Genomic DNA, 70937 nt, shown 5'->3' with positions numbered 1-70937 from the left:
TAAATATATATATATATTATATTTAATAATTTTACAAGTTATAATTTTTGTAATGTTTATATATTTATGTTTAAAGTATATATATATACTAAAAGTGTTAGTATATATATAATATAGTAATTATATTTCTTATAAATGAACTTAATGAATATAATGTTTATATATTTAAAAACATTTCAAGTTAATTAATAAACATAGTTTAATGAATTAATTTAATTAAATATATGGGTTTGTCTTTAATTAATGAAATTAAAAAAAATAGTTAGATTCCAATACTATTCTAATCTTAAAGACTCTCTTTAAGTATATATATTATAAGTTATAATTTTTATAATGTTAACAAAAAATAAAAAGTAAATACATTTTTATTAAAAATTTATATAATTGTAATTATATTCCTTTATAATAAGATATGATATTCATATTATTTAAATATAATTAATAATCTAATAATATTTTATTTATATATATTCATATCATCACATTAGTTATTTAACTAACTATATTTTAAATATATTTGTCAATATATAATAAAGGAAACTGCTTGTTAGGATGGTTGAGATGGTGAGTGTTTTCCTTCCTTGGCTTGATTCGAGTTTAATCATCATCAGTTTTATTCAACTATTTAAATAATAAAAAATATATATAAACAGGTATTCGTAAACGGGTTTGGGGCGAGTATCCACGGAACACCGTTAAAAAATAATCAGGTTCAGGTAATGGGTATCTAAAGTGTGATACCTGAACCCGGTTCAGGTAGTGAAATCACTATCCGAATTCGGCCCAAACCCCTTTTTTGGGTACCCTAATTAGAAATAACCGGATCGGGTATCCGCGAGTACCCTATAATAGAATACCTGTTGACATTCCTATGAAAATTAATGCCCCCAATCCTTTTGTTTATGCAGTTCGATTTTGGGATTTCGCCCATAACCAAGAATGTACTGGATTAACTCTCTACTGCACCAAGCTAATAACTAAAGGTACATGATTTTTACGTTAACTTTTAATGATCTGATTATAATAAATACCTTTTTTTTTGTTGTTGTATAATTTCCAAATTCCTTATCTTTCTTCAATTATAATAAATACCTTCTCGCTTTTAAAAAAAAATTACATGATTTTATTATTTACAAATTTTTCGTGAATGTTGTCAGGTGGGTTGTTTCAAGTATCTGAACACGAATTTCCATTTTTCTTCTCTTTTCTTTATGTGATACCTATTTTTCTATACAGGTTGAAGGGAAAAAAACAAAGAATCATCTCATCGTCAAGACATCAATGATTTACCAGTATATTTCTTTAATGTGATGGTGAAATTTTTGGCATGATAAGCTTAAGGTTGAATTTCTAGCTCAAGTTGTCGCAGCTTTAGTTGCATATATACACCATTGCTTTCAGGCTCAGTGTGGCTAATTAGTTTTCATGTATATAATAAAATTAAAATTGATATAGGGGAACGACAAGAGGAGACAATTATTCATCATGTGTGATAATTTATTGGCCACTGCTAGATTAGTTAAGTTTGCAGAGACATGCCCAGACACTGTCCCATATCAGCATTCCTTCACAAGACACAACTTGATTGAAAAAAAGTAAAGCAAATTTATTATACCTACATGGGAACATAATGGACTGGTCCCAAGGCCAGAGCTAGTGTATTTTTAAAAGGAAGCCAAACAAAATAAAACATTAAATGATCGAAGAGGATTTTATATATAATTTAATTTTTATTCATTTAAAAGATTAAATAAAATTCATAAGATATTAAACATACAAAAAAAGTACACATTAACAGTAATGATGATGTTATATATATATATAATTGAATGAAATTATGAAAGGAATCTCTCTCATTCTCTATGCACAAAAGTAGAAGAGAAAATAATTTTTCAAATTCAAATAAATCATCTCTTTACTTTATGTGTTCTATACAAAATAGATAGCTTTTTTAGAAAACTCTTCTCTTATTTTCTATTTACCTCTTAAATTGCTAACTAACATATTAAGTTATTGAGTTGAACTATTGAGATATAATATATTATGATAGGCTATTGGATTAGACTATTAATATATAATATGTTATGATAGGTTTAGATTTATATTAAAACTTAGTGGATTTGAGTTAGTCGACTTACTTTTATTTTTTAAAAATTTGATAGGCTTAACATATTAAGTTAGAATTTATTTGTTGGGCTTAACTAGCAAAATGCTAACCATAATGACTCTAATTTCATCAAACAGTTTGAGGAATAAAAATAATTATTAAATAAAAAAATTATTTTGAAGATCATTAAAAATATATATAATAAATAAAATTATATTAAAAGAAATACAATCATTTTATTCAATCAATTTGTTTGTACATCCTTGTTACATAAAGTTTGCAGTATACATGTCAAAACGAATTGGTTATTTTCACTAAAAAATTATACATTGATGAAATTCTAAATGATAGTGTAACACTACAACTTATATTTAAGAATTACATAATAATTTATTAATTTTAAAGATTAAAATCATAAAATATAAAATTCACATAATAAAAAAAAAGAAGAACATGACAAGTAGAAGATAGAACATGCATATAACATACTAAAAAAGAAAAAAAATAATATGATCGATGGTTCATAGAAATTTGTGAAAAAATCTATAGAGATTTAGAACATATGAAAAAATAGAATAAAAATGAAAAAAATAAATAAATATAAATATAAATATAAATTGAAAGAAAAAATTTAAAAAAAAAACTTTAAAATTGAGTCAGGTATATGGAATCATTTTGTTATTTTTTATTTATATTAATTAGTAAATAAAAAATTATTTTAAATAGCTATTAAGAGAATTTATAAAAAAATTTAAAAATTTTATATAATATAAAAAATTTTAAAACATTTTGCAGGGGAAGGCTCCACCCTGACTGGTCCATTTCATGCCAACCCAAATTCCATTGTGTCAAACGGATTGATCATTTCAAAGCTTAGCATAGTGGACTTGAGTGGCGCAAAAACCCATTTTCCCAAGTTGAGTTTGGGCTTAGATGAAGCACATGTATCAGAAATCAGACTGGAGTATTGTAAGAAAAAATTACCCACTGCTTTTTCTTCGAATTTTGACTTACGCCTGCTCCTTTACTATGCTTTTTGCTAAACGCATATATTTGATTCGTTTTTGTTAACCGCAAGCCATTTATCTCTGAATTTTGTTTTACCTAGAAAATTAAAATCATATATTCAATCTTTACTTCTTTGAAGATATATATTAAATGCTTATGTACTTCTTGTTTTTGAAAACAAAAACAGAAGTAAAAAATAAAATTTTAAATTAATATATAATTATTAATGATTTAAGGCATTTTCTGTTGGTGTATGCTTTTGAGGAAATTAGATTAGTTAAGGAATATATATTGTTATTTAATACATATTTAATCACATAACTATATATGATAGAGGTTTCCTTCATGTTAGTATAATAATAAAAAGTTATTAATTACTAATTAGACGAAGCCCATGGAACATAAAAACCTTGTAAGAGAATTGTAAAGTTGTTATAATTATGAGATCACTATGCATCAAAGCTATATTCTTAAAATTATTCCTGGTCATTGTATTGTCAAGATAGGGTATTGACAATGCTCAAAGACTGGTACATGTTAAGCCTCCTTACTTGAGAAAAAAACAATTGATTTTATAGATTGAAGTATATGAGATATTTGAGGATAACATGTGGGTGCTCGTTAAAAAACAAGTTCACTGAACATGACCTGTTATGAGAACTCCATTTGGTATTTCACTCAAGTGCCTATAGAATATGTTCTCATGTGATAGTCGTACAACTAATCCTTAAACTTAAAACACCAAGTTATCTTGTTTGGGGAATGACATACTTTGATTTCATCTTTACGGGTCTAAAGGTTACTAGATGCCTAAACAGGGTGTTTTTGAGTATGCCATGAAGCATGCGAAAGTGAATGAATTGTTAAGAAAGAACTCATCACCCCAAGTAATAAGAAGGGATGTATCTCACATGTTCTCAATTCTTGATTAACTTGTATAAAGTCTTTGGCCAAAGTATGATGAATTTGATAAAAGTTAGTTTCCTAAATTCATAAGGTTAGTTATGAATTATAAGAACTAATATGAAATGTTATAAGTAAACACTGAGCCATACTTTATGACATATCTAGGATATTTGATGAAAGAACTATATTGCATTGAGATGCTTATCACTAAAGGGCTTTGTCAAATTGTTTAATTGACTTTTTAACATTTGGATGGTCATGATGTATTGTTAGAAGCCGCTCATGATCTATAAATATAAATTAATTATCAAATTAATATTTGATTAGAATTTATATTTATTGCCAAAATGTTAGATGCCTAATATGTCACACACATTAACTAACATGATTGAGATTAAATAAGAATAATCAATTAATTTGGACTTAATTAGAATAGACAAAAATAAAGTGAGAAATTAATTAAGTTCACCAGAACTTAATTGAATTAAAATAAAACTATTGTATCAAGGGTTATAACTTAGTTTGGCTATATAAATATATTATGTTAGTCAACTAAAACTCTAAGCCTTTAACCGCTTCATAAAAATAAGAAAAGATTAATAGTTTTCTTTATCTTTCAGAAATAAAATTCGGCAAAAACTTTTGGTTTTTTTGTTTTAGAAACAAAACTTGCTTGTACAAGTAAAAATCCTATCTTAAAAATGTCTTATTTGGTCACTATGTAGATTACTGTTAAAGGCCAAACACTGAGGTGGCTGAAGATTTGACAAATCTTAAAGGCGAAAAAGCAAAAGCTTTGGTTATAGGATTTTAGATTGTCTTATTCTCTTTTCGGGTTTCTTGCTTCATCACAAGCCTTTTGGATTTAATTGACTCTTGATTACGATATTTAGAATAAGGTATGTAACTCTTAAACTTATGAGTGTTCATAATTAATTTAAAAATTACATGAAAAACACAAACACTAATCTTGTAAGATTTGGTTGTTTCTCTAATTAAATCCTAATTTATTTTTTTGCTGCGTTATATTTTTAATTTGTTGATTAATTTCATATTTGACTATGAGGTCGAATCTTAGCATTTTCAAGTATATTGGATCGATTGTTGTCATTTGCATCATATGCAGGGGTAACATTTAAGCGCAGAGGGTAGTGTTTTTATGGGGAGCCTTGGGCTCTCAAAATTTTTAAAATTTTTTGTTATTATTTATATGTCCTGAGAAGGCTATTCTCATTTTCGTGATAAACATTCTACCAACTGCTACTATGATGCCTACCATATACAAGGAAAACAAGGATGAAGATGGTTTCCTTTACATGACTTACAATGGTGAGAACACATTTGGAACTAGGATCATTGAGGCAATATGATCAACAGATATCCAAGTGAATATGACTTGCGAAAAATAAAAATAGTTTAAGATGTAAACTCTTTGTTGCTCTACTTGGTGGATATTGCCCACTAGTTCAACGTTTGCCTTGAAAAAAAAAATTAATGAAGGGCAAAAGGTAGTATATTTATGGGGACATGGTTCCCAAAATTTTTAAAATTATTTATTTATTATATATATGTTTTAATTATCTCTTAAAATAATTTTTTATTTAATAATTAATATAAATAAAAATAATAAAATGATCTCACAAGTCTTACACAGTTTTACCCTAATTCTTAAGTTTTTCACTCCACTTTCCCTCTCTTTCTTTTTCTCTTTCTTTTCTTTTTTGTCTTTTTATTTTTACTTCACTCTTTTCTTTGTAACTCACCATTGCAACACACTTCATTTTGAAAATAGTACAACAACTATAGAAAGAGCGTTTTCAACAATAAAAATTGTGAAAATAAGATTCTAAAATAAAATAGATGATGAGTTTTTTACAAATAATTTAGTTATTTATATTGAGAAAGACATTACTAGCTTTTTCAATACTGAGTTAATAATTTATGAATTTGAATTTAAGAATAATCATCGAATATAACTTTCCTAAAAGACTATTGTAAATTTTTTTTATTCTTTTTGATTTGCATGTTATATAAAATTATTATCTATTATGAATCTATTAATAGTTGGTTATCTATTATAAATCTGTTAATTGTTGGTTAAATTCAACGTATTAGTTTTAAAAATGTTTAATCTTTATTCTTTTTTGTTTTTGAGCCCCAACAAAAGTTGGTTAGCTCCACCCCTGGTAACATTCATATTATTAATTTGATATTTTCTTATTGGATACCTAATCTAAATGATAACATGAGTAATTTTAATTCTATATATATACACTTATAAAAATTATGAAGAAAAAAAAAGGGAGACTTTTCTTGTCTCTCTTATGTTTAGATATGTAATAGTAGTAAATGGGTGATACCCCGAGAAACTATACAGTGAACTCTTGATTGAAGTCTTCTCCATATTTTTTTTTAAGGAAATTGTGAGAAAAGGACCTCGGATAAGGTGATTTCAGAAATAACCACCCATATAAAGTTATCTGTTTCTAGCCAAAAAGAAGCATGAGTAAACCCAAATGCCCTTAAAAACATCGTTTCAAATAAATGGTCAGCTATTTGAGCTATCTCCCACCCGTCAGAGAGAAAATAAAAATAAATGCTCAGCTGTTTGAGCTCGGTCATCTTTCTCTCTCAACTCTGCTAAGTCTCTATTGAGCACCATGGTCGTCAGCTCTCTCAGATCTCTGAACTGTACGAGCTCTGTCAACTCTCTGTTAAGCACCATCTTCATCGGGCTGTGGTTTATCTCTTAACATCTAGCTATATTGTCGTAGATTAACAAATCTTATAACAGAGATGACATCAAGGTACCTGTTATTGGGTTTATTGCTGCAACACACTTAAATTTCTGAAACATTTGGTGTAAATTAGAACATGAATTAGAAACATTGCCCAGAGTTGTTACACGCCATGCATCTATAACATGTATTACCGTTATTTTAGCGTGTCACGACATTGATTATATGCATGGCGTGTTACAACATTTTATGTTATATGCATGGCGTGTTACAACATTTAACGTTATATGCATGGCGTGTTACAACATTTAACATTTTATGCATGGAGTGTTATCACATTTTTCGTTATATGCATGGCGTGTTACCACATTTTACATTATATGCATGGCGTGTTACCATATTTTACGTTATATGCATGGCGTGTTATAACATTTTATGTTATTTGCATGGCGTATTAGCACATTTTACGTTATATGCATGGCGTGTTACTACATTTTATGTTATATACATGGCGTGTAACAACATGACTGACAAATTTTTTAACATGGCATGTATTGTGTAAAATGATTGACAAATTTTTTTTTTTTTCAAAATTTCAGTGGGGTTCCAATTGTGCGACTTGTGATAAGACACGGTGGTTAGTGGGTGGATGGCATTTAAAAGGGTGGTGAGTCAAGAATGCGGGGGGTTAGGAGTGATTTGTCGTTTACGGGCTTGATAAAGCTGGTTGAAGACGTTGTTGGGGTAAACTCAGAATTTGACGAGATTGAGTTACATGCATTGATCAGTACACCCGGAAAGCTAAAACGGCCAATTATCTAGGACGATAAAGATGTTGCATTAATTCTGCTAGAACAGAGGAATGTTCCGTCTGTGTATGTCAACATTAAAGGACGCAGAACAAATGAACAACATGGTAATCAATTCAATCAAAATGAGATTTACAATGCTTCACAATTACCACAACATTCACAGAAGTTTGTGCAGCCCGATAGAGAGACAACATTCACAGAACAGTTGGCTGTACAATTCCGATTAGGATGTGCATCAAACCAATTACTTGCTCTTATCCAACAAATGCAACGATCAGGTGAAACTGTAGAGTGTGTAATGCCATTGTCAAATGAGAATAGGACAATTGAGGACAACAATGTGAGGTTAGAGGGTGACACTGCGACGCTGGAGAATAATACTGCATTTGATGAGGGAAATGAGGATTTGTTCACTGCCGGTGAAGATAGATTTGATGACAATTCAGATGATCGGCTTGAAGAATGGCATGATGACAGTTCAGACGATGACCGGCTTTATGATCGTGACATTTTAATTGTAAATAATGTTAAAGTCGAAACGAAACCTGTTGGACATGTTGATGTAGGAGATGTTCAGTGTGATGACCACATATACAATAACCCCATCTCTGATGAGAACGGGATTCGTTTCTGTGATACATTGGTCGATGACAGTTATCAAGAAAGGGGAAATGTAGGGACATCTCGTACGTGACAAATTGCAGGTGCAGAAAGGTTCTTCTTCCAAACAATTACCATTGAAGAGTCGACATGTGCCGATGATCGCTTATACAAAGGAATGATGTTTTCGTCGAAGGCAGATTTGAAACGAGCTCTAAACATGTTGGTTATAAAAGAGAAGTTTGCGATAAGAGTAAAAAGGTCATGTCAAGGTTGTTATGAGGTTGGATGTAAGGACAAGGCATGCAAGTTCAGTGTTTGTGGAACGAAGTTACCTGACAAAGGAGAATATTGGCAAGTGCAGACGTTCTAGAAAGTACACACTTGTACTGTTGATGGTTTGCAAGGGTGATTTCCAACTACGAGTGCGAAGATAATTAGTGAACTTATGTCACACAAGCTTCGGGCTAATGGAGTCGTATTGAGACCTAAGGACATAATGTGTGAAATGAGGGTTCAGTGGGGAATGGAATGCTTGTACGGTAAGGCTTGGCAAGCGAAGGAGTATGCGTAGAGGCTTGTTTTCAGTCCATCAGAGGAGTCATTTCAACTACTACCCTAGTATTTTTATATGTTGGAACAAGAAAATCCTAGGATAGTGACTACAGTGACTACAGTGACTATAGTGGCTACTGATGAGGCAAAAAGATTCAAGTATTGTTTCTAGTCATACGGGGCTTGTATTTAGGGGTTTAGGCATGTAATGCGTCCTATAGTTGCAATTGACGAGACACATCTCAAAGGTAGGTTCAAAGGTGTTCTGTTTGTCACTGTATGCAAAGATGCGAACGAGTGCATATATCCAGTTACGTTTGGCAACGGCCATGTTGAGGACGAAGACACATAGACGTGGTTTCTTAGCAAGCTGCGTGATGCGGTTGGTTGTCTTGAAAACACTATGTTCATTTTTTATCAGCATTTGGACATTAAGAAAGCAATCCAAATGCATACCCAAAAGCACGCCATGGTTTATACGGTTACCACTTGAAAAAAAACTTTAAAAACAAGTTCAAGTGTGACGATGTTTGTATGCTTTCACCCTTGCTCGAGATTGCTATCAGGTGGTCGATTTCAATAGACATATGAACCAGCTACAGCGTATTAACTCGGGAGCCCACATTGACCTTATGAAAATAGGGCTTGAGAGATGGGCAAGTGCATGTTCACCAGCAAAGCGATACCAAATGATGACATCCAATATTGAGGAATGTGTTAACTCATGCTTGAAGCATGCAAGACAAATGTCGATCACTATTTTGATCGAGTTCATTAGAGACATGTTCCAATGTTGGTTCCATGACTAGTACGAGGAGGTCGTCAAGGTGACCACACCCCTTAGCCCTTGGGTTTCCAAGCACTTGAGCCTACAGTTCAATGATGCACATTGCTTTGTAGTTAAGCCTATCAATCAAGTGGAGTTCCAAGTTAAAGACAGGAAGATGGATGGACTTGTAAACATGTCCACGAAGACTTATTCATTTTGTGAGTTCCAAACAGATTTACTGCCATGCAGCATGCCATTGCAGCAATAAGGTCAGCATATTTTTATTTCTTATTTGAACCGTAATTGACATAGCATTTGCATTGTGCTTGAAGATTGAGTTTATTGTATTTTTCAGTAAATGCAAATGTGAAGCCATTGAATTCTGCGCTGACTACTACAATACAACCATTTTTGTGGAGCGTTATTTGGGATCCATTTGGCCTATAGGGTATCCTAGTGAGTGGGACATCTCCCCTCATGTGAAATAAATTGTCGTCTTGTCACCACCTTGGCGAGGCCAAGCGGGAAAACCTAGGAGGAGAAGGATTCCATCTACTGGTGAAGGCAGTCGAGCACGGAGATATTCGTAATGCAAGAGGTACAGGCATAACAGATAGAATTGCCCATCCCCATTTGCAGTTCCATCCATAAATCCGGCACCATCTCCAAGTGAATCGACGCCTCCATGAAAACGTCGACCCAAAGCATGTTCAAGTTGTAGATAACCCAATCACACACGCAACAACTGTCCAATACAAAGGACAATGTATGAAAATGTAGAGTGTGTTGTGGATAAAGACAGCTTGTCCGTCTAACTAAATGTGTAACCCATGTGCAATACCTTTCTCATAATTTCCTCTTGCAATATCTTACATTCATTCATATTTTTTAGTGTTTGTTAATTTCCTCTTGTAGATGAGTGTTTATTTTTTTTATTAATTTTGTAGATAGATTATTTGAGTATTCATTTCATTTTGTCCATAGTTTTGAACACTGAATAGACTTGTGAAGTCCCTATACTGTTACCCCATTTCTCACATTTTATTACCACTTGTATTACATAATTAATGATTTGATTTAATTCTTTTCTATTTCATTTGATTTAACCGTTTATGTTCTTATAATGAAATTATTTTCTATTTCATGAGTAATTAAATTTTTCCAATATCGGTTAGTCAACTAAGAGCATTCTGCCTGCAAGTCTTGTAGTGACACGTTGAGTGAATGCAGACTTATGACGTGACACGCTGACTTGTTGCAGTCCTGGCGGGTGACACGAAAGGGGCCAATTGTGGTGACACGCTGAGTGCAAGCAGACTTATGGCGTGACATGCTGAGTTAATTTAGACTTATGGCATGACACGCTGACTTAATCCAGGCTTATGGCATGACACGCTGACTTCTTGCAATCTTGGCGGGTTACACCGTAGAGGCCAATTGTGGTGACACGCTGAGTGCATGCAGACTTGGCATGACACGCCAAATTGTTGCAGCCTTGTTGGTGACACGGCACAAAATTAATAAAATTAAGAAAAGTTTTAAAAAAGTAGCACCTGTTATAAGAAAAATAAACTAACTTGATATTTTAATTGTTATTTGGGGGATTTTGGCTCTCAGATGCTTATCCATACTCAATATGAAAACCCACTGTAAGTGGTCGCATTTGCATTACATCACAAAGACTCTCTAAAAGACGGGGGAGTACAATGCAGTGAAGCGTATGTGCTTCAAAATGCTCCTAGACGTCTATCCGCAAGCTTCGTCTATCAAACTTTGACCTTGCTTGGACGATTGAGTTGATTGTAGCCCAGTACAATTTTTCTAGTACCCCAAGGGAAGCATACATGGGTTTGTCAACCCTCTGCATGAAGTCTGAAAACTCCCTTGGTTTCAGGGATCGAGGCATCTCAGCTGGTGCTCTTGTCTTTGCAAAATCAACAACCATATGGTGAAAAGTTGCCAATTCTAGGTCCATGATTTGAGGTCTCGATCCAGCCTAGAATTGGCAACTCTTCACTCTATGGTTGTTGATTTTGCAAAGACAAGAGCACCAGCTGAGATGCCTCGATCCCTAAAACCAAGGGAGCTTCCAGACTTCATGCAAAGAGTTAACAAACCCATGTATGCTTCCCTTGGGGTACTAGGAAAACTGTACCAAGCTACAATCAACTCAACAGTGTAAACAAGGTCAAAGTTTGATAGACGAAGCTTGTGGATAGACCTCCAAGAGCATTCCGAAGCACGTACGCTTCACTGCATGTAAACCCCCGTCTCTTGGATCAACAAACTGTCAAGATCCTCATACTGTCTGCGTTGGATCTGCAAAACATGGCACACATGCACCAGTGAGTTAAGCCATAATGTGCAACAAGGTATATTGAAGAAATAAATAAGGAATAAATATTGTGACACACCATGCATAACAAGCAAAATGTTGTGACACGCCATGCATAACAAGCACAATGTTGTGACACGCCATGCATAACAAGCAAAATGTTCTGACACGCCATGCATAACAAGTTAAACGTTGTGACACGCCATGCATAACAAGTAAATTGTTCTGACACGCCATGCATAATAAGTAAAATGTTGTCACACGCTAACGCTGACACGCCAATAACTAACTATAATACAAATGTTCTGACCCGTTAATCACCAAAAACCAGTTAACCCCAAAAACCATCAAACTAGTAAGAAAACACAGTCTAAACAGTTGCTAAACGTAAACCACCAAATACAAGCGAAGATAGAATAACGTACTTGTGATTTAAGGTCGTCAAGAATCCGACCAATGATACGGTCCTCAAGCGTCTGCATTGCTAAAGTCAATGACTGAATTGAAGCCTTCAACTCTAACATCTCTTTTTCATGCTTGCGCATGATCTGTCTGAGCTAGCGGGTAATGACTACTCTGTCATTGACTCTTCTCGACTAGGTCAACTGCAATAACATATATAACTGTGTTATTCAATAATCATATATGGAATTGTTGAACATTAACCGTTACAATTTTAATATCCTTACCGACGACTTGTTAGCAGTCTACGATGGAGTTGGCCCGATCGGTGCTTGAAGACCTGTCGTCGCTTCCGTAAACTGCAATAACAGAAATTACTATTTTACCCGATAAACATATGTGAAAATGTAGAACATAAACCATTAGAACCGATTTTACCGACGGATCATTTTCACTGTGCATTTGAAGAGGACCGATGGGTGGTTCTGGAGTTACCGGTGCATGGTCCATTGCAAACACAAATATGTTATTCGATCTCACATATGAAATTGGAGAACACAAAATCGTTAGAACTGTCCTTACCGGCTGTTCACTGCCTTGACCATGGTCATCCCCTTCGTCCATCAACTCAGGGCCCGACAGCTCATCAACTAAAGCAGCGGCGGTGCGCATCCACTTCGTGACACCAGAGGCTCTTTTCTGCTTCAAGCTTCTCCTTTTTTACCTCGCACCTAAGCCCCAATCTGACTAATCCTCCATGTGCCCTATTGGCAAGTACTCATGGCCCTCCGATAACTGGACATCAAGGTCCACAAAATACTCTCGGCTGGCCTCATCCGTAGTGGGTTCCAAAGTCTCCAGTGCCCACAATTACAAATAAACAAATAAAATGTTGTGATTATCGAATAGGGAAAATTATTATACAAATATAAAGTAAAAATTAGCAGTTGTTCACTCACATGCTCAGATGACTCTAACTTTTAAAATGCCTTGTAGAAGTCTTTTGGCTTCTGATTGCAATCCCATTGACACATTCGTGGGTAGACGTTGTCCTTCGGACCAGAGAGGGTAACTATTTTTTGGAGGGTCGAAATTGCCTCCATTGCCCAAAACTGCACATCAAATGTAACCATTATCAGACCATAAATCATAAACGAGTGCAGCCATAAATTATTTTTTCAAAAGAAAACTGAAAAATGTTACGTGATAGTACTTGTATCACCCATGCGAATCCGTAAATGTTGTAGCGTAATCGAGTTTCCTTTGTCACGCTTGAGTCAAGCACTTCAAACCCCTTCAAAAGGTAGTCCAAGGTCAGCTTCCAAACATAGTGCCCCCATGGGAAAACATTCCAAGCGTCGATGTCCTCCACCAATGACAACAACCAAGGCTTCACCCGTCTACAGTAGTCTTGACCAAATAAAATGACAGCAACTCTAAACGTTGACGTGTCACAGATTCTCTCCATGTCGTGTCACCAACTCTGAACTCTGACGTGTCACAAATTCCCTCCATGGCGTCTCACCAACTCTGAACGCTGACGTGTCACAAATTCCCACCATGGCGTGTCACAGATTCCTTCCATGGCATCTCACCAACTTTAAAAGCTGGCGTGTCACAGCCGTGTCACACATTCCCAACATGACGTTTCACAAACTCTAAACCCTGTCTTGCCACAATCGTCTCACATATGGCCTGCTATAATAGAACCATTTCTTGCTTTAGATTCACATTTTTCTCCTTTCAATTCACCACTGTATCAAGGATTTCTGGTTTCACATCATTAGCCAAGCTTTCCATTCATCACGATCGGTTCCTCATTCGGTTTAATATCACTTTTCTCCTATTGTCTGAATGCCATGTCCCAAATCTTTGAAAAACCATCTCATGCAACATTATTTTGTTTTGCACAACATTCGCAAAAAAAAAAATGGATGTTTTGCACAAAATTATATGTTTTTTAAAATTCTTTGCATATTTATTTTTTTTCCATTTTTCGCTTGTTTGAAAGTGCACGCTAACGAAAATGGCTCATTAAGGGTATTTTTGTCTCAAAATTTATTCTGATGGCTAAAAACAGTTAAAATTATCTCGAAAGTTATTTATAAAAATACGTTATTTTTAAGAGTTAAAAAAAATTATCACCTTTTTTTTTGTTTTTTGGTTGTGGTTAGAAATAAGAAGTTTCAAGGTCAACGAGGAGAACAAGTCCATAAACCCAATTCGTTTATCATCATTTTATTATTAAAAGAGTGAGTTTTACTTATCAGTTATCAGGGTTTGCTCAACAAATATTCTGGTAGGCAGATAACGCGCAAACTTGATAAGCTTCCCACCTTTTTCCTCAGTTTTGTTGATCACAAATGACAATTGATTAATTATTTCATTATCATAAAAAAAATTGTAGTCAATTAGCTTCGGAAACTTATAGTGATTGGAATAATATTAATAAAATTAATATTTAGCTCGATTTCCACGCGCCTGCTTAGGCTAGCAGTCACGCCGACGCATTTATTTAATAAGACTGCATATGTCCATATGATTGTTTACTGTTTTCTTGTTCATTTCACATTTTATTGTTTAAATGTTAATACTTCTTTTACCAGCATATTGTTGACAATTCTTAAGCTCATTCCATTTTATATTTTACGCACCTCAGTCTGTTAAGATGTCAATATTCAATTCAATGTGTCGAACATTCGAAATCGAACTTTCCCTGTGCATTATTTCCTTTTTTGTTAATCATGTTGAGCCAATTGTATACAGGAACTAGGAAGGTCCAACCTCCATAGATTTCTTTTTTATTTACTTAATTTGATTAGAATGCAACAGCAGAATCATATATTCCATATCCCAATTTCAGAAAATAAACCAAAGTGGCACACAAATTAGTCGATATTGTCAGCATCAATTGATAGACAATCACGTCTAAGAAAAGCCACGATATATAATATGCTACAACTAGTATTTGAAGTAGTTTAAGAAAGGAGCGAGAAAATTATTTTGAAGTTCTGAAGCAAAATGCCACCAAACTCGGAATTGTATAATACTTTAAAAATAAAATATTGAATTTCCTAATTATATAACCGGAGCTTTCAATGAGTGTACACTGTACACATAATTTCCTCAAAAACCTTCTAAACCAGTAGGCAGATTTGATCAGTTAAACTCAACTCACACGTCACAGTCACACCCATATGACACGGAAATATCCCTACAGTGACTCAGGTACATTGGAAGGAGTCCGGAAATTGGATACTGAGTTACTGAGGCAGATGCAGAAATGAGATAAGCAAAACGTCCCCACCAACCAACTAGTTGCCATTAAACAAACGAAAAACATTAAGCGCCTCAATTTGGAAGTAGGACCAAGTCTATGGACTACGTACGCTGTTTCGCACCCCCCAGTCCTAGTCAAAAATGACCCAACGCGTTGAATCTCTTTGCTTCTTTGGCAACTCCCAGCTCTCTTTTTCTCTCTCTCACTTTGACCACCTTCCAAGCAACATCGTCAAAAGCCCCCATCTATTCCTAGCTAATATATAACCCTCCCCCTCACTTGCTTTGGCTCCACACCAAACAAAAACTAACCCAAAAGAAAGGGGAAAGAAATTAAGTTTACTTTCAGTTTTGTGATCTTCCGACATGGGGTTTCAAGATTCACACAGGAGTTCAAAGCCTGTAATGATAAGGGAAGTTTGGTCGGATAACTTGGAATCGGAGTTCGAGTTGATCAGTCAGGTAATTGATGAGTACCCTTTCATTTCTATGGACACCGAATTTCCGGGTCTTGTTATCAAACCGAAAGTGGACCCCTCTAGGCCTTACCACAGCCAACTCCAGCCGTCTGACCATTACAAGTTCCTCAAATCCAACGTTGATGCTTTGAACTTGATCCAGGTGGGCCTCACCCTCTCTGATTCTTCAGGTAATCTGCCTAACCTCGGAACCGACACTCAGTTCATCTGGGAATTCAATTTCAGCGACTTCGATGTGGAGCGTGACGCTCACGCCCCTGATTCGATCGAGCTTTTGAGACGGCAAGGGATCGATTTTGAGAAGAACAGGGAAAAGGGGATTGACTCGGTACGGTTCGCTGAGTTGATGATGTCGTCTGGCCTCGTGTGTAATGATTCAGTGAGCTGGGTGACTTTTCACAGCGCACATGATTTCGGGTACCTGGTTAAGATCCTGACGCGCCGGGAATTGCCCGGGGACCTCGATGAGTTTTTGAGGATTCTCAGGGTGTTTTTCGGAAACAGAGTTTATGACGTGAAGCACATGATGAGATTTTGCAAGAGCTTGTACGGTGGGTTGGACCGGGTGGCTCGGACCCTGGATGTGAACCGGGCGGTTGGGAAATGTCACCAAGCGGGGTCCGATTCCTTGCTGACGTGGCATGCGTTTCAGAAAATGAGGGACGTGTATTTTGTGAAGGATGGACCGGAAAAGCATGCCGGTGTATTGTATGGATTAGAAGTGTATTAAATTTTGTTCATTAAATTGTAGAATTATTCAACTATAATTCTATTTAATTCATTGATTAAGTTGAAAACTTTGTAAACTAGTCTTAATATTTTCTTCATCCAACAAACCAAGATGTGTCCAATTCTTCTTCAGAACAGGTAGTTGCATTCAGCGTATATATAATCCAGATTAAAGATTAAATTTTTGGTTAAATAAGTATTGACATCGTTAAAAGCTAGAAGAAATAATCAAACTAGAAACTTGGGAATACCCATAAATCATATCTTTTGTCTTTTGGGCAAGGTGTAGACTGTTTTAGTTTTCAAATTAAGTAACAAATAACACGGGTGAGGACTGCTGCCCTTCCTTGGAATAATCCTTTTTGCCGCCTTAAGCCTGATTGACTTTTGACTTGTATTTCTCTCGTAGGCCGTAGCCACAGGAAAATACATCTGACTACTATTAGTGTTTGGGTGTGCTAGGTAGGATGCTGGATGCAAAGGATTGAAACCTGGGATTCCTGAATTCCTAGGTGAATATGTGACCATCCGATCAAAGAGATCCAAGGTAGAAAATGTCAAATACCGATGGGAATTCGCCCTATTCTTTTATTTATTTTTTAACCGAGATCAATATTCAATCTTATATTTTCACTACAATCATCAAACAGCTCTATAGTTAAACAAGTTAGCATCCTTTTTCCTAATAATTGAAATTTTATTCATCCAAAACAACAGGAAAATTGCTACATGAGAAAACAATACTGCCAAGCAGCGAAAAGGACAATAGAAGTTCATCTAGGAGAAACTCTTAACGAACATGCTATCACTAAGCCTCCAGTTATTGCGCAAAGTCCTGTTAACAGTGTTTGCTGATATGTGAACACCAGAAAATCCAAGAGCTCTCAAATTGATCTTGGTTTGCCACCATGGAGTCTGATGTTCCTTTCAAAAAGTTAGCATCGTTAATGAGTTATTTTTTTTATCAATTAATAAGCATCAAGTCTTATTATATTGCCATGCAAGCAACAGGGATGTTCTACTGATACTCCACTAGTAGGGAAGGTATGAAGGAAAGAAGTTGTTCCCAAGTGACCGATTGTGGTTATCTTGGGTAGGTTTCAAGCCGAAAATCCTTGCCAAGACTACCAAATTCGAAGTGGGTCAGAGTCAGAGACAGGTCTTATGAAAAGGTTTCTAGCTCCTCAAGAAATGGAAAGTTTGTATCGTAAGCAAACTGAAAAAACAGCACACCCTAATGGTGAGTAAAAGCATAATTTATGCCAGCACTGCTAAGTAAATGCCATATTAATTTCACATGTTTCTTCTTAATGCCTAGGATTTATAACTTGTCCGGTTGTCACAGCCTCCACAGCATGCGGGAAAAGATGTATCATTTTTCAGTGCGGGAAGAAACATCTTGTTATTTTATTTCCTTCTTAAACAATCTTTATTGTTATTTAGTTAGAGATCAATTGCTGAATAACATCATGCTGATTTTTTCTTCCTTGCTTTCATTGTCCCAGGCTTTAGCTCTCTGCCTCTGGTACCCCTGTTGATAGCCTATTTATTTAGGTGTGCACTTACAGAGTCAATATCTTCTTCCCTAATAAGCCTTGAACTGTTTCCACTGTTCTGATTGATAAGATATCATGCATAAATTGGTATTAAGTTTCAATTTGTTTCTCAAACATCACATTTTGTTTTCGTTTTGGTCCTTCTAACTTCGTAAGAAAAGCTGGAGTTTTGTTATACTTGCTATCCATTCCTCCACTCGATACAGCAAATCAAGGACGGACACAGATCAAGCGGACCATGTTTCAGGGGGAAATGCCGATGATTATGATAGAATAGACTGTGTTTTATGAGTTTAGTGTAGCAGAATCAATTGTCCCTAAAAGCAGATCGGAATTCTGATTCCTCCTTTAGGCACACATATTACACTTCTTTTTACGTTTTTCAGGTGTTAATGTACAGCCTTTGATAAAGAAGAAAGAACAAAAATATTCCCTTAGGAGACAATCTCCACCAAGTCAAGAATCAGAACAAATTCGTTTCCACAGCTTCATCTGTGGGTGGAAAGAAAAAAAAAATATAGAAAGGGACATTTTAAAAAATAACTCTTAAAAATAAGATATTTTTAAAAATAACTCTTTTTATAATTTTAACTATTTTTAACTAAATTTGATAAAATTACTCTTAATGAAATTACACACTATGATATTACACATCATGTACAAAAACATGTTACACATCATGTACAAAAATATGTGACAAGTTGTTACACGCCATGTACAAAAACATGTGACAAGCCATGGTTAGGTTGTTACATGTTATATACAAAAATATGTGACAAGCTATAGTTAGGTTATTGCACGTCATATTGAAAAAAAATACTGTTGTTATACGTTATGATTAGGTTGTTACATGTCATGTTAAAAAAAAATATTATTGTTACATGTCATGTATAAAAACATGTTATACGTTATAGTTAAAAAAAGTTATTACACGTCATGTTAAAAAAAATATTGTTGTTACACGTCATGTTGAAAAAATATTGTTGTTACACGACATATTCAAAAATATTTTATTACACTTTAATGCTTAAAATATTATTGTTACTTACGAACTAAAACTTCAAATCCTCTCCACTCTTTTCATTTTTTTTATTTTTTTGACAATTTGGCACCGATTTAAGTGTTTCTAATATGTTTTTATAACTCAAAATACAATTTTTTTTTATCTAAAACACCGACTTTGACTAAAAATAAAAAAAAAATCTTTTAAAAACCTAAATTTATAAATTTTAAAATTTTGAGTTTATTGGTGTCTAGGTCCCGAATTGATTCAATTAAAAGCTATTTTATACATCTGTGATTATTTCTACCACCCACCCAAGCACGTCAAAACCATTACTTGGTATCTTGAAAGCGTAAGAAAGAGAAATTTGAAAATACGGGAGAGAGAAATTGGAAGCTTAGCAGACGAATGCCGAAAAGAGAAATCGAGAAAATTTGAGAGAATGGGATGGTGAGAGAGAGAAATCCGAAGCACAAATGAGGAGAAATTGTGATGAATGGTTTAATTTATTTGAAATAGTTTAAAAGGTATTTTTATCAAGTCATAGCTAAATATATCTAAAAATAGTTAAATTTATTTTGATAGTTATTTTTAAAGCGTTTTTATCAAGAAATGTCATTTTTCACAATTTTCTCATATAAGAAATAACAGTGCTAATATTATACGAGCAAATAATATTTATTTAGGATTTATACATGTATATAATAGGTACTAAAACATGAGGTGAGTTATTGATCTTCTTGGAAAGCTAGCTTTTAAATAATTTGGACAATTATTTTGACATAACATATCAATGTAGTGGGCAACTGGCAGCCAAAAAATAGCATTGAAATCTTCCAATCTTTCTCACTTAAATAGCCATTGGCATTACTGTTGCTGAAGAGTCTTTATTGGAAAAGTTAAAAGCTGTTATGCAGCACCTCTAAATTCTTCCTGCTGAAAGAATTAATAAGATGAACAAACACCAAGAGTTAAATGACTGAGCATAAATATGTAGGAGGCTCCTGCGGGAGCATTAAATTTTGAGTACAGAGGAAGTAAAATGAAATGAAATGTTGCAAAAATAATTTCTAGACTGGTGAGGTTATTTGGATGGCTGTTATATTCATCATAATGAAAAAGAAAAAAAAAATTAATAAACAAAACAAGGTTAAATTTCACCACTCGACAATCTCTTCAACGAGTAGCCTCTCTTTTCTTGTCAATGACTTGGTATTTTAATTCTCATATTGATTGGACTTGGAATTTTTAGGCACAACCCGGTAATTCTTCTTATCGGGATTCACAAAAAACCTAGGCAGATCAGATTTGCTCAACGGATCCTGCATAGTTTATTATCCAAGGACAGTTCGGTACTTGATTTTAATTTCTTCAAGGACAGCTTCCTCTTACCTCCTTTATTACATTAATTCAGAGTTCGTCTTCATCACATGCAATTACATGAATTCTCTGTCTTTTCAATAGAAATTTAGTGAACAAATTACTGCTAATTTCTCTAGCAATTCAAGTTCAACTGAAATGGTTGTTATTGGAGGTAAAGTTATTGCTTTAAAGTACTTAAAAAAAAAAAAACAAGACACACACACACACATATATATATATATATAGATCTTCTTTCTGTTTAGTTAAAGTCTAAAATAGAACTACAAGAAAACAAAAAAGAAGTGTTAAACTTTATGTATAATTAATTTATACTAATTTAAAATGAAAGAATTTAAAATCCAAAGCACATTTGATAATTGATACACGAATTGACTGTGGAAATAATATTTGACGCAATTAACTATTAAGATTCAATGAACTAGGATTTTCCTTCTTTTCTAAGAACTCTCCAAGTGATCTAGTAATTTACTTAAATTTTTAGTCCCACATCATTTAGAGTTTCCGACACATGGACATTTAATATTGAAATTTAACTCACTTTATTTAATCATATTATTGACTATAATATTATGATTTTATCAACACTAAATTAACTTAACCTAATTTTGATAAAATAGAAAAAATAAATAATATAAAGGAACATTTTAATTTTACAAAAGTATTTGACAATAAGCAATTAATACCATATACCAAGAATTTGGACTTGAAGGGATTTTTCTAGCTATCGTTTCTGGTTCTAGCCAGCTGGCTGCTTCTAAGACCTCGTTAGCCGCCCGTGGATCGATAGCAAGAAAATCACTTAACCCCAAACAAACACCTACGAATTGGATTTTTGACATGATTAAAATTTTCCATCTCTTCCGACCAAACAAACCCCAACAAATTGAATTTTTATGATGAAGCCACAATGAAGAACCCCAACAAACCTTCGTCTGCTTCACCTTACTCTTAGCAAACGATTAATGCTGCATTTAACTCGGGCAATATAAAAGGAAACTCAGTCAAGTGAGCATGGATATGCAGCCTCTTTGAGACAAGCCTAATGGTCAAGAAGATGAAGCTTCCTTTCATCTGCAAGAAAACAAATACCAAAGGAACATGGAAATTGTCACTTTTTAAGCAATTCAAAGCCATTTCATTCATAAACAAGCCCAAAACTATAAAGAATTCCAATTCTGTTTTATCAGACACTGCCAGGTTTGTTTCAGTGCTGGACTCCTCGTGGTCCCAGTCAAGAAATGGCCTATCACTGCCTAAAGGTTCTGAAGAACTGCTTGAGATGGATAGCAAGGCACTGAGATCAGACAGGCTGTTTTTCGAGCCAGGCAACACGAATTCGATACTAGAGGCAGCCAGGTTCCCTTTCAAGGATTGTGTAGCACTGGCCTTAGAGACAGGGGATCCTTATATGGATTTTCGAATTTCAATGGAAGAAATTGTTGAGGCTTGTGAACTGAAAGATCAGGAGCATCTAGAGGAGTTACTGGCCTGGTACTTGAAGATGAATAGAAAAAATAACCATGGCTTTATAGTGGGAGCCTTCATCGACATGTTTGCCACGGTAAATTCATATTCCTCTTCTAGTTTTATTTCTGCTTCTTCAGCTTCATCTTCCAGAACAGGAGGCTAGTGCGAGGAAGACTGGGGATGAAAGCATTCGACCATAAGCTGAGAAGGGAAAAACGTGCCGAATAGAGCTGAGATATGGTTCCAAGGAAGTTCCCGGTATGTATGGATCTCGAATCATTGTAAACAATAACTACTTCATATATTGTAATTCGTTTTCAAATTGGTTTGAACCTTGCTAAGGGACTGATATGATATCCATTATGTACTTTTCCAACATTATTTACTTCATATATAATAATTGTTTCGACGCCAAACTTTATTTAAAGAAGGGAAAAAGTCGAGGAGGTTCATGAGACTATATATCCACACCACATGACCGTAATTTGGATACAAGATATTTTTTTTTTTTTGTCAGGTTTTTGTTATGTTAGGAAGGATTGCGCAATTATATAGTGATTGTAAACGACTTTGTTTTTTATTTGAAGAAGTAAAATTAGAACTCAATTTTATAAGAATAAGTTTCTGTTACTGAGTCAAGTGTTTGAATGTAATTATAATGAATTTAGTTTCAAAATGTTATTGATAAATTTGATAGTGACACGTTATCTATTAAATACAAAATAAATGCATATGGCAAGGAGTTCCATGCATGTCAATGAGATCTTGTTTCGATAGTAAGGAGGAGACTTTGAAATCTTTGAGGTCTTAGATTCAAATTTTATCAAATAGTTGATTTGTTTGGGTTATATGCTGATTTGTTGGTTGATTTGTCTGTTAAGCAATTTCTTAGATAAGATGCAATATATGATTATGATTATAATTAGTATTTATTGATACATGTAATTTTATTTTAAAAAAATGATTAATGCATCTACTTTATCAATATTTGTTGTTCTTAATCTTGAAAATAAGTCAATTTTAATGTTAATTGACTATCTCATATAAATAAGTAAATATATTATATTTACCAAAAAAACTCTTTAATTATTGAGTTCTAAACTTATTTCATAATTACATATATAATATATATATGTATATGTGTTTATACATATACATGAAAAGATCAAGTTGACACCGGTGTAAAACTAACAAGTATTACACTTTTTTATAACTTTTTGTAAGAATAATATTTTTAAAAACCGACTATAAATTTAATAAGATCTTAATGTTTATCATACATACAAATTTGCAAATCAATATAATATTTGTATCATGTTAATAGAGAATATCTTATTTTATAAAATATATTTAACAATTGAAATTTTTATATTGTAATAAATCTTATATATTTTTAATTAATTTTAAATTTAAGATAATAAATTGACAAAATAAATAGACACAAAGAATGAGATGGCAGCCAAATTTTTAAACTTATTAAAATTAAAGTTGAATAGTGGATGACTGGAAAATAACTCAACCTTAATCTCTCCATAGACCTTACTAGAATCCTAAATGAAGGCATCATAACAATTAAAGTCCAGAGTGTCAAGAAAGTTGAGGTATGGACTAGGCCTCAAAAAGGGTTCTTAAGTTCAACACTGATGGTACATCAAAAGGTTGTCCAAGGGAATATGGAAATGGTGGTATTTTGAGAAATGAAAATGAGGACATTCTTGCTTTTTTCTCAAAGACAATTGGTGTTACCCTGCTAGTAAAGCTGAACTTATTGCGGTGAAGGAGGCAGCACTGTTCTATGCAGCTTCAAGGTGGAATTCAACCCACTCTCTTCTCCTTGAATGCGATTTTAGTAATGTTGTCAGAAAGCCTGCTGAAGTGCCATGAAAATTAAGGCCATTAATCATGCGTCTTGACAATGTTATGGGGTGGAACATTAAATACATATTGAGATCTGCAAATGAAGCCACTGATACTTAGCTAAGGAAGGGGTGCTAACTGCTACGAACTCAAGTTTGCTGTGGGTGATTGATGAGGATAATGGAATGGGTGATGGTCCCTTGGCTACAGCGACTTCTGACTGATTGTGATTGGCACATTAAGGGACGATACTGTCCACTTGGTTTGGTTTCTTTTGTTCCCGCTTGGTTGGCACATTAGGGGTAGCAGCCTAAATGGATTCTACTGAATGGCTTTTGTTTTAATGATTTTGTATGTTAGACGGGATGGCTGGGTTGTCTGCAAGGGGATTGGTTTTCTTCTTCATTTGGTGCAGGGGTTGTCACTGTAAAGAGGAGTTGAGATTTTGTTTAGATGCAGGCTGTTTTTGTATACGTTGAATGAAGTTTCCAAAGAGAAACCGCATTACCGTACAGTAACATTATAATCAAATTCATGCATTTTAAAAAAAAAATAACAAAATAAAACTCGTCAAGTTTTATTATGTAAGTGAATAGAGAGAGAGGTGATTGATTCGACGTGCACATGTTTCATTTATATGGGGCCTTGGTCTAACCCAAGCTAATCGGTATTGGTGTTAATAGCTTGTCTTGTATGTCATGAAGGAAAACAAAATTTGGTCAAGAAAGAAAGAAAGAAAATAAGAGGGAAAGAAAAAGGAAAATTAACAATTTATAATATTTTGTTAAGATTTTCAGCAAGAATAATTTTCAGGAAAACACCTTAAGCTTCAACTCATTAAAATGCACTCCTCCCCTCAAACTTCTACAAAATTCATCAAGTCATTTAGCTCCATCTAAGGGCATTTTAAGTGCAAGCTCACATCATCCCTCTTCAACTGTCATGTATTGTAAAATTTTTACTCTTTCTTTTAAAAAATTAATGAAAAGGAATATATACTACTTAAAGTAATTTGTTATAGGATACCAAACGCAATTAATTAAAATTGGTTTCAAAGTTCTTTCTGTGTTTTTCTTCTTTTTTTCTTTTACTTTTTGAACGAAAAATTAAATTCTCCTACTAATTACAACTACTATTTCTTTTCTAGAAATTAAGTGTATACCTTTCAAAAACCTTGTCCAATCCTAGGGTATATATATTATTAATGTTATTATAATTTTGCTAAGGGAGATCGCTTTAGAATAATGTGCTTGGAATTGATATAATCAGGTTTCTCTTTTTTTTTTTTACTCAAATATAATTAAGTTAAATGCTTATACAAAAAAATTTTAATTTTTTTCCTTTTTATGTTATATATCCCACATTTGGAAAGCTCTACAAACTCATATACCGTGATAGAGAAAATGAAATAAAGCCCCAGTGAACTGTTTGTTAATGCAGACAGGAAATCTCAAATTTGATCCAAAGGGTTGCTTGTGGCAACGAGATGCCACTATATATGTGATGTGATCATTTTTTTCTCCTTTCTTTTTCTTGTCATACATGTATATAGGATCTTATTTTGGCTGTTAATGAGAAAGCCCCATCAGATTAGAACATTTGTTGACAATCCGTCACGGTTAATTTGGTGGCTTGAATTGAGGTGGAGTTCTGTATTTTGCAAGTAATTGATTAAAACATGAAAGCAAAGAAAGACTATCCCCCTATTGAAGAATATATCAAAAGGGCCATTAAAAAGGAAAAAAAAAAGATATAATATATAGTACTTCTCCATCCAGATAAATTTTTTAAAAGATATATGAACACAAAATAAATTGTTTCGGATAATGACTCATCTATTCATCATATTTAAATCCAAAAGGGGTGACATTTGAGTTCATAGCTGGCAATTCTTAAATTTTATAAGGACAAAATTGGAAAAAGAAGTTATATCTTTTTTATGCAAAAACAATTATATTTTCAAATGTCAAGCCAGGTATGTTAGCGCCCACAGTGCCCACAAAGTCACCCAACTTCATTAAACCTCTGTTCAAAGAACACCAACGAGGGTTTGATTGCCAGAAGTGAAAGGAAACCTTTTAATTCCTATACAAATTAAACTTGCATCCCTATATATTCACATTGACAACAAATGCAAACTCCTTACGTTCAATCATATATACTTTTTCCAACTTTCGCCATACCTTTATTCTAACTCAAAAGGAAAATCAAAAGATAGAAAGTTAATTTGATGATGATATATAATTCATATTGAATTATGTGATTATTATTTGATTCAAGACTTAATTTATACAAAAGAATCAAGAAGATGACAGTTTTATTAATCAGGAAGGCTGATCATGAATGATTTCAATGTATCAGAAGAATAAAAGCAGCAAGGTTGCCACCAGAAAACTGCTACTTGTAAATAGCAGAAGAAGAATAAAGACTGAAGAAACGCACCATTTCATTTTTTGTTAGAAAGAAGACAACGAGGATTTCGATACTACACCGTTTTAATTGATACTAAAGGATGTAGGTAATTAATAGCCGTTAAGTTAGTTAATAGCTTGATTAGTTACAGCTTTTTGTCCTTTTCTTCTTGCCTGATTTGTGGATATATATGTACAGACCTTCTGGTATTCTTTCTGTGAATGAATCAGAAATCATTCCCCAAATATTATCTGCCTCTCAACCATATTTCATCATGGTATCAGAGGGGGTCAAAAATGGTACCTGAAATTCATGTTCCTTAAAGTAACGACAGCAGCTGAAATCATGTGATTCCTCATACCTTCATCATCATCACCGGTAACATTACTACTCATCAAGATCTATTCTGATATTTTCAATCTCTTTATTGCTTCCATTTGATCCATCAGTATAGTATAGTTTTTGGTCTCAATCATGTCTGAAACAAGTGAATCCAGACCTCAACCATCAATCCATACTTCATCACAAACAGCCTCTTAGATTTCAACCATCGGAGATCCTCAATCTCCTTACTACCTCTATCATACTAACCATCCAGGTTCAGTCATAATCAACCCCAAACTCACCACAAATAAATATGTGACATGGAGTAGATAATTTTTTTTTTGCCTTGTCCATCAGAAACAAAATGGGATTTATAAATGGATCTGTACCAAAACCTGAGGTAATGGACCCTTTATATCCATCATGGATTTGATGCAACAACCTTATTGTTGCTTGGTTACTTGATTCTATCGCTCATCCAATTACATCAACTGTTTTCTATATGGACTTTGCCATGAATATTTGGAACACCTTAAAACAGAGTTTTGCACAGCCAGATGATACCAAAGTCTGTAACCTGCAATATACCTTAGGCAATATAACCCAAGGAACCAGATCAGTAGATACATACTACATTGAGCTTAAGGGAGTTTGGGAGGAATTAAGAAACTACAGACCTTTACCTTATTGTGAGTGTGGCAAATGTAGTCCAAAATGCTTTAAGAAATACTCTGACCAATATCAAAAAGATATGGTCTTTAGATTTCTTAATGGACTGAATGAATCTTTTTCAGTTGTTAGGTCCCATATAATATTGATGGATCCCACACCACCATTAGACAAAGTATATAGTTTGATGTTAAGGCAGGAAGCTCAAAGGAACCTATTGTTTCAAACACAACCCATTTTGGAATCATCTGCTATGTTAACCTCTACTGATGGGTAAAAGAAAGTTATGAAAGATATAGTGTGTTCTCACTATGGGAAGAAGGGTCATACCAAGGAGAAATGTTATAGACTGATTGGATTTCTAGAAGATTTCAAGTTCACTAAGACCAAGACAGGTTATAAGAAAGGGAAATCAGTGGCAAACAATGTTACTCACACAAATAAGGATCAATGTGCAGAGATACAGCCAGATCAGGATGATGAAACAACTGGTAATGGTTTTGTGTTTCAGTTAAATGTCATCAAGCAGCAGGTCAGCAAGCTATTTGAACTCTTAAATGAGAATGGAATCACATGTACTAATGGTAAGAATCCTTCACAAAACAATCACCAAAGCAAATCATCCTTAGTCAATTTAGCCTTTGCAGGTACTATCTCAAATCACCATTGCTTCAATACTCCAAATAACATGCCACATAGGTTCAAATAAATCAATGTTTCCATGTTTAAACAAGATACCTAGATAATAGACTCTGGAGCTACTGATCACATTTGTCATTCTTTAAATAAGTTCATTTCAGCCAAACCAATTAGTAATTACTTTGTTCATTTGCCAAATAATGGTAAAGCCCTTGTCTCTCATATAGGAACAGTGAAATTGTCATCCTCATTAGTGCTTAAAAATGTTCTTTGTGTTCCTAGTTTCATATTCAATCTCCTATTAGTAGGAGAGCTAACCAAATCAAAGAAAACTTGCCTATTTTTCACTGATGAGTATTGTGTTATTCAGGATCTCCCATCTTGGACAGTGACCGGGGTAGCTAGAGCATCTTTGGGTTGGTACATGGTGCAGGATAGCAACATTAAATAAGATGTCTCAGTTTTCTTTTCAAAAACTAGTTAAGAACTCTTTTGCCTTTCTTGTCATTTCCTCCAAATCAAAATACAGAGACTTTAATCTGTGGCATTTTAGATTGGGGTATACCCCAATAGAAAGGATCAATGTATTACACAAAGATTTTCCTAAAATTGGTTGTTCAAGTGTTTTGTTATGTGAAATTTGTCCAATTGCGAAGCAGAAGAAATTGCCATTTCCAATACATATACAGAGTTCAAAAATTGTCTTTGTTAGCTTCAAAATTATTATAGTTTTGATTATGACAAAAAGATTAAATTTGCTTGAACATTATTTGAGTAGTCCTTGACAATTTCTTGAAATGATTTAACTCCTATACATTTGTTCTTGCATAGACACAAGCTTGACTCTTAAAGTTATTGAACCATATTTATAAGCTTGTATGACTCAAGTGTATGAGTGCTTATGATTCTCATTCATTAAAAGTTAATTTAAAGATTAAAGGAGAATCTTGATGCACTCATTAAGGGGAAGTTTTGAATATATTGTTTAATGATAAAAAAGAAAAAGGAGAGAATGAAGACTAAGTTAAATAGAGTTTAATGGACTTCATGTTTAATTTATATGTGTGACGCTTAGTTTTGGTTTTGTTGAAAATTATGTAAAGAAAACTATATGCATTGACTAAGGGGGAGCAACTCATAACGCATAAAGATTTGAAGCATTTATATTGAACATAGACATTGCATTCTTAACCCATGAGTGTTTTGTGATCATAAAAAATAAGAGATAGAGAATGTTGACTCTATATGTTTTTTAATGATAGCAAAATATTTCCATTTATTAATGTCTAATTATATTATTTAAGTGTGCAGGAGAAAGCTTAAATTCACTAATATATTTGGTATTTGAAAGCAAATCAAGATGCTTGTTTAGTTGCAAGATGAGTTAATTGGTTAAACAAGCAAAGAATAAAGAGCCACACTTGATCAACAGAACAGAAGCCCCTTAATTGAATAATGAAGGGTTAGTCAACTAAAAATTCAAATCAGATGTTGGCGGGCTCAAGAGTATTGAGAGACAAAACCAAGTCGACCAAGAAGTGGGTTAGTCGACTAAGTAGCTACTGCAAAAAATTTGGACTTCAAGATAGAACCAACTTAGTCCACCAAGAAGTAAGTTAGTCGACTAAGTGCTTACTGCCAGAAATTAGAAGTAGAAAACAGAGACGACTTAGTCGACTAAGACGTAAGTTAGTCGACTAAGAGCATTCTGTCTGAAAATTTGAATTGAGTAGAAAATGACAAAATAATGGCTAGAAACGGCTAGTTTCTATCTCTAATAGCCAGAATTGATTTTACAAGTATTTAAAGCCTCTCCAACAGTAAAAAAGAAGTGAGAGAAGTTATCCAAAGTGATTTTGAGCTTAGAAGACCAAAAACCTTCTCTTTACATTTGTATTTCACTCTTATCCTTTGAAAAAGTGTTTGAGCTTAACTTTGTACATCTTAAATCAAGTAAGTGATCAATTGTACTTCATCTTTTCTTTATTTTCTATTTACTTAAAGTGTGAGAGACACTCTAAGGGATTTATTCAAGCTTGGATTGCTTGATTGAGTGTATAGGTTCTAACTTAGTCTTGAAAAGTTAGTTGTTGGGTTTTGGTTAAATCCGTGAAAAACCATTGTTAAAGGTTGTGGTTGAGCCTTTGAAAAGCCACTTTGGGTTTTGGTTGATCCCGGTAAATATCACTGTTAAAGGTTGTGGCTGAGCTTGTGAAAAGTCAATGTAAAAGCTTGGTGGGAGCTTGGGAATTCCACCATTTTAGTGATTTGGTTTGAAAAATCATCGGTTGAACAATCAAGGTAGTGGATGTAGGTCTTTGATTGAACCACTATAAATCGTTGAGTATTGTCTCCTCTATTTTATTTTTCATTTTCATTCTTTCTAAAATCGTTTCTTCATCTTGCATCAAATTTTCCATCATCGATCTTCAATTTGCTCCCAATTCGAAATCAAGTTTAGTAAGAGCCAAAAAGTGCTATTCACCTCCCCTCTAGCACATTTATTTGGGACGAACAGTCTTTGAATTGGTACATATGGACATATGGGGTCCATATAAGGTTCCAACTATAAACGGTCATAGGTATTTTCTAACCATTATAGATGATTTCACTTGTTTTACATGGATTTATTTGATGAGAAATAAGTCTAATGTGTCAAGTATTGTGTATGCTTTCAACAATTTGGTTCAAAAACAATTTGGCAGTTTTATAAAATGTTTAAGAACAGATAATGTCAAAGAGTTTAACCTTACTGATTTTTATGCTGAAACTGGTATCACACATCAATTATCCTGCACTGGTACACCACAGCAGAATGGTGTTGTGGAGAGAAAACATCAACACATTCTAGCTATGGCAAGGGCTCTAAGGCACCAATCAAATGTTCCATTAAGTTTTTGAGGAAATGCAGTCCTCACAGCCATTCACATTATAAATAGAGTACCAACTAGGGTCCTGCAAAACAAATCACCAAATGAATTGTTATTTCAAAGGCTTCATTCATATGATCATTTGAAAGTATTTGGCTATTTGTGTTTTGCTTCCACACAAACATAACACAGAAAGAAGTTTAACAGCAAGGCTAGTAAATGCATTTTCATAGGATATCCAAATAATATCAAAGGGTACAAATTGTATGATCTTCAAGCACAAAGAGTTCTAATATCCAGGGATGTTGTTTTACATGAAAACGTTTTTTCATTTCATTCATTAAAGCACAACACACAAGATTTTACATTTGATCAAACATTTGGTGTGCATGCCACTTCTTTTGATTTTTCTGAGCCTAATTGCAAGAATTCTCAATCTTTTGATCACAACCAAGTTGAATTACCTTCTGATATACCTTTACCAGATCTATAACAGCCTACCACATCACAAAACGACCATTTATCCCACAATTCACCTTCCACTAGCAGTCTGCCTTCTAGTGACAGTACTAGTCAAACAGAAACAGTCCAATGTACAAATTCAAATCAACTTGTTAGGAGAAGTTCAAGAATAAAACACCTACCAAAATACTTGGAAGCCTATCAAATTGATCTACTTTCATGCAACAGTACTGTCACTAAATATCCTACAGCCAATTATGTTTCACATCATAATCTGTCACCTACTCACAAAGCATTCACAATTTCATTGACAAACATACAAGAGCCTAAAACTTACCATCAAGCCTTGATACATTCACATTGGAGAGATGCAATGGCAGTTGAACTGCAAGCTTTAGAAGACAATGGTACTTGGAGCATAGTACCATTGCCAGTTAATCATCATTCTGTGGCTTGTAAATGGGTGTATAAAACCAAGTTAAATGCCAAAGGAGAAGTAGAAAGGTTCAAAGCAAGACTTGTTGCAAAAGGTTATAGTCAAGTTGTTGCCTTTGACTACACAGAAACCTTCAGTCCAGTGGCTAAACAGTTAACAGTCCGAATCTTCTTGGCTTTAGCAGCTGCTAATAACTGGTCATTATCACAGTTAGATGTTAACAATGCATTTTTGCATGGAGATTTACATGAAGAAGTGTACATGGACTTACCTCAGGGATATGTGGTTAAGGAGGAGTATCATGATGGCTTAAAATTAGTATACAATTACACAAGTCCATATATGGACTCAAACAAGCTTCCAGGCAATGGAATACCAAACTCACATCATCTATCCTTCAATATGGTTTCAAGCAGTCAATGTCAGACTATTCATTATTCACTATGCAATCAAATGATGGTGAATTCACAGCTTTATTGACTTATGTTGATGATGTACTAATTGGAAGCACATCTATTCAAGCTGCAACAAGGATTAAGGATCACCTTAGATCACAATTTAAATTCAAGGACCTAGGAGCTGTCAAATTCATCCTAGGAATTGAAGTGGCAAGATCACCACAAGTGATTTCAATATGTCAGAGAAAATATGCTCTTGACTTGCTAGAAGAATATGGAATGCTTAGAGCTAAACTTGTATCAACGCCCATTGATTACAACACCAAACTAAGCAAGGTAAGTAAAAAAGAAGAAACAATGGATCCCATAAGATACAGACAGTTGGTTGGGAAACTTCTTTATCTTACATTCACTAGACCTGACATCTCATATGCAGTATAAACATTAGCTCAGTTCATGGATAAACTAGCAAATGGGCATTATAGAGCAGCATGCAGAGTATTAAAATACTTGAAGAAAGCACCAGGTCAAGGAATCTTGATGAAAGCAGACTCAAACCTGAAGATCACAACATATTGTGATAGTGACTGGGTAAGGTGTCCTAACACTAGAAGATCCATTACTGGTTATTGCATATTTATTGGAGAATCCTTGGTGAGTTGGAAATCCAAAAAGCAGCAAGTGGTGGCCAGGAGTTCAATAGAGTATAGATCCATGGCATCCACATCTTGTGAAATCCTTTAGATTAGAGATTTGTTAGCGGACTTTGGAATTGACCACAAAGATGCAGTAAAGCTCTATTGTGACAACCAGTCATCAATCTATATAAGCAAAAATCCAGTTTTCCATGAGAGAACAAAACATATTGAAGTTGATTATCACTTCATTCGGGAAAAGATTGTGAATGGCACAATAGAGCCTGCCTATATTCCAACAACTTTGCAAATTGCTAATGCATTTACAAAAGCCTTAGAACCAGGTCAATTTCAGAGATTGTTATGCAAGATGAACATTCACAATGTTCATGCTTCCTCTTGAGGGGGAGTATTAATCAGGAAGGCTGATCATGAATGATTTCAATGTAGTAGAAGAATAAAAGCAGCAAGGTTGCCACCAGAAAACTGCTACTTCTAAATAGCAGAAGAAGAATAAAGACTGAAGAAATGCACCATTTCATTTTTTGTTAGAAAGAAGACAACGAGGATTTCGATACTACACCGTTTTAATTGATACTAAAGGATGTAGGTAATTAATAGCCGTTAAGTTAGTTAATAGCTTGATTAGTTACAGCTTTTTGTCCTTTTCTTCTTTCCTGATTTGTGAATATATATGTACAAACTTTCTGGTATTCTTTCTGTGAATGAATCAAAAATCATTCCCCAAATATTATACGCCTCTCAACCATATTTCATCAAGTTTTCCTTGAAACAATTAATGAAAAGTTTTTGGGAGGCTATGGTAAGGGCCTCGTAAAGTTCCCCATGAATGACCAAAAAGCTTAATCAAGATGGTGGAGCCCTTCTCTGATTTGATCATATTTCATGTAATTACAGCAAGTAGTAAAGGACAATTGAATACCCTTTCTTAACAACCCAACAAAAGCAAAAGCAAATATGAGATGAAGTGATGAGCCTTTGTGGAAAATGCAATAGGGCCAAAATCTCTCTCCCTTTGATAAAACATAAAAAAAAGCAACAAATGTAGCCAACCACCACCATTAAAAACTTCACAGTTGGTTATAAATGCAATTCTTGAATATTGATTTTTTTATAATTTCATTATTTTATAAAAAAGAAAATCATAAGTCACAACTTCGTTTTAAATTTGCTTATTTATTAAATTGAAACAAAAAGAAAATCTCTCTTCCTATTAACACATTATTTTGAAGGTTATATGCAAAAATCTTACTAGTACATATATGGACTATCTTTTCTTTACCACATAGCACCCAGAATTTGACCAACCGCCATGCAGTTTCACTCGAGCGAATTCAATGTATTCACATGGTGTGTCCTCTCCACACGTGCTAAACGCTTAGCTAGCTCTTAGCTAGGATCCATGTTTCTTTCCATGAACAACAACACATGGTTCCTCCCTTACTGTAGCAATCTCCTTGGAGGTAACCTGATTCCAGATCTCCGTGAACGCCTTGACGATAACGTCGTGGTGACATGGAGAATTCAGCTCCAGAAAGCATCGCAGAAGCTCCTGAAGATCATCTTTCGAGTAGATTTCTTTTTCCATGATCATTTGCAGCATGGATTGTCGAAAATCTTGGAATGGGTCGTTGGAATCCTTCACCACAGCGATGCTGTCGATGATTTTAGGACAAGGGCTGAACATAACTTTGGAGGGTCTTGGAAGATCAGGTTCAGATTCAGAGTTGAGAGTGGATGATGTTGTATCAATGTTGAAAGAGAAGGAAGTGGATGTCAGGTCATCATTTTCCATTGCTGACAGGGCATTGCTTTTGTCATAACAAGCTGAAGAAGAGGGAAGTTTGGGATTTTGGATTGCAGAAATTTTGGATTTCGGTTTTGGTTCATAAACATCAGAAAGTTTTGGCCTGCCACAGCCACATGATCCTGCATTAGCTGTTAACAGGGTTTTCAACAGATTTTTCTTGCTGGAAGACATAAAAAAAAAGGGGGAAAGAAGATTTTAATGTTGTGTGTTCCTCGAGGTTTAAACTGAAAACTTGATGAAACTGCTATAGAAAGGATTTTCTAGTATGTGCAGGGTTGAGCGGGATAGATTTGTTGGGTGTAGAAAGCCTAGATGGGATTATCGGTAGGAGTCCTTGTCAACATTTTTCGCTAGTGGCTAGAGAGATCGATTTGAATGAGAGAAAGGTGATTTTAGGAACTAGCCATTTTCTCCGGAAGGTTTTTTTTATTATTATTATTTTAAATTTATTTGAGGTATTTGACTTAACTTAGAAGAAATGTTGGGCATGTGAATTTTGGGATAAGATTCTTTTTTTTTTTTAAATAAAATTTGCCTTTTAGGGTTTCATTCTTTTTAGCTAAAGATTCCTTTTCTCTTCTTTAAGCAATATTGCTCTAACCTGATGGTAATTGTTTTGCTGATAATGATGCTTAAGACTTACAAGTAAGCTTATTAGTGGGCCAGTGGCCAACCTTGAACTCTTTTTTGGAAATTGTAAGTTATAAAGCTTTCTAAAATTTGACTTTGGGGGTCTCAATCTGATTTTACTATTTGATATACATACATATATATATATATATATATAAATTTCTTTTGGTGTAATCGTTTGGCAAAGCTATAATTAATCAAATATTTTCACTATGTTTAAGATTTTATTATTAATTTAGTGAATATTTAAAACATATATACTAAGAATGTCAATGTATCTTTGTAATTGGTACTAATAATCAGTAATCAAGACATATGGCCCAAGGAGCAAACGAAAAGGCTTGGTGCCCAAAATGTGAAAGAAAGAAGAATCGACATCGGAATTGGGCCTTTTCAGCAAATTAAAAGGTAATCTACTCCCATTATTTGGAATGGTTCTAATATTTAATTCTAATAGTTTAAATATATTTTAAGCTAAAATTTTGCTTTTAATATTTAACAAGAAGTTTAAATAAAACTAAAAACCAAGGGAATTTCAACCTTAAAATCATAGCAATTCTTCAATTAAGTCTAATGTTAATTCATTCCAGAAAAAGATTTAGTTTTATGTATACCTTATCTTGTCCAATAATGGCATTAATTCATCAATACAGAGTTAGATTCAATTTCTTTACAAATTAATGATTTCCAATTCATCAGCATATTTAAGATTTGACGATAATAGATGAATCAATTTAATAAAAAATAATGGAATATTCGAACTTACAACAATAGCACTTCTTCAATTTTTTGTCAATTCTTTCGAAAAAATGATTTAGTTTATGTATACATTATTTGGTTCAATACTGACATTCATCGACACAAAAGTTAAGTTGAAATTCTTTACAAATGAGCTGTAATTCATCAGCATATTTGATATTTGAGCTTTTTCATAAAAAGAGTATAGAATGATGATAAATGAATCATTCATTGTTTTTTTTTTTTTCATACAAAAGTGAGGGCTACAAAAGATAACTCTAATCTTATAGAATCTCTTAAGGTCTAATTATATTTAATCTCGTGTATGTCATGAGAGAATTCAATTAGAGATCATAAATTTGAAGCGTAATACTCTCTTTTCTATAAATAACGTTGCTGTTTTATTTATTATTTTTATTGAGAAGAAATGAGAAGTTGATTCCAAAAGTTGTTCGAGTTCTAACCTAAAAATGAAAGGAAAAACCAAGACAAAGCAACAGGAAGGGTGAAGAGTTACCATATTTACAAACAAACAGATCAATTATGATTCATCCCTAAGCTGCTGCTTCGACCAAAAAGAATTGCTCCAGAAAACTTCTCAAAAGCACATGCAATCTTGTGAATGATGGTCCTCCTAATAAACCTGAAGCAAGCTTTCACCGGCGACTTCACCTCCACCCAAGCACGGCAAAGAATGTGTTCCTTTGGAGTAGTACTGCTTGAATTAGGTGGCAACGCCATTGGCTGCAAATAAACCCATGCAGCTTTCTTCACCAGCAAGTTGGTTATAGGAATCTCGTACGCAGATGCAATCGTTAACCCTGCTGAATAAGGATTGTTCTGGGACTGGGACCCTTTGCTTGAAGGCATCAAGTCTTTCAATGAAGTGTATGTCGATATAAGAGGGCTCGAAGAATCCAACTCTGAGTCAAGGGCTGCATAGTATGAACTCTGTCGATCGGTTTTTGGGAAGTTGTTGCTTTCTATTTTGGCCGTGAAAGCAAGTTTTTTTGACTCATTATTAGCTTGGGGAGCCATGGAAATGTTTTGTTTTTTCTTTTCCTTTTGGGTTTTGGAGAAAAAGTTTGGTATTATAGTCTTTCTTTAATTAGATTGAGTTATTTGAGAGAGGAGCAATAAAATCTCTGTAACCTTATACTGAAAGATACTTTATCTGTTAGGAACTTCAAATTTCAATTGATTTTAATTTTCAAAATTGTTTAAAAAGTGGGATCAGAGAAAATCTTTTCAGTCCAGTTTGAATACATCACATAAATTCCAAGATTAATATAGTTGTATAGGACTCTGCTACTTGGCCCTAAATTGACCATATTGCCTTAGAGAAAATCGGAAATGACAATAATGACCCAAACATCCTCAATCAGACAGTAAATTTAGAAAACTTAGAGTCTGGACCTGATCTTCATCTAAATTCCAGAATGAAATATATGTTGACTCTCTTTTTTTTTTTTTTTTTCTATGGCTATAGAAAGGATGAACCCTCAACTTTGTCTCTGGATATAGGGTTTTTAAAATCCATGATTTATGGAAGGAAAGCTTGCAGTTAAAATCGGAAATCTTACCACCATATCTGCTCACTCCTCAATTTTATATTGTTCATGACATGTGATAATTAAGATAACTGTTTAGAGATAACAGACAGAAGCATACGGCACTCTTGTTTGATTCAATGGGATATAAATTTATCTTCAAATCTCTTGTTCATCAAAAGAAACCCTCTAACCTCTTTAATTGGAAAGATACAAGTAGCACTAAATTGTCAGGGAAGTGACTTAGATGGTAACCGGTTCGGCCTGAGCGGCATTGCCCTTTTAGGAATTTGTCCGTGTGTCCCGATATAAACAATGGAAGTTAAGCCACGTAAGTTCACATCTGGCCTCAGTTTCCAAAAGCACTTTGGGCGATTGGTCTCAGCCAAACCGAAAATAACTGAAAACTAGAGGGCCAATACAGTCACTCGATAAACATTGAACGACCTTTTGTGTACTTTGCAGCCCTGTATGAGTTTCTATCTCTGGTTTTTTCCCAGATTTTTTTCTTGGTTATCCTAACTACTTAGAAAAGGGGGTCTTGAACAAATCTTTGTTTGGATAGGGGCTCTATGGTCAGCTAAAACGATAATGGCAACAATAACAACTCTGACCGTTACTTCTCTCTCTTCCTCTTCTTTCTTGAATACCAAAAACTGTTCCAAGCTTTCCTACTTTACTTCGACTCCAACTTCCATCAAACCCAAGTTGAAAAGCTTTAGAATCAGAGCTGTCAAAGAGAAAACAGAAGAAATCCAAACCCCATCTTCTTCTTCATCTGCGGATGAAGTTACAAAGACGTATGGCCTTGAAGCTGGGCTTTGGAAGGTACTTAATTCTCTGTTCTCAATCACTTAATTATTCCTTTTCACTATTGCTTTTTCTTTTCCTCTTCTTTAAGCCTGTCTACATGATAATTATAATGAAAAAACTAGTATGCATAAACGATGGATATGGTTTGCTTATATCGGCATTTGTAATTGATTTGGTGATTTTCTTCTTCTACTAGTTTTAATTAATTGCAGATTTATAGTTATTTTGTTTTTGGCAATGGATTCGTTTGTATTTAATTATGTTCCCTTCAGTTTCTAAGACAGCCTAATTTCACAAATTTACCTTGGTAGTAGAGAGGTTGACTTGGGAGTATAGTTTTATGATTTTGATTTTTTTGGTTTGGTTGGTTCAGAAGGAGAAATAGTTCATAGTTAACAGTAAGAAAACCTTGGCCTCCTATCTCATTTTTCACAAATTTCTTTTCCTTCAATATTATTTACCAATGTTTTAAGTAGAGATGGCTTCAGTCAGCATTAATTCCAATACATAAATTAAAGCTCACAAAAGAAAAAGAGGCATGCATGGGAATTTTGAATGCACTGGAAGCTTTATCCTTTGTGGGTGGAGGTCTGTTTTTTGTTTCATCTCTGATTTTGACATGGATAGCATGGCCTGGTTAATGATTATCAAGAGTCATTAAGGAATTAATAAAAGGAAATAATAGGTTCTAAGGAAATTAAAAATACATGCTGTTCCTGAGTTTTTCCCTACTCACCACCTTTTGGTTTTTGGGTATGAGAAGCTAACTTCTGTCTTGTGATTCACATACTTTGTGAATATCGGAAGATATTCAGCTCAAAGGAAGAAGGTGAAGAAAAGAAATCAAAGGGTGACCAAGCCAAGGAGCTGCTAGCCAAATATGGAGGAGCATACTTGGCAACCTCCATTACTCTCTCCTTGATCTCCTTCGCCCTTTGCTATGCACTAATTAGTGCTGGCATTGATGTTCAAGCATTGCTGCTAAAGGTAAAAACATCCAAGAAAACATAAATGTGGATTACAAATTTTCCTTAACGCTGACTTTTGGTAAAGGGAAGGCATTCCGGAACTAACCATTAGATTGAATTTCCAGGTGGGAATCTCAACTGATGCGACTGGAGAGAAAGTTGGGACCTTTGCTCTGGCATATGCTGCCCACAAAGCCGCATCTCCAATAAGATTTCCTCCTACTGTGGCTCTGACTCCCATTGTTGCAAGTTGGATAGGAAAGAAGGTTGAAAAAGATAAGTAAAATATGTCGACCAAAGTTGAATTGACCTGTCTCACTTTCAGTGGGTTTTTTTTTTTTTTTCTCTGTGGTGTTTCCCATGGAGAGTAGAGTTTTTCTTGTAGCGCCAAAATGATGTTGGTTGATTTCAAGTGCTTGCAGTCGAGTTAATTGCAAGACTACTGTTGATTTGTTGAAAACACACATAAGATTGTAATCATGTAAAACAATAAGCCTGAATACAACTTCTGCCTCCGGGAACATTTCATATCAAAATTATTTTCTGCAATTCCTGATAATGATAGAGGAACTGAATCCTTCTTTTCTTTTCTTTTTTTTTTTCTAGAATTACTTTTCTTTTTTGGGATAATCGAATTTGTGTTTATCCAAAGAAAGCATGTAAACCTGCTACAAAGTCACAAAGTAAAATACAAAAGTTTAGGCAAACATTCTGTCATCTAATCCCCAAGCTACAAAAGGATCTTTATTATTGAATCCCCTCAAATACTGAGTCGAATCCTAATAGAATCTGCAATACAATCAAATTTTGCAGTTATGGTATTGGCTTGACCTCCATGAAGTCTCCTGTGTCTTTCTCTCCACAAGACATGGATACATGCACTCCAAGCAAGAACAAATGGTCCCCAGACTCAAATCACCTGATCACAAAACAAACAGATGGTATTTGCAGAAACAAGGCCCCAAGAGCATAATCTTTTCTGAGTAGGCAACCTGTCAAGAATGGCCACAGTAGCATGCCTTTGTATATGACACTCGAACCAAATGATCCAATGCCAATCAACTTTCTCCTGCTTCGTACCTAGTACATCCCCAGTGTGTGCAGCACTGATTTTAGAACCAAAATAAACCCAAACCTCCTCACAATTCTGCAGCTTAGTAAAGAGTAAAGGCATATTTAATCAATCTTGGTAAAAGGTCCGAGTATCCTAGTTCAAATGCCCCTACCAAATTTAATCAATCTCTCATGGGCGACAAGGCAACACCTCTTTCTGCGATACAAGTGCATTGCAGGCAGCCAGCCAGCCTCGGCCTTTGTATATTTCTGGTAATATTGAGAGGGAAAAACTTCTCAAAAACTGCCTTGCCATGCACTAAACATCTCGTAACATATTTATTTCATCAAAATTTGCTCAATATAGTAAAAACAAGGTACATCAGATCATTTGTTTGCCACATGTCTGTACGACCCTATGCCAGTCAATCTAATAACAAGTTCTGGTTAATGCAATAAAAAGGTAAAAGAAGAGGAATAATATACAGGGACTAACTCAGATAAAATATGACCTTATTTACTACAAGATCACGTGGATCATTTGTATTACTTAGCTGTACAGTGATTGTTCTACCTACTTCCTATTCTTTAGTTCCTCAACCTTTGAGGAACATCAAGTAGCCAACTTTTGCGAACCATTCACACCAATCTCCACAGCATCAGGAATGCTCTCACTAAAATACAAGCAAAGGGCTCATCACTTCCGCAAACACAAATATGCCCTTCACCTCCCAGTTTAATTAGCAGATGGCACTTCATTTGCATTTGATGGAGGCGTTTGTGGACGTGGTGTGCTAACAGCACCCATGCCATAATCCTCATCATGAAGTGTACCAAACTCATTCCATCCAACCTCAGCTACAGTCAAGAGTCATGGAATGCAAAAATAATGAGCAAGAGAAAAACAATTAACAGTAATCTGACTACATCTCAGAAGAGGATACGTTCAGTCCGCCACATGTCAGTGATGCTAATGCTAGGATCTGATAAAAGCCAATAATCAGCATCACTCTGCAAAAGAAATCAGGAATTTAGTACTCAATAATGTTTAATTAGAAGTGCATGCAAATTAAAAACTTCCGCACATGCCATTTTGAAATGGTCAATTGAATCTGGTTTTCTAAAAAAAAATGGAATATGTTATTGAAAAGCAATCCCCCCTTCAGTGAATCATCATGTGCATAAGTTTTAAGGTCTACAGAGAATAATTTGTTTTCTGAATTCCTACAGTATGAGGTTTGAACTTACATCAACATCTGAGGGAACGATCTTCATGATCCCACTCACAAAGTCCTGTGACGCATTAAGATCTGAGCACATTCTATTAGTATCTTGGCCCTGTGGTTCAATCTCCTTCCCTCTGCTCTCCTCCGTTACCATTGTTGTTCCTGGATTCTCATTCAAGCCTGAAGTTGATGGAAAGTTCGGAGGTGGATCTACCCCTTGTATCTCTTCAAATTTCTCCTCAAATTGACTAGAAAAAGCACAAGAAAATCATCAGGAAATTTGCCACTTTCATGTTCAAATGGACATTTGCCTTTAACACAATGGCTTTGCCATGCCACGAAAACAGATTAAAATTGCATATAAGACTACCAACTTTTAACCAACATGAAGCAGTACCTGACAAGGTAAACATCTATAGGACCCATTGAGCTCCTGAGGACAATCCTGTATCTCCTCTGGGGATAGTCAACAGCCTGCTATAAGAAAGAAGAGTTAGCAATTATGATTGAACATAAAAACATAAACTACATGTTAATTCTTCAAGCCATTAAGAATACCTCATCAGGATCTGGGACTTCAAGTGTGGTTCCATGTGGAGCTTTAATAGCTATCAGTGTTTCATTCTAAATAAGGCAATAAAACATATATTTAACAGCAGAAAGTAGAAAGAGTCTTAACATTAGCAACGCAAGGTGGCCTTACAATTACCAACTCAGAAACATATAAAATATTAGAGCAATAAACAAACCTGGAAGCAGGGTAAGTTCTTGATATCTTCCTCAGTGACAAAAAGCCACCTGAGATGTGAAAAAGGTGAAATGAGCTAAGTTGCTCTGCTGAAATCACAGAAAAGTGTAAAATTCATAATATCTTGAGCAGGGAAATGAAAATTTACTTTTGATTATTTTCATCTTCACTGAGGTCCCTCAATCGTTCTTGCATTTCTCTGTACAATATAGAAACCTCAGCAACGATCCAGAGAATGAAAAAAATTTAACCGAAAACAATAGCAGAGGCCATAGCAGCTTAACCTTATTTGTTCATCTAATCTGCGTTCCTCAATAGAAAGGTTCTCAACTTCTGCCTGCACAGAATGTTACCATTATGAAGTTTTTAATTACAAATTAGCTGATGAGAAACAGAAAAGGTGTTTGATCCATCATTTGCAACTATTGTTTTCACTAGTGAGAAAAATTAACTGAATATGACTCAACAAAGCCTTATAATTTTGTGCTAGAGCATCCAAATAACAGGCGGCTGCTAACTTTCAAGGCTAAAATTAGAGGCCAAGAAAGACAAACAGAAAGGCACAAAACCGCCAATTAGTCGTGATAAAATGTCATGGCTTTTGACAGGAGTCTGGATCTTGAATAAAAGCTGGAAAGAAGAAACTTTCAGGTAGCCTAAGCCAGCAGGTTAAGGAGGCATTGATGGATCACAGTTATACAGCATACTGGTTACACTAAAAATGACAGGCCACAGCTAACTTTCAAGGATAAAATTAGAGGCCAAGAAAGACAAACAGAGGCACAAAACTGCCAATTAGCAGCGATAAAATGTCATGGCTTTCAACAGGAGTCTTGGTCTTAAATAATAATGGAAGGAAGAACATTTCAGGTAGCCTAAGCCAGCAGGTTAAGGAGGCATTGATGGATCCACAGTTATATAGCATACTGGTTACACTAGAAGTCATTGTTATTGTCTTTTCAACTGAAAAGGCACCGTCATCATTGCAGATGGAAATACAGGACATGTTGGATTTTGACACAGTCAAAAAGAGCAATAAAGATAACCAAAGATCAGAAGAAATGAAATAGTACATGCACAGCTAAGAAGAAAAAGACAGTAAAATTGGACTAAGTTTCCAGTATATACGAACACTAAACAACAAACCACAACAGCTGAAGCTTAAACCATCATAAATCTGCATTTCAATTAACAATTTGTCTACAATTTCATGAATCATACCTGCAAAGTAGCAACATTCTCATCAACTTCCCCTGGTCTTGAGACATCAAGCCCCCTGTTATGAATTTAAAGATTGAGGGATTTCTTAAGTAGCGATGCATATTCAGATATGAAAGCAAACTAAAATGATCCAAAGAGCCAACAAAGTTTAGCGAAAATAAGATATAGGTCATACTTCCACTGAATTCTGTTCTTGAGTTTCTTTTCAATCAGACCAATTCCTTCAAGAACATTGGTTATGTCATATATCCTCCTCTTTTGCACCTGTAGGAACAGAAAACCATCAGGAAACGGAGTTGTATTACCATATGTTCGAACCAATAATGAAACAGTTACCTCCAAGGTATCAGCAGCCTTATTTAAATCAAGAATACCATCTTCAGCTTGTTTAATCAAATTGATGAACTTCTTTGTCAAAAGCCCTGAGTTAAATTCAAAGGACATTACTGTCAGTCTTACAATTCAAGCACTCAATTCCATAAGCAGTGTGAAACAGTGCCAACAATAATTTACCCAATTTACTTCTTTTTGAATTATTTGAGATAAACACCAAAAAATATATAAGTAAAGGGAAAAAAACTACCTAAGGAGCTGTCATAACGACAAGGACCTGAGGGAGTGAGATTGTTGCCAGGAGAACCTGCAAATTTCCAAAAGTTTTCAATATTTATATCAACTTTTATTCCTTTCGCTTCAGTAGAACTAGGTCAAAAAGTGATGATTTTGCAAGTAAAACTTTTAGAACTACAATGACCTGTCACTAAGGTAACAGAAGAATCACAGATAGCACCTTAGTCATATAACTTGCATACCATACTACTCACCAAGATTTGAAGCAGGAGTTTGAGGACCAGCTTTACTGCTTTTTGTTAGCCTTGATGTTTTAGCCTTCCCCCCTTTTCCTGATACAGGAGTCTGGAGGGGACTGCTAACCACTTCAGTGTATCCAGGAGGCATTGTCCACTCACTAGACTCAACTTCCCGATCTGCTATATCACTCTTCCTCTTTAACTGATATACCATACAAAATTTTCAAATTGCAGTTAGAAACACAGGCAAATAAATTTTTGGCACAAAATTAATCAAGAAGAAAGAAACTTCAGGCTCCATTCAAGAAAAAGCATCATATTGAATGATAAAAAAAGTTTGTTCGAAATATATAGAAGAGACTTACTTACAAGAAACTGAACCATGCACCTAGGAAAAAACACAGGGCATTTGCATTTGCGGACACTATGAAATTAGACTAGAACCTTAAAGGCATTTATTTATAGAAAAGATAGGAGTAAAAGTGAACAAGGAAAAAAATGGTGCATCTTTCGGCCAAGTGCAGTAGACAGTTTCTATTTCCCAATTTGTAAGTTAAGATCAACATGTCCAAATACAGAGCAGCCTTTTGATGTAAAACTGTGATCATCTACATTCTACAAAACATCATGATGACTAAGTTGTTCATAACAAAAGTAGCACCAATACCCGTATCTATAGTGATCATGCAAACTGCATGAGCACAAGCACTAACTACAAACAAAAATCAGTGCCTCCTAGTAAGCACCAAGGATGAAACTAATTGTTAGTGAAATGAAGCCATTTAACCTTCTTGTCTTTTCATTTTCTGAAACGAGATTACCTAAACTTTTCTTGTCTTCTTACAAACAGGCTCCATCAACATCCTCAAAAGGAGGATTATTAATTAGCTTAATGACATCCTACCCTTATGCTATCCAAGTTTTCTTAAAGAATTTGCTGGAATCCCCCAATCCTGGTCCAGTCTGAAGAATGGCCTGGACTGTCAACAAATCTCAAAGACATTGATAAAGTTCAGGATTTGATAAAAATTTCTTCACAGCATCTGTCTGTTTCTATCTTGTAGGTTTATACTTAAAGTTTCAGCATTCAGAAAATGAATGGGTGATCTTCATACTTAAAGCTAATCAGACCTTCAACATGTAGCTTAGCCAGTTGAGCACTATGCACTTGCATTTATCTCCAGATTATTTGTTATGTAATACTCACACTTCAAACAGAAACAGTATTCTGGTATCTGGTGAAGTTGCAACCAAATGACGGCTTCATTTCATAATATTAATTTTTAGTTAGCAAACTTATAACTCTTTCAGCATCTTAGCAGCTATTATTGGAAATCACAAAAATCTACAGACACTTGAGAGGCTCTAAGTTATAATGTTTCCAATAGATAAACAAATTAAGTACATATAAGATGCATGTATAGAAATATGTATTAAAAATAATTCCACCATGTCTGATCTTACCATTACCAGTCTTTCGACTAGAAAAACAAATTATTGAAGACTTTTCACTGTCATAATGGTGTCTTTATTTAACACCAAGACATTATTCAACTTCAAGACTCCTTTTAAATTGAGTGACAAGCAGTTTATCAGAGAACATGTAAAACTTCGTCCCTTTAAAAAGATATGATAAGTAATAATTCTTAGAAGTAAGCAAAAATAAAGTATTAATAAGTAAAAGATTCTCACAACTTGATTCAGTCAAGCCCCTTGTTCTGTACACAAGGAATACTCTAAGCTACATACACAAAATCAAACTCGCAGCGTGATACCATTGTCCCAGATCCCAGACAAGTCTGCCAAACTTCAACTAAACAGAGAAGCACCATCCCTGGGTTTGAGTTGATTTTTCTTACTATCAGCAGATGTTATGTGATGGTTAAGCAAACAAAGTCTGCAGCAGAATGCATTAAATGAAATAACAACTAAGCAGGTCTTATTTTCAGTCAATAGATGTCTGACAAACTGGTTCTTTCTGATATCGAGTAAACCAAGTAGAAGACCTTAACACAGGTATCAAAACCTATCACACCAAAATCAAATACTAAATACTTTCCCAAATCATTAACATCTAATACCTACTTTTCTCTTATACTGTCTTCCTAAAAAATCAAGGCACAAAAATTCTGTTTACAAGTTATTTGCTGCTGAAAATTGGTGTCATTGATGACTATTTACCTTGGTACCTCAAGCTTGAATGGGGTATGGAAATAACACAGGTTACTGAAACACCTATACTTCTTACATGCCGGAAAACATCCAGTGAATCCCACCCATCCATTAGATGGGCAGGTACTTAATAGCCATAAACAACAAGCAATAACCCTTCTCCATTGTGATTATCATTGTGCACTCCACAAGAACTGTAGTTTGTTTGTTTTCAAATTATGTACCAGGCATTCATCATTCATAATCAATCAACTTGCTCCGAACAAGCAATTGGCAAGGGCTGCCTGGTTATTTTCATCTTACCTGTAATGAATCTTGTCCAAACACATTAATATACTGAAACTCTAAACATTCCTGTAACCCATTAAACCACTGCCAAAAGAACCTTCAAAACTTCTATACCTTCCTGCAACCATTAAAGGAGGAAGTTTTTTTCCTCAACCAACCTCATATAGAGTATACAATTCGCTTGACTAAAGTGACACATGAAAGATAATTTTCTCTGTCCACAATATTTGTCAATGTTTCTGCTCCATACATGTAGACAGAAGACATCATTTTCCTGAACCCTCACAAAATCATTCATCACGCACATCTTGATAGTAGTATATCTGTTTTCATTGCTATTCAATTGCACCTTAAATTCAGATGTGAAAATTGGCTTCAGAGCAAAATTCTTCTTGATACTTCCAGCCACTATCATTTCAGCCAAGTACCCACATTTTAGATTTCATAATTGTCAAAACCTTTAACTTCAATACCTCCCTTGTATATTCAAAACAATGGTTGTAAAAGAATTATCTAAGAAGGCAGAGACAACTAAGTCAAGCAACCAAATCTTGAAGCAAGAATTATATAGCAGAAAGTGAAGAAGCTGGATGGTCCCATGTTGCTGAGGACATGGTTAGTAAACTAAGGAAAGAATCCAAAGCACAATTATTAAAAAAAAGTCAAACTAACTTGATAAGATATCATCACATAATGAATCTGATCATTTTGGGATACTAAAACGCTTAACATTGAAGCAAATAACCTATATTTGAAAATAAGTGAAGTTCTAGAGCTTTTACACTTCACAACACCACTTATACAATCAGCATGACAGATTCATAAACAAAATAGACAAAGAAATCAAAAAGTCACAACTTAAATTGGGCTGTTACTCGCCTAAGGGGCACCAACTTCTGCTTAAACTGGGTTTGCATGAAACTGCACAACATATTCACAACACAATTAAATTAGGCTGCACAGTTATAAACAGTGTCAAGGCTTGACAATGTTGTGCTTAATTCTACAGTGGCAAACATCATGGCCAGAATCAGTAGCTTGAATACAGTCAAAGATTATTCTCATAACAAAAATCTCTGAATAAGCCCGAGCATTGACTTGAAAATTCAGTATTAGCAGTTTTTCCAGATTTTGTCTCTCTTTTTTTAGACATAAATCTCTATTTATTCAAATCAAGCACAAGACCAACTTAAGGCGCTAATTAACCCAATAATAAACCAAATTTACCAAAACCCGCCAAAATTCCCAATTAAAAAAACCACTAAAATCCCCATTCAACAAAAAAAATAAAATTCAAACCACAATTTTTTCCCATAAATTCCAACAACTAAAAATCAAAATTCATAAAATTCACACCCCAAAATCACAAGTAAATCAGATCTACTAAATCCCTTGATCAACAATAACAATAAAACCCCTTAAATTAAAATTTTATAAACAAAAAACCTACGGGAGACTTAACGACGATTGCTTCGGCATCTTGATCGGCGATGCGGCGAGGCTCAGTTGAAGGGAAGCGGTGATAGTCGCCTCCAGGAGCCATAAACGGCGGCTTCATAGAGAAAGGTAGCTGTCGTTTTAGTTGCTGTTGATTTTGCAGCTGTTGCTGTTGCTGCTGCATGGATTGCTTTAACTGCTCCGAAGCTTGAGAACCCGACATCACATAAAAACTTAAAATTAAATTAAAAACAAAGAAAAATAAAAGGATTTTGGGGGTTTTCTGGGGGGGATTGTTTGAAGGAAAGATAAGGAGGGAAGGTAACGGAATTGTGGGCAAAAGGGGGGGGTTTTTGGTGGGAATTAAGGGTAGATCTGGTGTTTGGGAAGAAGGAAATGGAAAAAGCGGGAGAGAGAAAGTGAGCAGAAAACGAGGGAAAAAAAATAAAAATAAAAAGGGAGGGTGAAGGGAAGGGAGGGAATTTTGGTTCGGATATAGATGTGGAGGGAAGCACTGATAATTAATTCTATTTAATAATTCAATTATAATAAAAAAAATTTACATTTGACCTTTTTCAAAAAATACACCATAAATATTAAAAATAAAATTTTGCAGTTAAAGATTCACGAAGACTTAACGGTTTGAGCGAAGTTAAAATTGGATACAGTTTAAACCACGTGAAATTCTTTTTATTTTGTTTTTGTTCGGGGAATTCCCGCCATTTTAACAAAGTCCAAATCAAAAGGGTCCCATTTTTTTATTTGTTATAATTTGTTTTTTTCTCGTTTTTATTATATAGAGGTTTCTAGGCCGTTAAATTTTTGTTGACTAGAATATTACCAGAATAAAAAAAAAAGGTTCAAAAAAACATTATTTGTATTATCTGTTTCTTATATTTGGGATTTTGAGTACTATGTTTAGGGTAAAAGTGAGGTTTAGTTTAGACCCGTGGGATTTGGTGCGCTATCTATAAAAAGGAAGGATAAATTAACTAAAATAAATAACAAAAAAATAAAAATAAAAAGGGCAAGAAAATGAGGTTCGAATCGGCGATTCGCGCCTTTTGGTTGAGGGCAATAAAGTGGCGATTATTTGGCGCGCATAAGCTCACCAACCAAAACCCTATCTGTCACTTTTCCCACGATTAGGCGCCACTTTGTTGGGGCACTGTTGGGTTGTCCACATTGGGCTGGGTCTTTGGTAGATTTTAACCAAAACCTAGGCCCTTTTAAGTTATTTTAAATTTCTAAATCTAATCATTGATTGTTCCACGAGTTAATATCTTAGCAATTCAATCTCTCTTTTCAAATTTAGAAAATATTCTTTAATACGCGAGGCAGAGTCTTGGAATCATGGATGATCAAGATCATAATCCTAAATTCAAATTTAAATAATGCGTGTAACACTAAAAGGCGTCCCGTTTGAAGTGGGGTGGATATGCATCTCCAGAGTCAAAGCAACAAGTAAAACGAAAAACTCAAAGTTATCAATACAAAGACCTGCATGATGAAAGAAGGAACCTCCCATCAGATTTTTATCCATCCTGACAAAGATAACTTCCTCATTTACAACAGTAACTTGATTCACATAGCCACTGTATCCCTTCCATTTACCGTCCAATTCTAAGCATAGTTCACAAGCTTATGACATGGCAAAATATTTCTCCCCAAGCATTCATTTACAGTTCTTTTTACTACAACCTTGAAATTATCCAATCAGAACAAAAGATTATGTAAGGGTTCAACATTATAAACCTACACTGCATTCCGTATGATATTCTGGCTGATACTACACAATTTATGACTGTGATTGGTGAATTGTAATACAATGATTATAGGAGATATGTCCTCATTCCTCCTTACTTGAACAAATGGGCTAGATCTGGATCATCCAAGTCTACATCCAACCAACCATTCAAGCGCATGTACTCAATGTAATGATCTGGGGGTTTCACTGCACGAGGGTTTCTTGGAGTAAAACCATGAATTCTCTCAATATCCCAAGCAAGCCATCGAACATAAGCTTGGTCCAATGGTGGCACAATTTTCAAGAGAATCTCTTCTCGTTGTTCTTGCTTCACAGGCTTGTTTCCCATGATAAGAGAACCTGGCCAGCTTCAAGCAGAATCAGCCAGAAAAAAATTAGCAGTAAATTAGTACTCCATGAAAGAGAGATGCAATCTATTTGTCTTCTATTTGATTATCAATTTCAAACAAGTAATATATGCATATCCTCTCAGACCATGGGGATGCAATAAATCTAAAACAGATGTGCCTAAAGCTTTGTAGTTATACTAGAATAACAAGAGTGCACCCGAGCATTTGGTTCATTGGTTGGTGCATAATCCCCCTGCCTAAAGAATAGGGTTCGAATCCCCCTCTCCTAATTATAAAAAAATAATACTAGAATAACAAGAGTTCTTTTGACATCTACCCAAGTGACTAAAACTTGGTTAGGAAACAAGAAAGACAAAGCATATCAAGGAATTAACAAGAGCAAAGCTGATGCAGTAATTTGGTATTTTTTTATCTTCAAAATCATATATTAAAGCTCAGACCAGTGAAGAATCCCTAATTCTTCAAAAGCATACTAACGCTTTAATTTTGCAATTAGGAGTGAAGCAGGTGCCAGTTGACATTCATGGACTGCGAGAGCAATATGACTGACTGCAAGGGATTTGGACAAAGCTCCTCTTCTAGAGCATTTGTTCAAAATAACCATGTTGTCATTATGCCAATTGTTACATTAAAATAATAAAAGCAATCAGAAATATCTTTATCAACATAATTCCAAACTAGCAGGGTCTTGATAACGTCCCTTGAGGATCTTTTAATGTATTCTCCCACTTCAGTACACCTGCAACCACACTAGCATACACAAAACTAATCTAAAAGAAGTCAGCAGCTCTCCCTCACAAGAAATGTTGAACATAAAAGCTTGTGCTCTTACTCAATACATATTGCTCTTGATTTGCAAATTAATCACCAAAAAATTGCCAACCTTTGAAAGGCATGTAAGTTAAGCTAAATGCATAGGTGGTACACTGAGGAAGCTATATTCATGAACATCTTTAAACTTTAAAGCCTCTTCACCTGCAAAACTAGAAGTGTACTTCCAAAACTAACTAGGCAGTTCAAAAGATAGAACTTGCTGAAGACTGTATCAAAATCGTAATTTCTTAAAAACTAACAGATTAAACATGATTTACGGACAGGGAAGCTAAGCTAGCAACAAATCAATGATAAAATCTGGCCAAATCAACCCCCCCTAAACCCCCCACTGGTGAACAGCTAAGAACAAATCTAAGCATGTTGCAGCAAGCAGGGATTCATATTCCAATAAATACCAACGCCTTGTTGGTAGGATACAATACCCACCACTCAGGTTTGAAATCCTAGTGAAATGTCTCTAAATTAACGATTTAGACATCATAAAATTGATTCTCTACCCCCAATAATAATACATCGTAAAAATGGCTCAAGACGCACGGAATTTCGAGTTCTCTAAATAAAAACGTCAATAAATAAATTACAGTAAATGAAAAAATGTTGAATTTGGAGCAGTTTGGAGACTACTTACCTAACAAGTTCAGTAATCTGAGCTACTGCCCACGGAGAGATGAGATGAGCCGGAGACTACAAGAAACACCAGGACCGCGACATCGATAGACATTAAAAAGGTTAAAATCCCGTAAAAACGACATCGTTTATGGTGTCCCTGGGGACAAACATAAAAACATAGGTTAGGATTTTGTCTGTAAATTAAGTTTTACCTCCTACAAGTTGGACGAGAATCAAAATAGGTAATCTGAATTGTTTTAATTAACAATAAAGAAATGTATTCTACTAACAATAGAGAAATGAAAATTTGCATAATGAAAAAGTATATCTGGCATATATATATATATATATATATAGTATTACGCAAATTAAAATTTTCTAAAATAAAATTTTTTAATTAAATAATAAAAATTTAAGAACAAGCAGCGCAGGTTTACAAATTAGCACTAATAAAATAATATTGGATTAAAAAGAGCGGGTGGGAAAAGAAATCCAATTACAAAGATAAAAAGACTTGAACGCCCTTTAAATTGGCTAACGCTAGTTGGATCAAAAACAACTCCCAAGGAATTGGATGAAATTGTTGTCCTGAAAAAAATAAAAATGAAGAAGTACGGTTTGCAGCTTAGGGTTCCACCGTCGCAGCAGAAAAAGCCGGTAACAAGACCGCCGCTCCCTCCTCCTCTTGGCTTTCGCGACGACGACGATGATGACGTGGAGAGAGAGATTTCTCGGCAGGCTAGCAAGAACAAATCTCTCAAGGAGGTAAGATTCACCTTACTTTCCAGTTTGCCGCCCCCCCCCCCCCCCCTTTTTTAGAGTTTTTATTTTTTATAATTTAACTTAACTTTATATCTTTTTATTTTCTTTTCTTTTTTTGAAGATAGAGGAGCAACATAGGAAAGCGCTAGAGGAAGATCCTTCGGTGTTTGACTATGATGGAGTTTACGATGAGATGAAAGAGAAGGTTGTTCGTCCCCGTGTTCAAGATCGCGAAGAGCGACAGGTAATTTTTCTTACAAATTTGAGGATTTTTGTGGTTTCTAGGATTATTTGATTGCTTACGGTAATTATTCCTTTTGTTTTATGAAATGTGTTTTTTATTTTCATAATTCTGTATATAATAAAATAGCCGACATAAATATACATATAATTGATGAAAATATACCAGAGGATTAATCATTAATGTGAACTGATGAGGATGCTGGCTATTTTGTGCAGTCGAAATATATTCATAATTTAATTAAAAAGGCAGAGCAACGAAAGTGGGAGCAGGAGATAGTATATGAGAGGAAACTCGTGAAAGAGAGAAGTAAAGAGGATCACCTTTACGCAGACAAGGATAAGTTTGTGACAAGTGCCTACAAGAAAAAACTTGCTGAGCAGGCAAAATGGATGGAGGAAGAGCGCTTACGTCAACTTCGAGAGGAGAAAGATGATGTATGTTGAGCCTTGTCTTCTACTTCATGTGATGTTGCTTGTCACTTCTTCGTTTACTGGTTTGGTTCTATTTTTCATGTTACTCCACTTATGATTGACTGAATTGTTACAAGTCTTTAATGGTGTCTGACATGCCCTTGTGGCTCTAGATCTGTTGGTTCACTTGTACTACAATAACAAAGTTGTTTTAGGTGTTTCTCTCTGCTTGCACTTGACATGTTTGTTTGAATTAGTCTTTTCCTTGCTCCATATAAATGACATGCGAATCAGTCCCGTAACTTCTGCTCATCTTTGCTTGCATGTGTGTAAGCAATGTGATTCTTGTTTACCAACCTACCACAAAAAGGAAAAACAAATTTTCATCTGTTGCGCATGCTGTTCCAGTTGGGCTAATTGATGCTTCATGGCTGGTTTTTTTTTCCTTTGGCATCATATTTTCATAGTAGTTTTCAGTTATGATCTACAGAAGGCTATAGTGGATTGTCCATTGTTTGACACTAATTGATAAAATAAATAAATGCTGAAGTGATAAACTTCTTCAACCTCATGTTACTCCTATAAGCATCCCATGCATGTGCCCTGCTTTTATGGAAATTACGGGTTTGATTGCTTATGCCTTAATAAGAAAGCAGATTTAGGTTCAATTTGGTTGTCTACAGCAGGTCATGTAATCGTGCCATTATGGTTTTGCTAATTTAATATCTTCCTTCATTGGTCTCTAGTAGGTAGTCCGTCTGGCATGTTGCATATGAAAAATTGGGCATCAATATGTTTAGCAAGTAAAAATTGCACCATCTACTGGATTTTACGGTTCAGTTTCTAGGGATTAGCAAGTAAGAGTTGCAATATTTACTGGAATTAACAGTTCAGTTTGAGTAAGAATTGCAATATTTAGTGGAATTAACAGTTCAGTTTCTAACTCTGATATTACTTGTGCTTTAACTACCTGATTGATGGTCTTTTTTTATTTTTTTTGTTGAAGGTTACCAAGAAGAGTGACCTGAGTGATTTTTACTTCAACCTTGGTAAAAATGTTGCATTTGGGGCAAACGAGGTTGGACCAAGGATGCCAGAAAAGCATACTGAATCAAGGAAACCTGAGAGGAAAGATGAGAAAGAGATAGATGTTATCAAAAGAGTTCAGCCATTACCTAACTCAAATGCTCCCGAGTCTTCCGGTGTGACTGATAGGACTCAGGATGAAACAAGTTCCAGAGAAAACTTTGAGTCCCAAGATTCAAGGCCAATTACTGTTGATGTTCTTCCAGAGACTGCACTGCAAGAGACCTCTTCAGTGAAACAACCATCAGTTGATCAACCAAAACGTGACCATCACAAAAGAGGTGAAGATGCGGTTGCTGCAGCTAGGGAACGTTTTCTGGCACGCAAGAGGGCAAAAGAGCAATGATTGGCTACTTCTCTCCGGAGACGGAGTGACAAATGGGGAGACTGAAATCCTAAGAGACCTTTTGTTTATTGTACATTACAAATCTACAAGAAGGTTAAGAAAATTTATCATTTTGTTACCATTGAAATTCAATTGCATCTCACTTTAAATTTGTAATAGTTTGATCATGGTTATTTTTTCCTTCCTATTGAACTCCAGGTGGAATATAATGGTTACAAAATGATGGTCTCATCTGACGGGATGGTGATGGCTGGAGTAGTCGATTTTGATACTGTTTTTAACCTTAATTCAACATCGTGAAGCAACATTGAGCATGGTAATTTTGTTACATAGAACTGAAAAAATTTTTTAGTCACGGAGAGCACTGAATGTTTAGCCTTTGATTCAATCTAGGCCAAGGGTAAAATGTTGTTATCTCTCCCATTCTTGTATTCAAAGCAGTAAAGGAAATTCCTTTTGTCCATATGCAATTTACCTAGTATTAACTAGATGAGAAAAAAATAGAAAAAAGAGTGAAGAAGTGAAGGAACGTTGCAAGATCCTGAAGTAGAAAGGAGTGATTGGGTCACAGTAAACTAGTAACAGGTTGGCTCAAATGGTAAAATTCCAAACGCACAATTTTTACCACTTGTCTATCTTGAATTTTGTTATAAAAATGCAACATTACTCTAATTTCAGGACAAGACAGCATTGGGGCAAGTAGAGGTTTAGAGCTTTAGCTGGCTGGTTGGCTAGATGGTGACAATAAATAGCAGATCACGTTGCCACTGTCCACATTTTCATCACATTATGTGCATTCCTTGCATACAAATGTATACACAGTCACATTCTCCTTGCCTTGTATAGAGGAAATCACGACATTATCTCAATTGCCATTAATTCCCTTACAATAGTAGAAGCACATGCACCATGTTCACATCCGTTCCGCTGTTGTTCTACGTATAGTTTCATTTCATTACAGTTGAGCCAAATTTAACACCCAAACCTAACTCATCAAGCATTTCACTTATATTAAAGTAAGCTCTCTCAACCCCCCAAAAAAAAAGGTCTTAAAAATATCTTCGAAAAGCAAACCATGTCTCCTCCTTGTGATCTCTGTTTCTTATCTTTTCTGCTCTGCACTTTCCTCATCATCTCCTCTGCTTTGCATTTACCACTCGCACAACTCCAAAAAAACCCGTCTCCAGATCCCTACCAAACCCTCAACCGCCTTGCTTCTTCCTCCTTAAAAAGAGCCCACCACCTCAAAAACCCCCAGCCCACAGCCACCAAGGGAGGTGCTTCCCCCACCACCACCACCACCACACCACTCTTTTCCCACAGCTATGGAGGCTACACCATTTCCCTCAGCTTTGGCACTCCTCCTCAAACCCTCCCTTTCGTCATGGATACTGGCAGTGACTTCGTTTGGTTCCCTTGTACTCATCACTATCTCTGCAAAAACTGCTCTTTTTCTTCCTCCAACATCCCATCTTTTATCCCTAAACAATCTTCGTCTTCCAAAATTCTTGGCTGCCAAAACCCAAAATGTTCCTGGATCCACCACACCAACGCAACCCAATGTGATGAATGTGGAAACAACTCTACTCCCCAAAACTGCTCTCAAATCTGCCCTCCTTACTTTATCTTCTATGGCTTAGGAACCACGGCAGGCTTTGCATTATCCGAAACCCTGAATCTTGGAGATAGAATTGAGCCCGACTTCTTAGTGGGATGCTCCCTTCTCTCTTCCCACCAACCCGCTGGCGTTGCCGGGTTCGGCCGTGGCCTTCCTTCTTTACCTACTCAACTTAAGTTGGATAAATTCTCTTACTGTCTCATCTCTCACCGTTTCGATGACTCTACTAGTAGCAGCCCTTTGATACTTGATAGTAACTCGGATTTTGATAAGAAAAAGATTGGTTTAACCTACACACCGTTTCTCAAAAACCCCATTGTCCAAGGCAAAGAAGCCTTTAAAGTTTACTATTACCTTGGTTTAAGGAAGATATCAGTAGGAGGCCGCCACGTTAAGGTTCCCTACAAATATCTTTCCCCTGGAAATGATGGCAATGGCGGCTCTATAGTGGATTCTGGGACGACTTTCACGTTCATGGCACGTGAGGTATTCGAGCCTGTAGCTGAAGAGTTTGTAAAACAAGTTAAGAAGTATAGTAGAGCTCGTGATGTTGAGGATTTAACCGGGTTGAGGCCTTGCTTCCATGTGAAGGGAAGGGAGAAGGTGGAGTTACCTGAATTGAGGTTGCATTTTAAGGGAGGTGCTGAGATAGCGCTGCCGCCGAATAATTATTTTGTGTTGGTTGATGGTGGGGCGGCGTGTTTGACGGTGGTGACGGGTGGTGGTGTCGGTGGAGGGGAGGGTGAAGTGGGGCAGAGTGGGCCAGCTGTGATATTGGGGAATTTTCAGATGCAGAATTATTATGTGGAGTATGATTTGAGGAATGAGAGGTTAGGATTAAGGCCGCAGTTATGTATATAGTAAAAACCTATGGTCCAATATTTGGAAGGGGTGGGGCACTTGTTTGAAACTGTTGAAGAATTAGTTTGTATTTCGAGAAAATTGGGGAAGGAAATTAGAGTTAGTATTAATCTACGGTTTGGCCTTTTGATCTTCATTCATATCTTGATTATGCTGAGCCTGTAATGTAATGATACATTGTTAATTATATTAGGGTGTTCCACAAATCAACTTCTTTATTTTAAAGTAGCACTTTCATGTGGAAACGACATCATTGGCGGCTTCTCAGCAATCAAATTATTCAATACAATTACTGCAGAGCACTAGCAATCATTGGAGGCCTTAATTCCCCTCCTTTACCTCCTCAACTTTTCCACTTTTGACTTTTGAGGTGGGATCTTGGGCTTGGCAGGGTGTATGGCGATTTTACTTTACAATCTCCTTCTGTTTTTTCCCTGGAAATAAAGAGGGAATTAGTTTCACAAACGATCTGATCAAAAACTGGAGTTTAAATACACAAAATTTTGAGTTTACTGTCAAAACACAAGCCTTTAGATCATGCTCTGTACCAAAATCTATACTGCGATGAATCACAACCCATACATATAATATAATATTGTCTGCGACGAAGTAAAAGACTTAACTATCATGGGCTGTGATTTCCCTAGGAAAACCTCCTTGGAACAAAGTACAGTCTCTCCAATGCCATCTTGAGGCGGTAGTTGAAGGAATTTATGGCCTCTCCCTTTGGCCTTGACTTGAAGCAATTTGCTGGGTTTAGATGGCATGCAGAGTTCCTGCCATTTTTTAGTCCCAAAGACCTGTTCCAAGACTCTGACTAGATGGATTTGTATTGGCCTGTAGGCTCTGGCGCCCTGTACGGTTCAAGCTTTGCTTTGAAGCATTTCTTGATGGCCAGAATCTATTGATCACGGTCTGGCCTCTTCTATATGACCCCAGGTTGTGGCTGGATTCAGAAATTTTCAAATCTGCAATGCCTTTGGCTACGCTGGAAGTTACAAGCAGTTGCTCCCCTACTAGCATCCCACCCAGTACCAGCCACTTTGCGTATCTCAAAAAAACAGCTAGTGACTCCCGTGTTACAAAAATAGAAAGGAAAAGGCCTTTCAATAAGAAAAAATAGAAAGGTAAAGGTGATTTCAGTTTTGAATTAACACAAACCTGTTATACGGTGGTCTGCTTGCCGGGTATTCATGCTATAGAAGAGTCTTCTGAAATCACCTGCACTAATCGTCTGTACACAAGTTACAGAACCTAAATTAATTCACAATTTATTTATTGAAAATGTGAAAGCAAGATATTTTCTGGAAGCGAAAGGGGAAAAACACTGTAGGGATATACAGAGTTAGTACGGTTGGTGGAGAGTAGAGGATAAAGGGAGCAAAAATGACATAATGGTGATCTAAGAATGAATCAGGAGAGCCTAGCCAGCTTGCAAAATGAAAGCATAATTGCATGTTGCTACAGCTATTTGGTAATTAACAGAAAAAGTTACAACAGCTGGAGCTTCATTATCATGAAAGAAATTATGATGCATTGAACTTGAAGCATTTAATACTTATAATAATAAAAGATAAGTTAGCTCGTTAGGATATTCTACACCCTCTAGAGTGTAGAGGACGAGGAATATGTAGGTTTCTATACGGCAGCTGAAACAGCAGGGATGATCTGCAACATTTGAGACAATATGAGAGCCAAATTGACAGAAATATCTGATTGCTTGGTGAATGGTGATGTGTATGTATGTATGTAAAACAATATGTCATCAATTTGAGCATTAATTTCTAATCAGCTTACAAGATGCTGGTGGTAATAGCAAAGCCAAATAATTCATCCGATCCAATGCGGCGTTGCATAGCAGGAAAGTATTCCTGCCAATAAATGAGGATATCAAGAGTTGCAGCAAACGTTTATAGCGAGGAGACCCAGAGCCCAAATATGAAACAATTTCCACAGAGTTTTGGGTGTGCATTCAGATACAAGTCCCAGCGGTTGTCTCTTCAATCTTTCATTCTATGTCGTATGGTATTCCATTGTTCAGAGAAAGATGGCTACATTTGATGTTGATGCCTATTTTAATTCTAATTTGCCGACGATTGAAGATCAGTAGAGAGATTTTACATGATCTGACGCTACTCAATATCAAACAATTTGCTGTTACGTATACATGGTTGCAACTTGCATGAGATAATGCAGAATTTCCAATAAATTTGATTACTAGGCAACAGGAGACCGGATTCCGCACAAGTCAAAACAAAAAAAGGTTGTTCCGACAGGTTTTCGGTCTTCTTGGGCCGGGGCAGGCACAATGTGGCCTGAAACCCAAAGGCCAATCTATTGAGACTTCTCAATAAGGCTTAGCTTAGCTGGGCTATATGCAATGTGAAGTTAAGAAAACCTTATTTCAGAATACCCAAAAATTATATAATTAATTATTTCATTGCTCACAGCTAATGTTTTTTGTCTAAGGAGTTGCAAGCAATTATTTTTTATTTACCTTGGCACTAAATTGCAAGCATTAACTTGTACCATGGAATAAGACATGACAATGTAATCTGATATCAGGTTTTATTGCCTTGTAGCATGGTGAGAGTAAAGGTCATTTATAGTACTAGTCTACTTTTTTTCTTTTCTTTCTGCTGAATCATAGCTGAGTTGTGCATTTACTTTTTCACCATTAACAGTCATTCTCTTTCTTTCATTTTTTTTTCTTCTTTTACGGGTTTTTTGTTTTGTCAATTAGTTATTTGGATTGAAATGTGAAATAATAAGATAGAGAAGAAAGATTCTCTCTCTTAACAACTTCTGCTCACAGTGAAAAAGCTTGCAAACAAAATAATAATAATAATTGAAGGGAAGTGGGGTGAGAGTATGGGTAAGATGACGACGATGATACATGTATACATTTGATTTTGAGTCTGTGCAATAGTAGCTAATGTGAGGATAGGCTTTGCAAGATGACAATATGTGGATAGAATCCACCCTACACACTTTTCATATGGCTTTTTGACAACATTGGAATCCCAAAAGCAACGAATGAACGAATGACCTAAACATTCCCATAACCTGTTTTCTTGTACATTAGTGCCCATAGCATCTAATTGACACACTAAGAAAGTCTCAAAACAAGGAATTGATTTTTCTTAAAGAAGGGTTGCAATTGCATGGCAAAGTTTTGTTGGGTGATTCTTATTCTGGCTATACATAATAATAACCTTTTTATCTTTTGATTATTTTTAAGTTCTAAAGCAAACCTTTGTTCGATTATTATAGATGCTTAATTTTGATTAACTATTATTTCTTAAAGTATTGTATAACAAAATAAGAACAAACGTAAAACAGTTATTTCATATGTTATGCTACATAATGGGAACAAGCGTGGAATAGCTATTTTATAAAGATAAATGAAAATAACTCAGAACAGATAATAGGATTCATGAGTTATCTTCACGTTTGGGATGTTTTAGAGAACTTAACTTGGTGGCTCAGATATGAAAATAGTTAAGAAGACTTTCTCTTAACTTTTCTTTGAAGCACATGTGTTTTTTCTTCCTTAAAGAGTTTGTGTGGTACATCATCAAATGTCACTACTCTGGTATCCAAAACTAACGTCCACTACCCAATTACATGATTATTCATTTAATATCCCATAAGCCATTTTTCAACGTGTTTTCCATGATAAGAGCATTCTCCCATAATTAAGTGTCATATCCAATAAGTCGTTCTTTAATGTGCTCTTCTATAACAAGCACATTCTTTATGATTAAACGTGTTCTTCCAATTACTCCTAAGAAAGTGTTCCCATTTAATATAAATACGAGAGTCTTGGAGGTTGAAAGGCAATGAGAAATTATTAGAAACCCAGCAAAGACTATCATCAAAACTCTCAAATCTCTTCGAACTATTCTCTCTACTCAACTTTTCTCATCTTTCGCCGTTTTCTCCACCTTTGTTTATTCTTCATCGCTTACCACAAAAGCACTTATACTTCAAAAACTACTCTAGTCTTTCTCTTCGTCGCCTCTAGCGCATTTCGTTTCACTTATTACAACACGTCCTCTCTCCTTAGTAGAAGAACATTCTACAATTAGCAATCCTTCATTTGATAATATTTTCAACAATTTCATTAACTTTCTACCCTATACAGTTCTAGTTGGATTTTATTATGATTATTATTTTCAAAATTCTAATTGATGTCTATATGCACCTTAATCTTAATTTACCCATGGGCGGATGCTTGTACAGTTATGGGTGATGGTAGCCTCCCACAATTTTTAAAATTGTTTATGTACTATATATTTTCTCTCTTAATGATCCCTTTAAAATAATTTCTAACTAATGCAAATAAAGAATAATAAAATGACCCAACATACCTCATTCAACTATACTCTCCTTAACTTTAAATTTCAACATATTAGTTTTAAAAAATTTTAATCCTTATTTCTCTTTGAGGAAAAAAAACCCCTTGTTCCTCTTTACCTTAATCCCCCAATAAAAATTGACTAGCTTTATCCTTGAATTTACCCAAAACCAAAAGTACATCTTAATCCTTGAAATTTTTGTAGTAAAATGCACAATTCATCCATAACCTTTATACAATAATTTATTTTCATCCTAAAACTTTAGAATTTAATTTTTAATTGTGATTTTTTAAAAATATTTTAAATTCATTTATTTCGTCAACTATAATAAATAATTAACAAAATATGTTATCTAATGTGGCATAAATTCTAATCCAAAAAATCAAATGAGTCCTCTTTTTACCACATATATCCAGGCTACCATTTTCTTACCACATGGACATCCATATACATATTTATTTAGACTATGGTATCAGATTTTGCGGTGCTTTAATGATGGTTGACGCAATGGATGAATTTAAAACATTTTAAATGAATTCAAAAATTAAAAATTCAAAGTCACGGATGACAATGAAATATATATTACACAAAAATCTTGAGTCGTAATTAACCCCCTAGCTATTCTCTTATTACAAGACATGAAGTTGGTTGTAAGAAGAACCAAACTAGTGGTTCGTAATAATTCCCAACGTACGTAAGCAGGTGAAGTGATCACCCTTCTTTTAGAATCAGCAAAGCCTAGCCTAGCTTTTATAAAGTGTTTAAAAAAGAAGATACAAATATTTCTCCCCACGCAAACTCCTCTACTATATTTTTGTTTTAGTATTTCTCAAGGCTTGGATCTTACCAGAAAAACCTTCCCATGATTTCACTGGTGTGGCCCATGAGCTCTATTAATTGCACCTAACATGTGTGGACAAAAGTTTGCAGACGAAAAACATTGCTGGAATCTGGAATTGGTCTTTTGCTGAGGTCTGATCAGGCCTGGAGGAATGAGCAAAGTTTCTCAACCGACTGACCCCAAAGAAAATAATGAGCAGAAAAACTTGATTTGGTCAATGTTTGCTGTGTAGTTTAAGCTAAGAGAACGTGAGTTGAATTGCTCGATGTCCTGCTGCGGTGGAACAGGATCCAAAAAATATGCTATTAGACAATAAACTAGTAATATACGTATTCTTCAATCGAAACCAAGGCTTAATTTCCCCACTTCCAAAATGTAGAAGAAAAAATCAGAAATATGATTCACTGGACTGAAGAACGTTGCCGAGGCTTCTGCAGTTTCCAAGGACGTAGGACTACCGTCAAACAACTCTAGAATTCGATAACCACTTTCGAGATTAAGAAAAAAACACACACACTCACTGCTGCATGCATACACTGAAGGACCCTTTTGTAATTTACTCAGGACAAGATTAACAAAGAATTTAAAGCCCTGGAGTGGGCCCCAGCTAGTCTGGCATTCTTTCCCTTTCTCTCTAGTCTTCGTTCATCCACCACAAATTTACTCCTTCACTAGCTACAATTACAATTACGATTACCATTGAAACCAACATTCAACTAACTTCAAAGTTCGCCAACTTCTCTGTTCAAACAAAAAGAAAATTAAAAATTATAGAAATCTGTTGAACTGCAACCACAAAACTTGACTCCACGGTTGACTACCTTTCAAGGGGAGTGGGCAAAGGTCCAAAATTGAATCTCGGAGCCTTCAATTTGGAAGAAATTTCTTTGTCATCTTAGCTTGACAGAAGAACTAAAAAGACTGAATATATATAAAATGTGAAAGCAGTCGCATATTATATGAAAAGAAGTCATATAACCGACAATAAGGGAAAAAAACTAGAGCAAAAATAGGTTTTCTCGGATGGGACAGAAAAAAACTAGTTAAGAGAAACATCCACGCTGCAAATTTGCACAAGCTGATACTTAATAACCGAACCGACTTGGATGGCCTTAGTTCGATCAGTGAAGGAAATATAAGCTGGACAATTCGCGTTAATTTGATACGGACCTGAAATCCAAGTCCCAACCTTCCATTTCAATTGCCCGAAAACCTTGATGTTGAGCAACACCAACCCCGCATTCATGTCCTGGCTCAACCCTGCCTCAAGAAATGGAGCCACAGGCACAGCATCTCCGTACAAAAATGGGGACCAAATCGTGAGGTCCTGGTGACCCTGGTAGGTTCTTGGCAGCAGTGTGGGTAAAGTTATCTGCTGGTTACGATAAGATGCGTACATATCGAGTTTCTGGTAGTAAATGCCGATCCTGTCGTTGGGATTCCTGGAAGATAAAGTGATTTGCATGTTTGAAGTAAGAAAGTTTGGAGCTGTGAGGTTGAAAGCGTAAATAGTCACATCCTAGAGGATGAACCGCGGCTTAGCAGGGTGGAGAATCGCCCATACAAGGAAAACCACTATGGCAAAGACGATCAAAAACCCAACAATGGCTAGCACTATGCGCTTGACGAGCTGTTTCTTGTGGTCGTGGTGGCCACAGTCCTTGGCCATCATGACTACAGGTGATGCAGCTGGTTTTGGTAGAGTTGGTTTAGGCGGTGGAGATGGCAAGATCTAAAGCTGAGAAAATAAGAAAGAGATCAGAAAGCTTTTTGGGGTGATAGATTTAGCAAGAGGGAAACACTGAGATGAGACTCATATATATAGAAATGTGTATTAAAGTGAGGGGAGAGGAGATTAATTTTGCGATATGGTTTTGATGGGGTACTAATTTAATGTGCAATTTTTTTTTTTTTTTGTTATTTTTCATGTATATGATTGCAAATTGGAGTTTAGACAAAAGGGAAAATAGAATTAATGTAAATTGGCATATGGTAGGTGGTTGGTGCAAAATGAGGGATATGAGCGTTTTATTTGATGCAACCTTATCTTGGGGTGCATTCCTGCTTCTACATCAGGGCAATTGTACATTCTGTCCCACCAAAATTCAACTCTTGGAAGCAAAAATATAATAATGGGATGGTTATGTTTAACTTAGTCACCGACCATATGGTGTAGGATTTCACTTGTGTTAAATCCAACTCGTCTTTAAAACTAAAAAGTGATAGATGGAGTATCAAAGAGGGTAGAAAATGGAAGTGTTGAATCCAGGTTTTTTTCTCCAGGAGAAGGGTAAGTAAAGAAAAAGCTGCCTCTTTCTGAGCAGCCTTCAACTCTACATGATGATTAATTAGTAATTACTATGTGCACATGAGGTTGAAGTGAAATTGCAGGGAAAGGTAATCTTATAGTATTAAATTGGTTTGTCATATCTAGCTTGGGTTGTAATAAAGTTGCTGTGAGTAACTGTTTATGAATGTACAATTAACTGTGGCTACCTAACATGCTCAGTTTTTGACCATTAAGTTGTTATATAATCAGCATGCAGGAACACGAAATTTTATGGCTGTAAAATTTAACTTGAGGGTAATTAACTTACTCCCATTGCCATTGGGTCATTTTGTGAGATTATGATACATTTAGCCCAAAGGTTGACAGCTACAAACATTGGAACTATACGTTTTCCATTTATTTGCCCGTTACATATACCTGCCTTTCCACCAAAGATGAGATATGGGTCACCAACTCTTGGCCTCCTGTCTTAATAATAATTCCCTTCTAACATCTGTTTGATAACCGAAAAATAACTTGTTGAAAGAAAATTTTTTTTGTGTAAAATATTTTATAAAAAAATTTAATATTTTTTATTGTTTGGATAAACTGTCGAAAACATTTTCTGTTGTAAGATCATTTTATGAAAAATATTTTCCATTATGGTGTAGTTTTTCAGATGTTAAAATAATAAATAGGAGTTGAGTAGAAAACAATATTGATATTTGATTTTTACTAATTTGGATCAAAATTAAGAATGGAAATGAAAATGAATAAAATCAATAATGATATTTTTCAAAGTATTTAACCACAAATCTGTAATGAAAATAAACTCTAATTTAAAAAAAAAAAATTCCATCTTATCACTTTTTTATCATGACTATAAAAATATAAATATTTATCAATTGTGCAAGATAACCAAAACCTATACTTATAAATAAGTATTCATTGATTAATAATTATTAAAATAATTTTTATTATAATTATTTGTAAGATTTAAACCTATTATAAATGTGTATTCATCAAATGATGATCATTAAAATATTTTTTATTATAATTATTAGTCAGATTTATTCCATTTATAAATAAAAATTTTAATTGTATTGAATGGTTTCATTAAAATAATATATTTTTTAATTTTAATAGTGTTGTATAATTTAAATATTAATATTTTAAATTTAAATATTATTTTTTTAATATTTTATGTTAAATATTAATATTCATCAAACTTGTTAGCTAGGATTTTAAATTAATTCTAATAGTTTATTCTCTCGAAAAAGAAGAGGGCTCTGCTTGCTAGCTAGGATTTGTGTAGTTTACTATTGAATCTTGACATTTACAAAATTTTTGGATAATATAATGGAGAAAGGGATGTTCCTTTGCAAACAATATATAATATGGGATGAAACGAAGATATGCAGCATGGTCATGGACATGTCTATCATTGTTATTCGACGTTAGCAGCCGATCGATTATGACCAGCTGTGATTTGATTTGCTTAAAGATATGATCATATGATTATGTCTCTTCTAAATCATGATTATTGTAAGGGCCAAAGGGTAAGTTGTTAGTAGAATAAGGTTGTTGAAAAAAGGCTAAAGAAAGCGACCACAAAGATTCCATTTTTTTTTTGTTTGTTGTTTTTTGCCTTAACTTCGAAGGGAAACATGCTGGTAAATAGACTTTTTTATAAGTAATATTTAATCTTGTCCCTAGTAATTAAACCAACAAATCATTTTAATCAACCTCTTTTTTCACTTTATTATCTAATAAAAAAATTTTGGTTGAATTAGATGGTGTCTCCAATATGCATCTATCCTTATGAACTTGTGTCAAATTTCCAAAAAGATCATGAATGCTTAAAAATAACCCACCAATCTTAACATGATTTTCCACGCATTACTTTGTTCACTTTGTATTCATCCAACTTTGTAGCTGTCCTCAAAAGCAGAGAATATGAAACGCATTCATCAGGTCACATGATACAAGAATATACCTTCAACATTTATCATCAAACAAAAAGACAGAAAGAGTAGGTTCTCTCTTTTCTTCTTTCTTTTCTTAGCCTGATTCGTTCTGAGTAGTCATCGGGGATAACTGTATCCATATAAATTTGCAAGTTCCAATCAAGATTTTCGTTGAAAACAATATATATTATTACTTATAGTATATATATAGTGTGTTCAAATATGTTGATCCAGCTCATTCCAAGTTTTGCTATTGACCAGAGCCGTAAAAAAAAAAAAAAACCCCAAGTTTCTCCACCTCAGCGACTTAATGGGCTTGGCTATTGAAATATGTTGATCCAGCTCATTCCAAGTTTTGCACATTTTGGACCTACTTTTTTTAATTTCAATTCAGGGATTTTGAATTGATCAATAATAATTTAATTTTGGGGACGAGAATGATGTGCGTGTTAAACTTCAAAGGCAATGATAGCACTTGATCCATCCTAGACATATAGAATACCTAATAAACACCATAAAATAATATATATTACACTCATATCAACACATGAAAGCAAAGCTTAAAATCTGCCAAAATCACTGGGACAATTCGTTTTAAACTATTTGCTCTTCTTTTCTTCTCTTCCCTTTAGCTATGAACATGAAGGGAAAGGCCGTGCAATACGCTGTAGGGTTTACAGTAGTTAGCCTTCTCTTAGCCATCCTCTCCTGCAAAATTAACAGCAAAAGTTGACAAAAAAGTAGGCTGAAAGAAGGATACAGTAAAGACAGAAGAATGTCATATAACATCACTGAAAGAGATGGTGAAGATCGAAGACAATGGCACGTCCCTTGTTGCCTCTTAAGTTTAGAAACCAACCTACTAGTGAACTTTCATTTACATCCCTAGTCCCTAAGACAAATTGGATACAGAAGTGGGCTAAATGTAAAGGAATTACATACATATAAACACCCAACATAAAAATGTGAAGAATTATACCATTTCAGACGTTGACGACTGCTCTGTAAGAATGACAGCGCATGCCATTGAGTTTCTTGGCAATGACTTGAGTAATAATAGGGTTCCTAGTTTCCTTTTAGGTTTTAACAACACACACAGAGTAGATCAGAATTATACAACTAGCAATCACTTCCTTGCTTCAGATGAAACTGGAGATCCATGTTTAAGCCTTTATCGAGAGGTACTTCAAACCAAAGAGTGGACTTGACACAAGGAAAACAAAATCACCAAAGCAGGATATAAGTAAGGAATACAATCATGCCTAACAAAAGAAAAAGGTCAAAGAAAAAGCCAAAAAATAAACAAGGAAATAATGCACTCCAAACCTAGAAAAAGATATGGACTACGAACAAGTGAAATCCAAGTAAGAGGGTTACAGCTAAAATTGAAAAAGAGGGATAGTTGTATACACTGTTTCTAGAGTTAATTATAATGGAATATTTAAGTGCATAGAAAAGATTTAAAACTATGTACCTAGAGAGACAAAATCCAAGAAACATTATACACATAAGCGTTTTGACACTAAGCATACACACATCTAATCACCCGTAGATAAACTGCATCCTTCATGGTGATTACCATCTTACTAAGAGGCAAATAACAACCAGTCGGCAAGGAATTCTTGGTAAAAGTCACAAAATAACATTTGTAAGTCAGTAAGGGATTTACACATTACTTTAAAATTCAGTTTCCTATCCATTAAAAAACAGAGAAGAAAAGGAGCTTCCAACCCACCAATTGGCATATCCTTAGACAAAGGTAACTTTAAAGACTTCAGAAAATGAAATTACTACTAATAAATATGGAAATCAAGATGGGTTTCTAAAATAGGGCAAAAAAAAGAAAGGATAAAAGAGATGAGCATTTCGTTGTCCAAACCAGATCAGCACGAGTCAGTGACAGCTAATTAACATGGAGCATTGCTATTCACAGTAAACATGAGGACCTGAATTCAAAAATCCTCTCTCCTCCACATTAAATGCCCAAAAGAAAAATACTGTAAAACTCCCAATCAATCCTATAATTTCCCAGATACGTACGCAGAAAAAAATTCCACAGCCCAATCTCCATATATGACTGTTTAATCAGGTCTATCAGGATCACCGATACCATGAGGCTGCCACCAATAAGGTACCCTATACAAACTTCTGCCAACTACCTAAGCAAATATTTACTCTTCAAGTCTGGAACCAGTCAATCGAGAGCAAGCTCGGAGGCTCTTCCCTCATTTTATGACAATTATTGTACCGGTAGTGTTGTGATAATCAGCAAGAGGCAACCAATTCGGTCGTTTTTCCAGATCAAACTTCATCATTCCTAAAGTATAAACATAGATGAAGGTTCAAATCACTAGGCAAGGCTTTAGTTGCATAATAATATTGTATGGCTGCCGCAGTCATTCTCATTGCAGTTAAGAATGGAATTAGCCTCGCAAACAACCACATTAAAGAACTCAGAACTGAAAGGAGAAATCAAACAGGAATTCCAGAAATCTGTAAGATATTTTTCCAGGAACCATAAAAGTAGCACAGCCAACAACCTATTAGTTCAAATAATTATAATTAAATAAAGACTAATAATACATTGTCCTTTACGTTATCATCATTTTAAATCCTAAAAGTTACCAAAGTTAGCACCATAATAATAATAATAATAATAAAAGTATAACAACTCCATAAAAAGAGAAAAGTACGGAAGAAATTTAAACTCAAAACTCACGGTAATCAATCAACGCTGCATTTTGTGGGCCCACCGGTCATCTTCCCCGACGAACCACTCAGCGCCACGTCATTACACCAAACCCTAAGAACCCTCCGCCGTCCTCTCCACCCGCCGTATCGGAACGCCACGTCAGCTAGCACCCTGACGCTGAACTTGACCTCGCCGCGTGACCTCTCGCCGTTGATCGCATCCACCACCTTGGCCTCCACGTAAGAATCAAGCACCGAATAACTCGCCTGCACAGTGCTAACGTTGCGCGTGCCCTGCACGAACGACCCAATCCTCGTCTCCGTCAATAAATAATCCTTATGAAAAACCGACGAAACAATGTCGCCGTAGGAGATGGACAGTTTCTTGTTGGGATTGAAGACTTGGAACTGGGCATTCCACGTGGCGGTCACGCGCTGGTTGGAGGCGTTGAAGTTGGAGAGGGAGAGGGATTCTAAGGAGAAATCGGGGAGGTGAGGGCGGAGGACGAGCCAGAAGATGAGGAGGATGGTGCCGAAGATAATTACGAGGATGGCGAAGGCGACAAATAGGCGGCGGAAGAAGGTGGGGCGTGGGTTTTGGGGCCGCGGCGGTGGATAGTAAGGGTATGGGTTGGGGTTAACGTAAGGGTAGGCGGTGGCCAAGGAAGCGGGTGGTGGAGGAGCGCAGCCGTTAAGGTTCTGCACTGGGTAGCCGGTTACGGGCCTGGAAGAGTCTTGCATTTTTCGGAAAGGAAAATACGAAAAAGAGTTTGCTTTTGCTTTGCTTGGAGTTAACAGTCGGAATCGGATTCAATGAGATCTTGGTGAAGAAGAAGAATATGAGGGAAAAAATAGGAAGAGATTTTGGTTATTAATGCTTTTTCCTAATTAAATTTAACAACCAAGTACTATCAAGATTTTAACGTTTAGAAAAAAAGAGATTAGCATTTATTCTTGGTTGGTTAATTGGGATCTTTCGATTCAAACTATAAAATTTTTTTGTTCTTTTCTTCTTTTAAATTATCATGAAAGTTAAAAAAGGAAATAATATTGTAATTTTACTTAATTCTGAGGTCGCGTGTTTCTAACGATCACGACCATTGGAAAATTGGAAGCGAAGGTGAAGATGCTAGGAAATTGGTCAAGAAATGAAGAAATTCTTGCTAATGTCTTTATCCCTTGAAGAGATACAACAGGCTCGTGGGAAAATAAAATATAATAAATGAATAGTAAATAGAAAATTTTTTTTAAAAAATGGTTTTTTTAATTATTGAATTGCATTAAATGTTAGTTTTGCAATTAATTTCTCGCATATAAAGTAAATTAAAATAAATTAAAGAGATACGGATAATATATACTCCTATTATTTTATAAATAAATTTGTGATAGATAAACATCCAAGCTCTTAAATTTGAGATTTTATTTTAACAACCTCAAATTTTAAATTGAAATTTATATTTTATAAGATCATAAAATTTGGTTGAAAGGTTTCAAGTGAAGATACGAAATTTATGGATTGATATTCCCTGTTATATTACTAAAAAATATTCTCCAAAATATATATATATATATATATATATATATAATGTGGATATTAGTTAATTAG

The 70937-nt window shown here is 35.0% G+C and overlaps 10 protein-coding genes and 1 pseudogene across 15 annotated transcripts; 5 read left to right on the top strand and 6 right to left on the bottom strand.

The window, feature by feature from the left end:
- On the top strand, positions 15794-16817 carry LOC18590248 (probable CCR4-associated factor 1 homolog 9). The gene has a single exon (XM_007015662.2). It carries the CDS (start codon positions 15878-15880, stop codon positions 16718-16720), a length of 843 nt encoding a protein of 280 aa, XP_007015724.2. The 5' UTR covers positions 15794-15877; the 3' UTR covers positions 16721-16817.
- On the top strand, positions 21704-22291 carry LOC18590246 (transcription repressor OFP13). The gene has a single exon (XM_018126917.1). The coding sequence runs from the start codon at positions 21704-21706 to the stop codon at positions 22289-22291; it is 588 nt and encodes a 195-aa protein (XP_017982406.1).
- LOC18590244 (transcription repressor OFP6) lies at positions 34008-35155 on the bottom strand. The gene has a single exon (XM_007015658.2). It carries the CDS (start codon positions 34830-34832, stop codon positions 34245-34247), a length of 588 nt encoding a protein of 195 aa, XP_007015720.2. The 5' UTR covers positions 34833-35155; the 3' UTR covers positions 34008-34244.
- Positions 36413-37360, bottom strand: LOC18590243. The gene has a single exon (XM_007015657.2). It carries the CDS (start codon positions 37065-37067, stop codon positions 36567-36569), a length of 501 nt encoding a protein of 166 aa, XP_007015719.2. The 5' UTR covers positions 37068-37360; the 3' UTR covers positions 36413-36566.
- On the top strand, positions 38001-39896 carry LOC18590242. Its single transcript, XM_007015656.2, has 3 exons — positions 38001-38407; positions 39200-39379; positions 39486-39896. The coding sequence occupies exons 1-3, from the start codon at positions 38171-38173 to the stop codon at positions 39642-39644; spliced, it is 576 nt and encodes a 191-aa protein (XP_007015718.1). The 5' UTR covers positions 38001-38170; the 3' UTR covers positions 39645-39896.
- Positions 39690-48809, bottom strand: LOC18590241 (transcription factor E2FB). 2 transcript variants are annotated; one of them, XM_018127437.1, is made up of 14 exons: positions 48328-48809; positions 44433-44619; positions 44192-44248; positions 43945-44030; positions 43784-43872; positions 43609-43663; positions 42672-42724; positions 42536-42586; positions 42389-42437; positions 42198-42263; positions 42037-42116; positions 41662-41887; positions 41358-41424; positions 39690-41271 (listed from the first exon to the last, which is right to left on the bottom strand). In XM_018127437.1, the coding sequence occupies exons 1-14, from the start codon at positions 48535-48537 to the stop codon at positions 41150-41152; spliced, it is 1398 nt and encodes a 465-aa protein (XP_017982926.1). In that variant the 5' UTR covers positions 48538-48809; the 3' UTR covers positions 39690-41149. The 2 variants fall into 2 exon arrangements, with proteins under 2 accessions (XP_017982926.1, XP_007015716.2); XM_007015654.2 differs by having other exon boundaries at positions 42037-42113.
- On the bottom strand, positions 49880-50429 carry LOC18590240. Its single transcript, XM_018127488.1, has one exon. It carries the CDS (start codon positions 50408-50410, stop codon positions 50174-50176), a length of 237 nt encoding a protein of 78 aa, XP_017982977.1. The 5' UTR covers positions 50411-50429; the 3' UTR covers positions 49880-50173.
- Positions 52357-55186, top strand: LOC18590239 (nuclear speckle splicing regulatory protein 1). Of its 2 annotated transcripts, XR_001929454.1 has the most exons (5): positions 52358-52640; positions 52759-52881; positions 53097-53315; positions 54298-54816; positions 54922-55186. XR_001929454.1 is itself a non-coding variant. In XM_018127459.1 (4 exons), the coding sequence occupies exons 1-4, from the start codon at positions 52479-52481 to the stop codon at positions 54721-54723; spliced, it is 930 nt and encodes a 309-aa protein (XP_017982948.1). In that variant the 5' UTR covers positions 52357-52478; the 3' UTR covers positions 54724-54986. The 2 variants fall into 2 exon arrangements, 1 of the variants encoding a protein (XP_017982948.1); XM_018127459.1 differs by having other exon boundaries at positions 52357-52640; positions 54298-54986.
- On the top strand, positions 55564-57408 carry LOC18590238 (probable aspartyl protease At4g16563). Its single transcript, XM_018127436.1, has one exon. It carries the CDS (start codon positions 55799-55801, stop codon positions 57200-57202), a length of 1404 nt encoding a protein of 467 aa, XP_017982925.1. The 5' UTR covers positions 55564-55798; the 3' UTR covers positions 57203-57408.
- LOC18590237 lies at positions 62937-64176 on the bottom strand (annotated as a pseudogene).
- LOC18590235 (uncharacterized protein At1g08160) lies at positions 67064-70319 on the bottom strand. 4 transcript variants are annotated; one of them, XR_001929456.1, is made up of 3 exons: positions 69360-70319; positions 67620-67843; positions 67064-67348 (listed from the first exon to the last, which is right to left on the bottom strand). XR_001929456.1 is itself a non-coding variant. In XM_018127478.1 (2 exons), exon 1 carries the CDS (start codon positions 70070-70072, stop codon positions 69365-69367), a length of 708 nt encoding a protein of 235 aa, XP_017982967.1. In that variant the 5' UTR covers positions 70073-70319; the 3' UTR covers positions 67064-67360; positions 69360-69364. The 4 variants fall into 4 exon arrangements, 3 of the variants coding, with proteins under 3 accessions (XP_017982967.1, XP_007015707.2, XP_007015708.2); XM_018127478.1 differs by lacking the exon at positions 67620-67843 and having other exon boundaries at positions 67064-67360; XM_007015645.2 differs by lacking the exon at positions 67620-67843 and having other exon boundaries at positions 67069-67348; positions 69360-70313.

The sequence above is a fragment of the Theobroma cacao genome, chromosome 9 (genome assembly GCF_000208745.1).
Source record: "Theobroma cacao cultivar B97-61/B2 chromosome 9, Criollo_cocoa_genome_V2, whole genome shotgun sequence".
Taxonomy (NCBI): domain Eukaryota; kingdom Viridiplantae; phylum Streptophyta; class Magnoliopsida; order Malvales; family Malvaceae; genus Theobroma; species Theobroma cacao.
The sequence above is the reverse complement of the archived record's forward strand: the minus strand, read 5'-3'. Positions and strand labels throughout refer to the sequence as shown.

Excerpts from the sequence above, each read along its gene's own strand:
- LOC18590248 (XM_007015662.2), top strand. The coding sequence starts at position 15,878 with ATGGGGTTTCAAGATTCACACAGGAGTTCAAAGCCTGTAATGATAAGG.
- LOC18590246 (XM_018126917.1), top strand. The coding sequence starts at position 21,704 with ATGGTCAAGAAGATGAAGCTTCCTTTCATCTGCAAGAAAACAAATACC.
- LOC18590244 (XM_007015658.2), bottom strand. The coding sequence starts at position 34,832 with ATGTCTTCCAGCAAGAAAAATCTGTTGAAAACCCTGTTAACAGCTAAT.
- LOC18590243 (XM_007015657.2), bottom strand. The coding sequence starts at position 37,067 with ATGGCTCCCCAAGCTAATAATGAGTCAAAAAAACTTGCTTTCACGGCC.
- LOC18590242 (XM_007015656.2), top strand. The coding sequence starts at position 38,171 with ATGGCAACAATAACAACTCTGACCGTTACTTCTCTCTCTTCCTCTTCT. Across the intron at positions 38,408-39,199 it reads TTGAAGCTGGGCTTTGGAAG|ATATTCAGCTCAAAGGAAGA; the intron begins GTACTTAATTCT and ends GAATATCGGAAG. Across the intron at positions 39,380-39,485 it reads TTCAAGCATTGCTGCTAAAG|GTGGGAATCTCAACTGATGC; the intron begins GTAAAAACATCC and ends TTGAATTTCCAG.
- LOC18590241 (XM_018127437.1), bottom strand. The coding sequence starts at position 48,537 with ATGTCGGGTTCTCAAGCTTCGGAGCAGTTAAAGCAATCCATGCAGCAG. Across the intron at positions 44,249-44,432 it reads AACTCCTGCTTCAAATCTTG|GTTCTCCTGGCAACAATCTC; the intron begins GTGAGTAGTATG and ends GGAAATTTGCAG. Across the intron at positions 43,664-43,783 it reads AAGAACAGAATTCAGTGGAA|GGGGCTTGATGTCTCAAGAC; the intron begins GTATGACCTATA and ends AATTCATAACAG.
- LOC18590240 (XM_018127488.1), bottom strand. The coding sequence starts at position 50,410 with ATGGGAAACAAGCCTGTGAAGCAAGAACAACGAGAAGAGATTCTCTTG.
- LOC18590239 (XM_018127459.1), top strand. The coding sequence starts at position 52,479 with ATGAAGAAGTACGGTTTGCAGCTTAGGGTTCCACCGTCGCAGCAGAAA. Across the intron at positions 52,641-52,758 it reads AGAACAAATCTCTCAAGGAG|ATAGAGGAGCAACATAGGAA; the intron begins GTAAGATTCACC and ends CTTTTTTTGAAG. Across the intron at positions 52,882-53,096 it reads AAGATCGCGAAGAGCGACAG|TCGAAATATATTCATAATTT; the intron begins GTAATTTTTCTT and ends TATTTTGTGCAG.
- LOC18590238 (XM_018127436.1), top strand. The coding sequence starts at position 55,799 with ATGTCTCCTCCTTGTGATCTCTGTTTCTTATCTTTTCTGCTCTGCACT.
- LOC18590235 (XM_018127478.1), bottom strand. The coding sequence starts at position 70,072 with ATGCAAGACTCTTCCAGGCCCGTAACCGGCTACCCAGTGCAGAACCTT.